A 72,089-nucleotide genomic window follows, 5' to 3' on the forward strand; every position below is an offset into this window, starting at 1 on the left:
TTAAAATGCATGAAATAAAACTGCTATTATTATTTGAATTTATTTGTCTTTTTCAGAAAAAAATAATGGTTTTGGTAGTGAATTCATGCAATAAAATAGGTTGAATTTTACTAAAAAATTTACTTTAAGCTTTTGAATAAAATAATTGTTTGGTTTTTGTTGGCCTTCAAAATGAGCTCTTCGGCATTGCCAACTTTCAGAGCAACTGTCTTTTACACATCAAATTGGTGTTTTACCTAAAATAGAGATGGAATAAAAATGACAATTTCAGCATATATTACACATAAAACTTACTGATCTGTCAATTGATGTGATAAAAATTGCCTCCATGTCGATTGATAAAAATCGACAACAAGGTAAATCAGATATTTTAAAGTGCTGTTCAATTTCAAAAATGATTTGAACATCAATTTCTTTGTCATTTTTGATTATAAAAAAAATTGTTGAATAACACAGTCTACAAACTAATTTTAATGAACAAAACAACTTTTTAGTTCAAAATGATACACACGGGTATATGTTATATTGCTGGGGGAGCAATAAAGCACTCACCGTGAACTCCTGATCACAAGAGGCCGTCAGCTTGGTCTCCAGTCACTATATAGCGATGGGGGGTCACGTGTCTCCTAGACGTCTAAGCCGTAGCCTAATAGCCGTCTAAGCCGTAGCTTCCAGTAGCTATAACTTCTAGTAGTCTAAATAGCCTGTGGTTCTTTATTCCTGAACGTGTTACAATATGAATATATAACATGCCCTTTTTTTTTTCAAGACTACACCGCTTAATCTAAAATCCAAATACGAACTCTAATTCCAATATACTCAAACTTGCCCAAGTGCAACCACTGTTAGCAGAACACATAATCTCTCAAGAGGAGCGTTAAATTCAATGAAGCAGGGTTATCAAGCCAAGCAGGTTAGATAATCACAAAAGCTTCAAATCATAGTTACGAAGATGAGTTAAATATCTCTCTACTCACCCAATATTCTGTTTACTTACTCGTCTTTCTTCAGTCATCAGTTATCGCAAATTTGACAGTTTTAATCGCACCCCAATCCATCTCAATCTACCTCATCTCCATTTAGCAAATCGCCTTCCTCCATACTGGCAGTATCCCCATACCAATCGGCCTTCTCATGTTCCTCCTCCATTGCCTCCAGGTTATCTGAAACTTTTGGCTCAGAACCAGCAAGCTGGTCGTCATTGCCACTCTGAACTTTTGGCTCAGAACCAGCAAGCTGGTCGTCGTTGCCACTATGAACTTTTGGCTCAGAACCAGCAAGCTGGTCGTCATTGCCACTCTGAACTTTTGGCTCAGAACCAGCAAGCTGGTCGTCGTTGCCACTATGAACTTTTGGCTCAGAACCAGCAAGCTGGTCGTCATTGCCACTCTTTTCGGAACTTTCAGGTTGGACCTCCTCTTTGGGTTCCTCAACCTTACTCTCCTCACAACTAGCATCTCTGCTAGGGACTACTCTCACAATGGAGGTTTCAGGTTGGATCTCCTCTTTGGATTCCTCAACCTTACTCTCCTTACTAGTAGTCGTTACGGAACTCGCGCTCCTTGCACCCCTCCTCTGAGCCCTCTTTTGCTTTACAGCAGCCAAGTGCAACAGAGCCTCTCTATACTCCTTCTCACTCTCAATCTCCTCCTCCAACTCTCTCTCGTCCTTCTCTATAGCAGACAATGCGCGCTTGTACTGCTCCTCTACTTGTCTCCTCCTATGCAAGAGCATAGCTTTCCTCTGCTCGATGGCAGCCTCGGTCGAAACAGACTCTGACTCCATCTCTTCTACAAAACTATCCATCTTAGCAACAAAGGGTAAACTTGAACTAGGCTTCTTCAACTTAGAATCCGGTCCCCTATTGTTACTCTCCTCTACCCTACGCTTAATACCCGCTGCAATATCTCTATAGGAAGACCCACCAAGAGTACATCCTTCAAGTCCATGGTCTAACTTCCCACAAAATCTACACAATGTCTTCTTGCAATCTACCGCAAAATGTCCTTGACCTTTACAATTATAACAAATAAATCCAGGACACTGAGCAGCATAATGGTCTCTAAAGCTTTTGCAGACAACACACTTAATGTTACCTGGCTTACCGTACACTTCTTTCTTACCTTCGCTCTGGTTCTTACCCGACTCACTCCCCTTCTGCTTACTAAACACCGTGTTACCTTCTGAATCCCTCGTCACCTTCACACCTCCACCCCTGCTTCTACCTGCACCGCCGCTCTCGGCACCACCACCTCCCGGCGAATCGCCAGCACTCTTCATAAGTGATAGAAAAGTAAGATTGGTCTGATATCAATCTGAAACTATAAACAAGGTCATTTATAATATTCCATACCATATTTCTTAGGTGGTTTACTAACTCGACCTGAGCTAGTGACAACAGGTTCTCTACTAAGAGGCACAAATTTACTTCTAGAATTTCTTCTAGGCGAATCATTACTATTTCCTGGAACGAGTCTATTCTCAACAACAGAGGTTTCCTCCTCGTGTTCACTGATGCCAGGAGTTTCCTCCACGTGCTCAGCCACACCAGGAGTTTCCGCCCCTTGTTCAAGGATCTCTAAATCAGGGATCATGTTCTCCTGACTTTCAGATAAACCGTTGGCATTTTTTACTATTTCAGAGTTGCCCTCTTTTGAGGAGTAGCTATCCAAGGAAAGACAATTTTCCTCAGAAGAGTCAGACGATGTGTTTTCGTCATCAGAATTCAACAAAAACAAATGTTTTCTATTTCTGCGTATTTCACTCATGCCTACATTGACCCAGTAACTTTCAGGGGATTTATCCTTTCTCAAAACTATACCTCTTGAACCTACATCTGTAGGAGCTTTTACATAAACCATTTGGCCAGGTTTTAACTCGTCTAACTTTGAAACTCTATACTTTTTATCCCACTGTTTCTTAATTTTCTTTTTACGTCTAATTTCATTTTCTTCAAATAGTTCATAGTCTACATCACTTTCATAAGGGAAGCCCAAGTTTGATCTAATAGCTCGACCAAAAATCAGATCACTTGGCGTATATCCTGAAGCCAAAGGTGTAGTCCTATACGCAGACAAAGCCACATCTTTATCTCGGCTTTTCTCCCATAATCCTTTTACAATTTTTACGGCGCTTTCTGCTAAACCATTAGAACAAGGATACCGGGGGCTACTAGTAGTTAGAATAAAGCCCATTTTCTCTCCAAAGTTTCTAAATTCTTTACTAGCATAACAAGTTCCATTATCAGACCTGATAACGTTGGGTATACCAAATCGAGAAAACAGATACTTGAGCACTCGAATTATCTCTCTTGCAGTTTGAGATTCTATATGCAGACATTCTATCCACTTCGAATATTAGTCTATAGCTATCAGATAATATTCGTTATCAAACACAAGTATATCTGAACCTATCACCTCCCATGGTTTAGAAGGCATTTCTGCTTCATACATGGGCTGGTGTTTAACTTGACCATGCATAATGCAAACATTACATCTACTTATATAATCTGCAATCTCCTTACTATAACCAGGCCACCAAAAATGACGCTGAGCTCGTCTGCGACATTTCGTTATGCCTTGATGACCTTCATGACAAATTTCCAAATACTGCAGTCTTAATGACTTGGGAATATACAGCCTAGAGTCATATAACAATATATTATTATAAATACTTAATCTCTCTCTAGATCCATATAAACCTATCAGTTCTTTACTAGAACCATCCATTTCAGATGGCCAACCAGAATATAAATACTCTATACACTTGAGAGCATCTGAATCTTTACTAACCTCTTCTCTTAGTTTCTCTTCTTTAACGTCCCCATATGCAGAAGAGGAAACTATCGAGTTAACATAAGCTTCTACCTTATTACAAACAGCTTTACTTACCTCATCACAAACAGCACCACTGTTCGGACGGCTAAGCAAATCAGCAATGAACATATCTTGCCCAGGAGTGTGGAAAATATCATAATCATATCTCATTAGTCTTAACTTAAAACGTTGTACTCTTACAGGTAGTTTAGACAAATCCTTTTCACCTAAAATCGCAATTAAAGGCTTATGGTCAGTCTCTATTTCAAATTTTCTACCAACTAAATAGTAATCAAACTTCTCACATGCCCATGTCGTAGCTAAAGCTTCCTTTTCGACCATGGCATATCTACCTTCAGTTTCAGTCATTTTTCTAGAAGCGTATTCTACAGGTTGCCACGCACCTTCCTCGTTATACTGCAGCAAAACTGCACCTAGTGCATTTTTACTAGCATCAGCAGAAACTCTATGTTTAGCATTTATCTCAAAAGTACATAATACTGGACTATTAGAAATTTCTTTCTTAACAGTTTCAAAAGCTTCTTGTTGGTCAGGACCCCAATACCATTCCGATTTACTACCCGTTACTCCATAAATCGCAGTACATAAACCAGCTAACCTTTTATTAAACTTCATCAAATAATTAACCATTCCGGTAAATCTCCTGGCCTCCTTTTTGCTCCTCGGAGGCTTCATTTCAACTATAGCTTTTATCTTACCTGGGTCTGGTTTAATACCAGCACTGCTAACCAAATGTCCTAAAAACTTCACCTCGGTACATCAAAATTCACATTTTTCTTTCCTCAAAGTCATCCCAGACTTCTCAATTCTATTTAAAACTTTATGTAAACGTTGCCAATGTTCGGTTACAGTTTTACCGTAAACTAAAATGTCGTCCATCAAACACACAATTCCGTCTAAGCCTTTCAATATCTTTTCCATTTCCCTCTGAAAAAATTCAGGGGCTGAAGATATCCCAAAAGGCATTCTCTTAAAGCAAAATCTACCCCATGGGGTTACAAAAGTTGTCAATTCTTTGCATTTCTTATCAAGTCTAACTTGCCAAAATCCAGAGTTAGCATCAAGTTTGGAAAACATAACTCCTTTTGCCAGTTTACTCAACATGTCTGATATCCTAGGTAAAGGATATACTTCCCTTCTAACACATTTATTCAAATTGGTCAAATCTACACACATTCTAATCTTACCACCTTGTTTTGGAGCGATGGTAAGACCAGAACACCAATCAGTTGCTTTTTCTATAGGTTCTATAACCTTACTTTCCAACATTTTATCAATTTCTTTTTTAGCTTTTTCACGCAAGCCTGCTGCAATAGGCCTAGGCGCGTACAATCTAACGGGTTCAGCATTCCTATATATGTCAATACTAAAAATACCAGGCATTGTTCCTAGTCCCTTGAATGTTTTAGGAAATTCCTTCAAAGGGTCAAATTCATTAGCACACAAAGCATTAATAACTGCTAACAAATTCAACTTCTTAATCTCGGGCATACCTAAAAGATTTCTTCTAGAACCTTTAAGTATGTAAACAGATGTATCAATAGCTCTGTAAGTACTTTTAATAGCTACATCAGCTACTCCTAAAACATTCAATCTATTTCCATCAGCTCCATTCAAAATTTGCTCGGGTTCTTTTAAATTCAAACCAAGCTTTCTACTAGCTTTCTCAGTCATAGTGGACACATCAGCTCCTGTGTCAAAAGTAAATTCCATATCCTTACCATTCACAGATAAATTTCTGACAAATTTCTCGTCTAGTCAGCTGCTATTACTAGACTCAGAAAACCTTACTCTGGGAGAAGGACTTCTTCTACCTTCACTACTTCCACTACTTTCGTACCTATCTCTCCTTTGACTCCTACGTACCTTGCAGTCCTTAATTGTGTGCCCTTTGGTAGCACAAAAAAAGCATCTTACCTCTGGACAAAATCTGATTTCATGTCCTCTCACTCCACAACCATAGCATTTATCTGCCCCTGGAGATGAATACCGTCTAGAATTTTTGCTAGATCTATCATCATATCTCCTCGGGGAATACCTGTCTCTACTTCTCCTACGCCATTCAAGTGGTCTCTCTCTAACAGAATCCCTAGATGAACTACTATAGTCTCTAGAGCTTCTAACTTTACTATAGTCTTTATCGTATTTACTTGACTTCCTATCCTTACCATACCCTCTAGATTTATTTTTGTCTCTAGAAGATACTCTATTCATTTCTTTCTCATTATCTGAATCAGAGTCAAATTTAAACTGACTATCTTTGTCCTCTGATTTGTTTTCTACTGCGTCTACTTCCAATTTCACATTAAAATTGCCTGCTTTGACGGTTTCCATAGTTCTTTCTGAATCTCTAGCTATTTTTTTAGCTCTCAAGATGCCTGAAAACTTAGTCCAATTCAAGTCATTTTGTTGCATCAGCTGGGATCGAAGAGAAGATTCTCTCAACCCATTAACTGCAATAGCTAAAGCAAATTCTTGTCTCAAAGCATCATGTTCAGTTCCAAAAGTCATTTTTCTACTTAAATCTTCAATTCGTAATAAATAATCATTTTCATTTTCTCCTATAGCCTGACTAGCAGTTACAAACTTCATTGTTTTAACATAAACAGTTTCTTCAGATTCGTAAAAAGTTTTCAAAAGTTCCATGGCTCCCTCGTATGTAGAAGTTGCACTTTTTTGATCAAAACCTAAAGATGTCAAAGCTGCTCTACCTGCCTTACCCACGGCATTCAACAAAGATACTAATTTCATTCTACCTCTAAATACATCAACAGTTTCTTCCTCGCCATCTATTGTAACTTTTTCTTCCCCTAATCTCAGTGTGATCATTTCAACGCTTAGATCAAACTCATTTAACCAATTTTTCCATGATCCACCAACATCGTCGCTATTAATTACTAGTTTCGGAAAGTCATTAAAATTCAAATTTCTAGCCATATTCAAAAATAGCTTAAACTTACCTCCGAACACCCTTCGAAACCTCTATAACAATGTAATCACCACTCACCTTGTATAGTGTCTCCCACTTATCACAGAAAATACACCACGGAAAACCACTAACCACTGTATCACCACTATCGATGGCCGATATCACCAGTTATTCACCACTACACCACAATATAATAACGTATCACCGATCACAATTCTCCCCGAACAATCCTGCCTACGACGCCATGTTATATTGCTGGGGGAGCAATAAAGCACTCACCGTGAACTCCTGATCACAAGAAGCCGTCAGCTTGGTCTCCAGTCACTATATAGCGATGGGGGGTCACGTGTCTCCTAGACGTCTAAGCCGTAGCCTAATAGCCGTCTAAGCCGTAGCTTCCAGTAGCTATAACTTCTAGTAGTCTAAATAGCCTGTGGTTCTTTATTCCTGAACGTGTTACAATATGAATATATAACAGTATACAAGTGTATTGCTTGCCTTGATAACACCGTGAGGCTTATATTTGAAAACTAAATATGTAGATGTAAATAGATTAGACATTATAGAACAGCTTGCGTCATTGGCTTATATGAATGTGTCATACTTATTATGAAAATCTGATAAGTTTTTTGTGCTAAGTTAAAATTGCTCTACCAGCCGCATCATCAATGATGAAATTTATTTAGCAGAACTAGTTGAACCAAACACTTCATTTCACATATAACTAAATATGAAAGCTTCCGCTTTAGCAAAACAACAGGATATCAAGTAACTGATAGTAAGTCTGACTCTAGAGCTATGTGTTTGTAATGTAAAACGTAAAAAGAACTTTACTAGTATCATTATTCAAAGTTTTGAAAGTTTATCATAATAGTATTAATAATTGTTAATAATAGAAATTTAGCAAGGTTTAGCAATAATAGTATTGCTGGACTTTTAAGGTTTAGCAACTGCTCGCAACAAGAAAAGCCAGCGCGTAAAGTCCAAATCACGCAAGCTAAGAATGCTTTAACATCTCATGAGACAAAAAGAAGTGTTACAAATACTCTAAAAGTGTTTGGTGGTCTGTAAAAACAAAGATTTATGGTGATATTCAACTTCTTCCCAACAGTTTCTAAACTGAAAGAATTAACGAAACAAACACAGACCAACCCAGTTGATTAAAACACTTCATGTTAGAAAGCAGCTAGGCTTGTTGAAGGTGCCTACTACATGACATGCATTGTATATAAATTAATTGTGCTCAGTAAAACTTTCTAATGACCAACCAAAGTAGTCTGTGCTAATAAACCATAAATAAACACTGTCAGGAAAACAATATAGAGCATACACTATGTATAATTTAAAATCTCAAAGAATTTTATTTAAATTACTTTCATCGAGAAAACAGTTTATATCGAGCTGGGTATTCATAACCATACCTGCGTAACTTTGTTTTTAATGATATGATTGCTAAATTTAAAAACTTTGTTTAATTTTCATCTGTGACATCTAAAATTCTAAATCGGATGTATTAGGAGACAGTTTTGCATTAAATACAAGTAAATCGGATCTTTAAGGAGACAGTTTTGCATTAAATACAAGTAAGCTATTTTCAGTCAAAGCCTATAAAACAATCATTTCATCATCGATAAATTATTTCTATTGTGAAACTAAATACTAATTAAATGAAGCATCACCATTTATTTATAACTTGATAAACCAACAGTTACTTTCACCTGCATCATAACAAACAATTATACTTATATTTTTGTCATAAAAAGCTGACATGGTGAGAGTAAAAAAGTCACAATAAAAATCACCTGCGTTTTCAGATGAAGTTATGCCTCCAACCACAACACCACAAGCGACCACAGCTCCCCAAGTTGCAATATCAGCACAAACTACAACCACACCTCATCATGTTATAACACCTCAAACCATGACAATGCCACAAGCTAAAACAACATCACATGTTGCAGCAACACCTCACGTTACAACAGCACCTCAAGTTACAACAGCCCCTCAAGTTACAACAACACCTCAAGTTGCAACAGCACCTCAAGTTACAACAAAGCGTCAAGCTATCACAACATCTCAAGCAATGACAATACCCAATGCGATGACAACACATCAAGGTATAACATCACCTCAAATTATGTCAACTCCTCAAGTTATGAAAACACCTCAAGTTGTAACACCTTTAAGCACTACTACAATGCAACCTTTAACATTGACCACAAATAATGCTCAGCTTGGTAGAACCTCTTCACGTCCAACATCGTCAACAGGATTGTCTGTCATAAGATCCGGAAGTACAACAAGTTCAAACTCACGGGCGTTTACCCCAATAGTTCCGATCACAAATGCTATAACACATCTTTCCATATCTCGCAAAGTTGTTCAATCTGGAACAACAACTCCTTTTCTTGCATCACAAACAAGTTCATCCCTGAAGCCAAGTGCATCTACTTCTATGGCAACTGTGATTCCTGGCACCACACCTTTCTCCATTACTTCTCCTAAAAGAAACACCAGTCCTTTTTCTGCAACTATTCCTTCTGTGACCCAAACTGCTGTTACTATTGCCTTAACAACTACTGCTACTACTGCCTTGCTTGCTGCAACAACTAAGTTAGCTAAAACAGCCACAAATTTTGATCCATTTCTCACAACAACTAAAATTACTTCAGAGCAACCTGCAAACAAAGTGACACAGAACGACCTAACTGGTAAGCATCATAACTTACCTTCATTGCTTACTAAAGTATTTTTGTCTATGACTATCAAATTTATGACTTTGTTTAGAATTTATGAATTTAATTGTATCGTGCTAGTTAAGACAGAATATACATTGTGAAGCCATGAATATGTTTAGTTAACAATAGTTACTCATCATACTAATAAAGTTCACCAGTCGAATGTGCAGCGTTGCGCTTATTATTTGGGAATAGAATAATTACCTAAATAATGTTTGGATAACTTACTAGGCAAGCTAGATCTTCACTAAACTCCTTTTTAGCTAAATACACACATTTGGGCCAGCTTAACAATTGTGGTGTGCAACTGCCAACAGTGCTGGTAACTAAGACCAAGCAAGCTCTTTAAAATAAAGTATCTTGACCGATCTAATGAATATTTGCCTAATGAAATAATATATTGCGTGTGGCCTAATGGTTAAGTTTGGCACCTCTAGATCTGCAGGTTCTGAGATCAAGTCTAGTTCTATATGAACTTTTCCTTGCTAGGTTTTAGTTACTATTGCTGAGCACTGGGTTTAAAAAAAAGAGAAAGCGACAAAAAGACAAACACGAAGATTAAAATACATGTATATAGATACATTGTTATACAACTTATCACTAGAATGTTTAATAAATGCATGTTTTTTTTAATTTTAAAATTTTCTTATTTTGACAGCTTTTAATCCGCCAGCGCATTCCAGGCAGTTTGAGAGTTTTATCAACGCTATAATAATCCATTTATGCATTCTATTGTAGAGATCACTACTGAGACTGAGTAAGTATGCAAATATTTTCTATGAACATAACTGAAGCCCATGTTTAGGACTACAAATAATGGGTGTTAAATTGCTGGCAGTAACTGTCATTACAATCTATCTCTAAAGTTTTCATAAAAAGTGAAGAACACAACAATTTTTGTTTTTTTCAAAAAGACTCAAATTTTTGCCTTAAATTTTTATGAAAACCACCAAGATCGCTACAATCATAATTCTAGCCAGCTTTAAAAACAATACCAATTACAAGATCCTCAGAAAACTACAAAAATTTTAGCATTGATCCTCCAACCAGCGGTGCTTTCTTATTGTAGTACAAACCAAATTGATAAAACAGCTTGCTTATACTTCAGAGCAATCTTGGCTTTGCATATCAGTGTATACTCTTGAGAAATGTAGTGCTGAAACAAGAGTTCTCCGCAAATTTAACAGACTTGTTTTTTTCATCAAATCACTTGTTTTTAATTATATGTATAAAAATTCAAAACAAATAACTAATGATTTTTAAGACTCACTGTTGGTAGAACATGCATAATCAACTTTTAAAGTTTTTAGTAAAATATAACGTAACATCTCTCTAAAACTCAAATTGATATTTTAATATTTTGATTCTGATTTAAATGTCAGAGACACTAAAAATTCAAAGCACCATTTTTCATGACTCAGCACACAAAGTTGGATTATTCAAAATGTTTATGATTTTTGCTTTTAGCAAATACGCAATGCGAAAAAGCAGCATATGCTTACTTATTCGGTTCTGCTGTCTATTCAATAAAAAAGTTCTGTCATGGTTTTATTATATTAATAAACAAACAATAGGACATTACAGTTTCAAATAATTGGTATCGGTATGCAAATAGGTATAGGTGGTAAAGGTTGCACGGTTGTTTTCTCTACCTCGACCATTAGCTGTTTTGCATCAGCTGCAAGCCCTTTCAGCTAGTATCTGATTTCTCATTGCATCTTGTTCTTCTACTGCTGTAATATTAGCCTCGCTTGAAGGCCAATCAAAAGATATTTAATTATTGACCATTTTCACAGGCGACCTATCCATAGTATTCACTTCCAAAAAGTTACTGCCACGTGAACTAAACGGTCCTTATCAAAAATCATTGACGAGTCTATGGCTGACATGACAAGATTATCTGTCATTGCTACAGCACTGCTATCTGATACCCCTTATATGTCTAGGTATGCCATCCTCACACATTGCCAGGCCAGTATTCCCTGGGGCGGCTGGCTGGCTGAGCAGCCCCAACTTTTTAGGAACTTTCTGCGGCTGAGTACAGTCAAACTTGAATAACTTGCCCTCAAACAAAATGTAACATTTCATCTCAAACACAAGGTTAACTCGAACGGATTTGTTTGGTTCGTTCCAACACAATGATAAATTGCTTCAGATAACTCGATCTCAACATCATTTATTCGAAAAGTTATTTTCCCAACGGCTATGGAGACGGTTTTTATCGCTGTAGGATACCACTTTATTCCAAGCCATAGAGACAAACATCAACTTTTAGAAGTTTTTAGGCGTCATTATTACCATCATCTGTGGCAAAATATTCTTGTTAACGACCTTTATAAAGGTTTGCAAAATATCAAGTTTTACCAAACATCCGCTTGGCCATGTCCAATCGAAAACGTGGAAACCTCCGTATGAACTTAAAATAAAATCGGCAATATTGATCTTTGTTAAAACGCTCAAAAAACATGTTTTTTTCTGATCGTTTTAACTGCGGTCAAGTTTTGGCTATTTTAATTTTAAAAAGTCTCATAAGTCACATTACCTAAAACAAAACAAATCTCAAAATATAGAAAAATGCTGATACTTCCCAACAAAATTTTTCAAAACTTCACACGAGAGGCCCGGCTGAGGCCCCACATAAGAAAAACCTGTTGGGGGCTTACACCACCCCCTCAACACCCTCAGGTGTTCATAACTAGTCGCCTAACTTTAGCCGCCTTAACTTGCAACCAATGAATACAGGCCTGCACATTGCGCATAGAAATGATTCTGTTAAATAGCACCCAATGCCATGTGTGAAAATGACTTCACCGATACCCCATCACTCACATTGAAATCACTTTTGGCATCTTTCCTACATGCCATGCTGTTGATATCAAAAGGCACTGTTTATTGTTATCATAACAACCTATTCAAAAGAACATAAGTTTCCTCTATCTTTTTCCAAGGGGTCACATTAGACTGGAATAATGCTTTCTCAAGCAAATTTCTCATTTTTTGACCACAATTTTATTGTTCGATGACTTCCCTCAACTATTCCATGACCGCTTGGGGCATGATTGGCTTGAAAATCAAAAGAAATTCTCTAATAATCAGTCAATTGTTTAAAAGCTGCTGACCTAAAAGCCACGGAGTTGTCCATCAACTAATCATCACACAACCCTCACTCAACTATGGCACAACACAGCTGAGCCACTCTCCACCCTGCTGACTCAGTCGGCAGTCTACAGCAGGTAGTAAACCATGACAGGTCACAGTCCAGTACTGAAAGAAAAGGTCAAATAACCATAACGGGTCACGTCGATAGCAAATCTTCACCAGTTTTCCTTGACAGCCAAAGCTCTGGCTGCCCGATATTTCCATTTCCACAATGCAACTTTCTTGGCATATCTCACACAAAAGTTGCTGATTCTTTACTTGCTCTGGGAACAGATCATTATGAATTTGTCTCACAAAATAAAGCAATTGTCAACTTGCAAATTATGCTGCAAATGCACCGTCCAAAATGTGTTTTCAAAATTTTAACCACTGAAACTTCTGCTGCTTCACAGTCAGCATTTCTGTACTTGAACCAATACTTGAGTAGTATGGTCATTTAATCAACTTTGTTCCCTCTACAAGAAACAAAACAATCATACTGTAAAAGGCCTACTTGAGGATTGTCTTATAAGTCGCCTTAATCACATTGTAGCAAACATCTTTCTGACACATTTAGTCTGGAAATTGTATTGCCCCTCAATCGTGTAAGCAGGCCAATAGCAAGCATGAGGGTTTTGATTACCAATGCAATCATTTAATTAAAACATCCACCAACTATCTTAACTAACAATTGGTAATGTGCTGATGGACAGACTCTTTTGAAGGAATGAAACATTTTTATGACATTGTTATTGACTTCTAAGGCCATGCTAAAACAGCTTGCATCATGTTATAGCTAAAGCGAACTACCAGGGTTAATCCTTCAAATCCTATTAACTGAAGACGAGGTTCACGTGGTTAGCGCGGGCCAACCTAATATTAACCTGTAATATTAACTCCTTCTAACTAGGTTATCACTCCAGCATCAGAAAGAACCATAATTGTTTCCTACTGCTTGGCTTCAGCAAGGAAAGCTGCTAATGAATTACCATTAAGCATGGTTTTACACTTCTCTGCAAAACTAATCGGTTTTGCATATGGATCAACACTGACTCAAAGTCAGTCTTAGACGCAAGTTGAAGCCTTGGGCCTGCTCATTGGTAAAGGCTACAAGCCCACCTTGAAAACTCTGCTCAATAGCTTAGGTTACCTGATGACATCTGTAGTCTCCCTCGAACTGATCTAAACAGTCCAAATGAGCTTCAACTTTATAACCGTTCTCTTACTGGCAAATGAGTAATCAGTGTCGTTTGTTTTGGTAAGGTCTAAAATACTTGGCTGATCTTATGACTTTTTAGTTGAAGGCATTACCCCACCATCAGGTGACCAAACAGAAGAGTGGCTCACAGATCAACATCCATGGGAGGAGCTCAATAGGAGCGATTACTTTACAGGTGCACTATCGATTATAGGCAATGATTTAAACATTTACCACCACTGACCTATTGTAAATGCTAGCAAAACCAATTTAAAATTACACCGTAAGCCTTGCTTGAACCGCTGGCTACAGGTCCAGCTTCTAACAGAACCAAAGCAGGTGCTTAATTGCTTCTAACCAGTGTGCTGGTTCTAACCATTGTGCCAGACCAGTGTGCTGGCTCTCTGGCGCTATATACCATCAGGTATGACCACCAATAAATTAATGACCACCAGACTTCTAAAGCTCTGAGTAAGCTAAAGTAGCCTTTCTCAGGCATGCTTAGAACATAAAAAAGGAAAAATTTGATTCACACGTTATAGGTGCATCACCAGCAGTCTCTTTATAAACCACTTTCACCACACTACATTGCTCAAAAACTGCAGTAGCTACCCAGTTTGAACTGGCTATAAGAACCTGCAAAATGTATTTTTAGGTACTAGGCAGTACCAAAGGACTCTAAATCAAAACACCGGCAAATAGTAACTGAAAAACACAGAAATACTGTACAAAACATCAACCTATCTATATCCATGGTAGTATCTGTATCTATATGTGACCAACAAGATCGTGAGAAGCCATCAAACTGGCTTTACTGTCTTTCACTTCATTTGAGCTGCAAAAAAAGTTCAGGCCAAACTCAAAAATTGTCGATACAGTTAATGTATCAGCTCATTAGCAATAAAATCCCACAGCTAGTAACTGTAAAATAGTAAAAACCAATCATAATCAAAGACTTAATGTACAGAGTGTACCCACTTTAGCCTACCTCATGACTGCCATTTTTTTAAATAGGTTTGTGATGCTAATACATGTTTCTTCACACTTTCAAAAATACATAAAGTTGGCTGTATGTTTAGTGCTTAGTATTGTCTCTTAAATAATTGAACACGAGAGCTAAATTTTTGATGTTTTTAACTTACAGGATTGACTCAGCAAGTGGGAAAGGGACAGTATACGCAATCATTGGCATATCTAGTATCCTCGGAGTGTTAGCTGTAGTCGAGCTCATTCTTGTCATGAAGCAAAAAAAGTTAGTATATTTGCTCAGAGGATTTGCTGCGGACTAGCTTTTTATTCTAAATCTATCAATACGTCGTTAGTACTTTGGTCTATTTGTGTGCCTGTATATTGCTAGCTTGTATTGAGCGGCGTAAAGAAAGTTGTTAAATAATAAAATTGGAATCTAACGTAAAATAATTTGTCACTACCAAACAATATGCCGTTTTTTAACTTAGCTTTGCTTTTTAAGGCGTGAGTTGGCACTTGTTGCTGCTATCAAAGAAAAGGTAGTCAATGGTGAAGAAACTGCATCAAATTCACCTGAAATTCCTAAAAGGGGCATAGAAGAAGCCATGAGAAAAACAGATGAGAAAGTGAAAAGAGCTGAGTTCAGAATGCGACAAGCAGAAGCACCATCATCATGGGTACGTATTCTGAGATGTATGCTGCTTTATGTTATTTCTACAATAGTGAGTCAACTTTGAAGTCACAAGATTGCCACTATCTTGCGAGTTTTCCAACAGGGCATAGAAACAGAAGAAGCAAGAAATGTTTTTTCTCTCATGTCTAGTATGCTGCCAGAGCAATGCATATCCAGCATATACTATACTGTCTATTTACAGCGTGAAGTGTATTTGCAAACATAGAGCACCGAGGTAACAGAATATTAAAGTATCAGACCTTAGGTTGCTCAGTTGTATAAAATATGTGCAGAAAGGCTGCTGGGTAAGAGCATAAAATGTAAATAAATCTTTCGGTTTTAAACTTGCAAACATTAGGCGGGCCTGTTACATCATCTTCTGAAGCATTCCTTAGACAAACCTGGAACTCAATGGCGCATCAAATCTTTCATATTTATTAAAATATATACATCGGCTTTGAGTGAGAAAAGGTTCACCTCAACTAACTGCCAACCTTGAAAACCAGCCAACCTTTGTTATTTTCAGTTGCTAAAAACTCCTTTTGGAAGTGGTTTTCAAATTCTTCGGTACTTGTAAAAGAAGTCAGCACTTGCAAATCTTTTTCCTAAACCAAGTCCTATTGGGTTCATCATATGGTACGGGGGAAAGTACATATATTTAAAAAAAAATTGTTTCTTCACCCCGGACACTATGTATGGATGGTAAATTCTGCTCTAACTCGGGTCTCCTACCAGAGACCTGGGAGTTTGAACACTCGCCTCAAGATCTTAGCTGTTCCCAATAGCGCACTTTTTTGTAACTCACCTGAATTTATTGCTGTTGGTATTTGGGCAAGCCACATTGTATGCACCAGGGTTATTGCGCCCAGTGCCCCAATGATTACTGGGATTACAGTTGTTCTTACATTCCAGCATTTTTCGATCTCTTCTCCAAGAGGCAGGTATTTCTCTACCGTTTCTTTTTCTTTGCTGTCTATATTGTAGTCATTGGGTACTGCTATATCTATTATAGTAGCCCTCTTGTTCTCCTTGTCTACCACCACTATATCTGGTTGGTTTGCTAGAACATGCTTGTCAGTTTGGATGTAGAAGTCCCAGAGGATCTTAGCGCGGTCATTTTCATTGACCTTACCAGGAGCTTCGCACCAGTGTTGTGGTTTAGTAAGGCCATACTCATCACATAGACTTCTATACACAACACCTGCGACATGATTATGCCGCTCAGTGTATGCGTTTTCTGCTAGCTGCTTGCATCCGCTGATGATGTGTTGGATGGTCTCAGGTGCATCTTTGCACAGTCTGCATCTAGGATCGTCCCTAGTGTGATAGATTTTTGTTTGGAGTTGCCTTGTTGGGAGCACTTGCTCCTGGGCTGTCATGATTAGTGACTCTGTATTGGCCGTTAGGTTTCCCTTTTTCAGCCACATATATGTCTGGTGAAGATCGCCAACCTTAGATATTTGTTGGTGGTAAGCACCATGAAGAGGTTTGGTGTGCCAGTCAGTTTCCTCATCATCAGGGTGTAGGTCCGTTGTAAGAGCAGCCGATTGAAATTCAGCTAGCAACTTATCTGAAGTGGCGATGGAGGCTGCATATGCTTTGATGTTTTGTTCCTCTTTTTTCACTGCCTTCTGTACACTTTTGAGTCCCCTACCGCCATTTTTCCTATCAAGATACAATCTCATAGTATCAGACTTTGGGTGGAGTGTTCCATGCATGGTCAGCAGTTTACGAGTTGCTATATCTGTTTCTTTGATGACTTCCTCAGTCCACTTTATTATGCCTGCTGGATATCTTATTACTGGCAGTGCGTAGGTATTTATTGCCATGACTTGGTTCTTGGCAATGAGCTGGCTCCGTAAGACCTGCCGAAGGCGTTTCTTGCTCTCAGTAATGGCTTTGTGGCGTACCTCGGTTTCGTGGTTGAGGTTGCTTTGCATAATCCCCAAGTACTTGTACCCTTCTTCTATATCTGTGATGGTACCATTTGGCATTCTTAGGCCATCTGTGAGCTTAGAATGGCCTTTTTTAAGAATTAGCCTACCACAATTCTCAATACCGAAGGCCATTCCGATGTCCTTGCTGTATACATGAGTGAGGTGTATTAGCAAATCAATGTCCCTTTCATTGTTAGCGTACAGCTTGATGTCATCCATGTAGAAGAGGCGATTTATCTTGGTGCCACTCTGACACTGGTACCCATATTGAGTCTCCTCCAGCATATTGCTTAGAGGGTTTAGGCATATGCACAAGAGCAGCGGAGATAAGGAGTCACCTCTATACATACATTAATATATATATATATACATATATATATATATATATATATATATATATATATATATATATATATATATATATATATATATATATATATATATATATATATATATATATATATATATATATATATATAGACAAAGTGGATGCTGCACAGTTCGTTACAGAGTGCTCAATGATAAATCAGAGCTAAATTATAAAATATGTATAAGTGGAACTTCACTCTATAAGTTAAACATTTTATTACTAATAGTTTCATGTGGTACAATAAGTATCACACTCTTCAGATAAAATGTTTAAAATGAATTTCATACACCAGTAATAAATACGCTGTTATGCAGAGTTAGATAAGCTGATAATTGGATGAGTGTACAGAAGCCAAAAGCCAAATAGTTAAGTGATACAATTACGTAGCAAGAACTTAGATGAATGTCTGCATGATGATAATAGCTCATTACATTTATTAAGAGTGCCTAGTGATGGTCTGTGAATAATAAAGAATTTCTCCCATAAGCATAAGTTACACTTGTTGGAGATAGTCTTGTATGCTTTAGCATGTCTTAGAGTCTTCCATGATATTGTGTAGTTGGTACTATTGTCCTTTACTGACCATATATATTTACTTAATTCAGTAGAGTTTCTCTTAGATGGGTGGTTGAAAGAAGCTTTACGGTTAGTGAATCGCGTCTTGAAAGTGTTCTCTGTTAGTCCAATGTATATTTGGTCTGGTGAATCGGTGTTGGTTTTTACAGTAGCCTGGTAAATTAATGATGTTTTCAGGCATTCTCCATTCTCCATTCTTGTAGCTAATTTTGATATTGCTGCTGTTAAATATTTTATTGAATGCTTCAATAAAACAGCAAATATCTACCAAGAAGCACTAACCAAGAGTGGATATAGCCACCAACTAACATACCAAAAACATCTATCTACATCTGAAACTAGACAATGCAAACGGAGCAGGACGATTACATGGTACAACCCACCTTACAGCAGTAATGTCTATACTAACATCGGCAAACTCTTCATCAGGCTAGTCAAGAAGGAATTTAAGACAAGGCACCCACTACATAAAATATTTAACAGCAACAATATCAAAATTAGCTACAGTTGTATGTACAATATAAGAGAGTCCATCAATGCTCGCAACAAAATTATACTTACTGCCAACACCGCAAATGAAGACCAAACATGCAACTGTAGAAAAAGAGAAGAGCGCCCGATGAATGGAGAATGCCTGAAAAGATCATTAATTTACCAGGCTACTGTAAAAACCAACACCGATTCACTAGACCAAACTCTCATTGAACTAACAGAGAACACTTTCAAGACGCGATTCACTAACCATAAAGCTTCTTTCAACCACCCATCTAAGAGAAACTCTACTGAATTAAGTAAATATATATGGTCACTAAAGGACAATAATACCAATTACACAATATCATGGAAGACTCTAAGACATGCTAAAGCATACAAGACTATCTCCAACAAGTGTAACTTATGCTTATGGGAGAAATTCTTTATTATTTACAGACCATCACTAGGCAATCTTAATAAACGTAACGAGCTATTATCATCATGCAGACATTCACCTAAGTTCTTGCTACGTAATTGTATCACTTAAATATTTGGCTTTTGGCTTCTGTACACTCATCCAATTATCAGCTTATCTAACTCTGCATAACAGCGTATTTATTACTGGTGTATGAAATTCATTTTAGACATTTTATCTGAAGAGTGTGATACTTATTGTACCACATGAAACTATTAGTAATAAAATGTTTAACTTATAGAGTGAAGCTCCACTTATACATATTATATATATATATATATATTTATATATATACATGTATATATATATATATATAAAATATGTATAAGTAGAACTTCACTTTATAAGTTAATATACATGAATATACATGTATATATATTTATCTGTATATTTATATATCTATTTATCTATAAAAGTTATATTTATACACATTAGTAAATGTGTATGTACACGGTGTTTTGAGTAAAAACCGGGCTGATATAAAACTGTGTACTAAAAAACTGGTTGTTTTTTAGTACACATAGTTTTAAATCTGTATATCTATATATCTATGCATCTATACACCTATACATCTATACATCTACACATTTATACATCTATAATACATCTATACATATTTACATCTATACATCTATACATCTATACATCTATACATCTATACATCTATACATCTATACATCTATACATCTATACATCTATACATCTATACATCTATATATCTATATATCTATATATCTATATATCTATACTCATGCTACAGACAGTACTGTTTTGGCTATTGAAGCCTTATCAGTGCAGCTCAGAGCTTAGGTAAGGAACACAAATCCCATTACCAATGAGAGTTGACTTCCTGCCATCAAAAAACTAGGTTGCCTCACAGACTTTAAGAAAGTCAATGTGCTGGCACCAGAGTGCTCAAATCGCAAAAGTGATGAGCTTTTCACAAAGGCTAATAGTGCCGCACCTCTCACAGAGTGCTCAACCAAACCAAAGTGAGGGAGCATGTACTCATGCTACAGACAGAACTGTTTTGGCTATTGAAGCCTCATCAGTGCAGTTTTCTTTATATTTATATATATATTATATATAAATATATATTCTATATATAATTATAATTTTGCTGTCTGTTGCATTTTTCAGCTTTTTTTGCCAAAATTGCTACAAGTTTGTAGTCATAGCCAATTTATGTTAAAAATCTTTGATATTGATAAGCTGCGTATTCAAAGTTTAATTCATGGTAGATAATTTTTAGTTGATGAATTTGAGAATGAGTTTCAAAATTTTAATTTGGAAGCCGCATCGCTTTTGGATATCGAGAATGATGCTGCCGGGCTTTAGGTATGGTTTTTGGCTACCGTCTCTCAGATTTAGAGTTGCATTCATAAGGTTTATGACTTGTTTGTTTTATTTGATGGTGAATTGTAAACTGTTTTTCTTGAATACTTCACATAATTTCTGTATTGTTAAGCTTGCCTTGGTGCTCCTTCACCTGTGGCAGTCTGTCATGTTTATATAGTTTGACATTAAAACTGATCCATTTAGTTATATATATCCACTAGTTATAGATATCCACTTAGTTTATATATATATATATATATATGTATATATACATATATATATATATATTATATATATATCATATATACATGTATATTATATTTAGAAAGCGCTCTTGCTAGAAGAGCAGGCTAGTCGTGGCTTCCTACTAATCAGAATTATTTAGATCAAAACGAACATAACTATTACCACTTCCTTTGCATTTTATGCAGAAGTTCTTGCACTTCAGATCGAGCATGAGCAGAGGCTACCAAAATCCTTTACATAATACTCAAAATTCAACCAAATGATGTTCATTGTCTTCGCATTGCTACCTTGGCATTTTACTGGCACTATTAACAGATTATTTTATTTAAAGCAGATTATGTACTAATTAATAACATGAAATCGACTAATATTATATCTTGCTGATTCTCAGTTTTGTTAGACAGAATGAAAGTTAAATATTTGTATTAAAATCAATACACACAGTATAACTCATGTTTTACAGTTAAACTCATGACATTTAAAGTCAGTTGCCAGATGTACATGTTTGATTCCATACAGAATGTCGTTAGCTAGCACTGTCCAAGTACATCAACTCTCAGTGTTACATACCAATGTAATACTGATTTCCCATTAAAAAAATTCCCCATTACATATAATCAAATCTCATGAAAACGCATACAAGCGTCACTTTATAAATTTGTATGTTTTATACAGATATCTTCTAGTGTCTAGCAGAGAGCTCACATGTTACTGAAACAGACTCTAATACTTAAAGGAGTGAGAAGTATACATCAAACTACCCCTTAGTTTTGTTTTAAGCCATACACATACTATAGCAAATACATGAATAATAATGTTTCAAAGTTTATTTGTTTTGATGACTTTTTACCATTTACGCTTCATGACCTTACTTATCTCACGTTGAGCACACAATAAAATGAGTTATCACAAATGAGTTGGTTTTTTCCCGATTTTAGTGTAACATGCAACCCGTTACAATATGCAATAATATGCAACACTATGTAACGATATGTAACAATATGCAACAATATGTGAAAACATGCAACAATGTGCAACAATATGAAGCAATGTGCAATAATATGCAATAATATGGGCAACAAAAATTGCAAATGATCATAGAATGTGGCTATGCATATATTTCACTTCTCCCACATAAGCTAGGGTTGATACATTTGAGAAGTTTTCCGAGAACAAAGTGGGTAATGTCTAACTGGCTGGAACTCAAAAATCACTTTTGTAGGAGCTACACTACTTGGTATGTCAACATTTTTTATATTTGAACTGGTGTCAATGGGACAAAATCTTTGATCATGAACATATTGTACGTACATAGTAGAAGAAGTCATAGGACATAGGAGAAGTCTGAGTATGCATTTTTTAGAGTTAAGAATTGATAACAGGTTAAAGGCAAAAGTTAAATTGGCGATAACCAGCCAATCTGCATGTAGCCAGAGCTACATTTATATCCTATAGATATAGCTTAGCTAGAACTAGTCTAACATTATTCCGCAGCAAAAGTCATCTCTTTTGACAAAGTTCCTACAGGTTTGCCCAAAAACTTCTGCTTCACTGTTCAATGGTGAGTGATGGGGGGGGGGTGGTGAAGGCAATTTTTTTAGAATTTTTTTGGCAGCAAACTTAGCAGCATTGTCTGTGACAAGTTTATTTAGTAGACCTTCTAAAGCAAATGTGTTCAGAACTTTTTGACATACAGTATATTTGTTGTGACATTGGCGGTGAAGTGGGGATTGTACAATGCAATATTTTGCTGTCTGTTGCATTTTTCAGCTTTTTTTGCCAAAATTGCTACAATTTTGTAGTCATAGCAAATTTATCTTAAGAATTTTTGGTATTGATAAGCTGTGTATTCAAAGTTTAATTCATGGTAGGTAATTTTTAGTTGATGAATTTGAGAACGAGTTTCAAAATTTTAATTTGGAAGTTGCATCGCTTTTGGATATCGAGAATGATGCTGTCGGGCATTAAGTATGGTTTTTGGCTACCGTTTCTCAGATTTAGAGTTGCATCCATAAGGTTTATGACTTGTTTGTTTTATTTGATGGTGAATTGTGAACTGTTTTTCTTGAATACTTCACATATTTTCCGTATTGTTAAGCTTGTCTTGGTGCTCCTTCACCTGTGGCAATCAGTTATATTTATATAGTTCGACATTAAAACTGATCCATTAAGCAGCAGCTGAAGCAGCAAGTATATTTCTATTAGTTCTCATGTCTTTACCCAGTCATGACTACCCATTGTCATTGACTAAGGAGTGTATATTTTTCATTTTTCTGCTGTTGGTTTATGTGAGATAACAAAGCTTTATCGGTGTGCCAAACAATACGTTTTTCATCTTTTGTCACACGAGTTAAGCTGTTACCATAAATGAGTAAATTTTTGAAGGGTTTTCAGGGATTAAGACATTGAATGCTCTTGTAACAAATTATACAAATGAGTGTGCTTTTGTCTCTTGCATATACCAGAACTAATATATTATATTGCTAGTATTACGGCATAAACCTACATTAGTTTGTTTGGTTGTTTGCTTGTTTATTTTGGTGAGTATTGCCTTGGTGACTTTTTGTAGTCGTGATTGAGTGAGGCTAAAGAGCTTACATGATGGGTAATTGGACAGTTGTCTTTATTGTCTATTACTGCTATGATGCTGTTTTTCTGCTCTTTTAATTCTTTATTCGTAAGTTCAACCTAATTTCTATGTTTTATTTGCACACTTGACTATTTGTTACGGTGCACTGTTCTGTCACAGTCATGGCAAAAAGTCAAATCTCCTTTTGCGCATATTTCCTTTGCTGGCTCTGAGCTGCACTGATGGGGCTTCAATAGTAACAATGGTGCTGACAACTGCCATCAGGTCTGTTTGGCTGGTAGTCTTAAGGTGTCGGACAGTCTCTTTGGCTTTAGGCTTGTAAATTTTGATATTTTCCATGCTTCATTTATAGAATTATATGCAATAAAACGTCTCATACACCGGCAGACATACATGCTCACACACATGAACACACATTTGCATGCACACGCATGCAGACACATGTGCACAAACAGCTTATAAAACCACATCGATAATATAGTATGATTGTATATTGATATTGATAGCATGACCGCAAAACTAAAAAACAACATTGCTTTGAGTACATTTGCTCTCATTTGCTCCAGGCGATCATGTATAGTTGTACTGTAAAAAAACTGCAGCAGGACTTAGCCCTAAACTATGTAAGAAGTGGTTAGAACCATAGATGACTGTCACTGCATACACACTGCATACAATTTCACATATATGCTATGTATGTGCAATGACATGAAACTGCTTAGACATAGACTAAATTCAAGTTGTCTTAAGCCATGCTATTGTAAATGTTTAGTGCCAAGTGTACATCCAGACCTAGATAGGATGGTAAACTCTGAAGATTTTAACAGTAAACTGCCCGGATAAACAACTCTACAGACTGCTTCTGCTACAGAAAGTAGCATAGCTATTGACACTCCCACACCAGTTGTAGCAGAGAACCCTGCAACTCAAGCTGACTCTGACTTAGATAGAGTTGACAGGCTCTTAGATACTTTTGCGAAACAAAGTGTGCAATATTTCAAAATAAAATGGAAAGGTTTTAGTGATCGCACCGGAGAGCCAGCGAAAAATATTCCTGATTCTTTAATAGCTGTTTTTTGTAGGAAAGAGAAGAGAAAGAAGAGTATGAAGTAGTATGTAATTAGGCAAATTAGATAGTAGGGTAGTATATAGTAGTAAATATGAGTAGTAGTATATTATGCTTGTTTGAAAACGTCTAGCGAAAGTTAAAAAGCATGGTGTCTGAGAAGTGACTTTGGAATTGTCTTATGTTTGATTATGCTTACATGTATATTATCATTTACTCAATTTATTAGTTTGCATAGGTAGTCAACATTTATATTGATAAAAATTGGACATACTTTTAAATCTAGCTTTTCATAGAGAATAAGTAGCTTGTAGACAGTTGGTAGAATAAGGAGTGCGAATATTGAATCATGTACCATGTTGAAGAATGAGATTAATTCAACTTGTGAAATAAAGAGGACCATTCATCATGTATAATCAAAGGACATGCATGTGGTTAAATAGTTAAATTAATTAGTTAGAAGCGCGCTAGCCAGTCATCGTGTATGTTTAAAATATATGCATGTGGTTAAATAACTAAGATATAATAAGTTAAATTTACTGTGATAGATTAGCCTTAACTGCACCTTGATCCAAGTTATGAGTTGTCTAGTCATGACAGGTTGTGACCTGTCATCCATTGGTTCTGGGGTTGAGTGGCTCATTTTAGATTAGTAGTTGGGACACTTTGAACTGGTCACCCGGCATGCCCGCATGGCGGGAGCTGCTGTTTCTGACTTGCAAGGAGGTTCGCTCACTGGACGAGGCTTTTCCTTTTGGCTTGTCTGAGGTGTTCTTGAATGTGGCAGGTTGCGGAATGTCAAAGTTAGGTTAACGTGACGAATGCACTAGAAGCTTGACACATTGATTGCCTATGAGACTTATTAGCGTTGAATTTTTAATATTTTACAGTGCATTTTATTTTGTGTTATTTTGAACATAAATAGAAGAGGCAAATATCATGTAACTATTTTTGACCTCTGACCTTTTTATGTGTTTCACTTGTAATTAATCAATAGAGAAAGCTGGTCTCCATATATTAAGCAATGAGTACACTTACATTAATTAGCAATACACATTGATACACTACACTAAACTAATATAGGCCTACACTACAGAAGATACTCTCATAAATAACAATTATACTACACATAGTGAAGGTAGCCTTATTTGATTTTTAAGCACCTCTCAGTACCTGTAACTAAGCCACCCAAGACTGCGACATTGTGACAAAGGCTCGCTGAAAAGGAAGGAGAGCTCAAACGCTAGGAGAACAGACTCAAATTAGTTGAGTTACAGCAGCAGAGTGATCAGGTTGTGGGGAAAGTGTCAGAGAATGAAGAAGAAATGAAATTACAGCCATAGCAGCCTAAGAAAAGTATTTCAAGGACATAATTAGCCACAGCAGCCTAAGAAAAGTATTTCAAGGACAGCATTAGCATTAGTTGGAAAGTTTTCCGCTACGATGCAACTATGGAGTTTATGGAGCGGTCAGAAAAACTAGTGTTGCTGATGCAGGACAATGAAATGACAGACATTAAAAAGAAAAGAAAAACATCATTGTTGTTGCAGGTGGAGCCTATAATTATTAGAGCTTGTTGCTTAGTGCAAAGAAAGCCACGTTTGAAGGAATTACAGTATGTCAGAGCTGGGCCTATGCTAGCGGTAATACTATCGGCCTATGCTAGCGGTAATACTATCGGCCTATGCTAGCGGTAATACTATCGGCCTATGCTAGCGGTAATACTATCGCATTACCGCTTCTAACTTCTCTTTATCACTGTTATTTATTTGAGATATTAGACAGTCAATGTCCTCAGAAAAATTTTCTACAATTTATTTATCGACGTTCTACTTACGAGCATTAAGCTTTGCTGTTGTTCTCCATATTTATTCGTTTGTTCTACCATAGTGTAGGCCCAGCTCTGAAATAATTCTTTCAAACGTGGCTTTCGTTGCACTAGGCAACGAACTATAATAATTATAGGATTCACCTGCAAGCAACTATTGTATCACACTTTTCTTTTCACTGTCTGTCATTTCATTGTCCTGCATTACCAACACTAGCTTTTCTGACCATTCTAAAAATTCTGTCGTTGCACAGTAGCCTGAAAATTTTCCAATCAGCGCTAATTTTGTCTTTGAAATACTTTTTAGGCTGCTGTGGCGACACTTTCATTTCTTCTTTATCTTTTGACACCTCTCCCACAGCCTAATCACTCTGCTGGTGTAGCTCAACAAATTTTAGCCTGTCTTCCAAGCATTTGAGCTCTTCTTTTTTTTCAGCAAGCCTTTGACGCAAAATGGGTGGCATAGTTACAGATACTGATACGTACTTCAAGATCAACTAAGGCTAACTCCACTATGTGTAGTATGATTGTCATTGTGTGTGTATTCAGTAGTGTAGGACTATAGTAGTTTAGTGTAGTGTATCGATATTTATCGGTAATTAATGTAAGCGTGTTTATTGCTTTAAATCTAGAGCCCAACTGTCTCTATTTAATAATTACAAGTAAAACAGCAAAACACATAAAAAGGTCATAGGTCATTAGTAGTCAAATGATACTAGCCTCATTACTTGTTAAATATACTTTTATTTCCTGTTCACTTCAAGCTGCTTCTCTTACTGCGTAACTGACGTGTGTTAACATGATAATTAAAACTTTCATGATCGACCCTCTGGCTGGTGGTAGACTAGTCTTGAAGTATATCAAACTTGACTGGCTAAAATGTGTTATCATATGGTAGCCTTGTCACTGTATCTCCACATTACACTGATGTATTGTGGGTGACTTGAATTAAAACCAAAACAATAAGAATGAGATAAATTCAAGAGTAAATGCTGTATAGCCTCTAGTTATATTGGGCTCCAGTTCAGGGCTTATTTTCTTGTACAGTCAACTACCTAAAATTTATGCTCTCATATCTGAGCAGATAAGTTCCACACATAACTAGCCGGTTTTTTCAAAAAATAATGCAGCAATAAGTTGCAGATCATAGTGGGAGAACAGCGCAGGATAGAACTAAGTGTAAAACAACATAGCATGCGATAACATAATATTACTAACAATGTCCTATGAGACTATGCAACAATTTATCAAAAACTAGTAAGATCATATAAGTTGCACAAAAAGCTTTAAAATGGAATAATTGGTTATACTTTGCAATGGAGCGTATAATGTGATCGCACCAAATCTAAATTAACCAGCTAAAACTATCGATTTGTTAAATATTTTTGTTGCCGACTTTTATAATAATTGTTCTTCATGCATTCTATACAATGCAATCTTATTGAACAAAATGCATATAATACATGTATTTATGCAATGAACTTATAGAATACTTTCACTTTTGACAAAAATGTATAATTTATGCTGTGCAACAAAACTGTTGCATGTATGTTACAGTCGCTAATCGCTGCAACTTACTAATTCAGATTTTTCAAAGAAGATTTTACCTTAGTTAGCTCCCTATCATGTAAACAAACTGGTTAGATGAAAACTTCCCAGTTAACTTTGATATAAACTAGAATAAAAACTTTAGCTGAAGATTATTTGGTAGCTGTCAAGTTCGTTTTTATTCTCTGTCTGATTAGTTCTTAAAGAATAGAGAAAGCATAATATTATTATGCTTTATTAGTTATCTTGAGGTGTTGACTGATGTTCTAAAAAAAGAATCAAGGAGATTGACCCACTAGAAGCTTAGATATAGCCAGCCAAACACAGGTCTACCTAATAAAGAATCAGAGGAAAACCCTTCGAAAATCCCGAAAACTGTGACGTATAAAATCGACTTAATGTTCATGTGCCGGAGTTGTGCACCCTTACCGCCGTTACGTATAATGATTGTTTTGGCTACGAGATGTGAAAAGCTACTCGCGATAATAAATAATTTACAGACTAGCTCTGGTTTCTCAGGAAAATCAAGCAAACATTATGTGGTAAAGGCATTTGCCCACAACCCCTCGACGTGATTTGTCAAAACAGAAGAGCATATTTTGACTATTGTGCTTCAAATTTTAACTCGATCTCCACGGATATGCTCCGAAGATCCTTTGTTCAACGAACGGCGCGTGTATAGTCTATATGCGACATCCGCGATTGCAAGTCGTTTAGAATAAGAAATGAAAATGTGAATTTTTGTTCATTCATCATTTTTCTATTGTGTATCTACCGCAGCATTTAGTTGATTTTCATGATTATCGTCACTATTAACAGACTGTAAGTTCACTACAGCCATAATCTTAAAAAGAATAACTTGACCATGCTGTTCTTGCTGTAAAAAAAGAAAACGATAACTTTTGATTTGATTTTTCTATTGATCTATTATTTTATCTATGATTATTTTTTATGATTAATATTATAATCATAATGCATATTATACAAAATAATAATATAACTGCATATAGAATAAATTATGTAACTAATATAATTTGTAGAAATTGATAGCAGAATGTTGCGAAATAATAGATGCGTGTAATTATTTTATTCTAAAACTAATCTACACGTCAGAGGGACTGGTTCGCAATTCTGAGAGCAATGATTGTTAGGCCCAATTTGATTGTTCCATACTTCCAAGGATTAAACCAATTAAAACGCCGTGATTGTTTTAAGAGAGCGCATTAGTTGGCTTAATTGACCAATGGCACACGAGTCGATTTCATACGTCATATAATGATGACTACCAAAAAACTTATGTTTTTTGGTAGACCTGTGTTTGGCTGGCTATATCTCAGCTTCTGGTTGGTCAATCTCCTTGATTCTTTTTTTAGAACATCAGTCAACACCTCAAGATAAATAATAAAGCATAAAAATATTATGCTTTCTCTATTCTTTAAAGAGCAACCCAAGTTAGTATCTTTACCTTAAATACAAATGAAACTGTAGACATAATTTAGACTTTTCAGTAAATAGATATATAAATATCCATAACGGTGCAGAAGACTTATGATTTTGGTTCACCTAATTTAAAATATAGAACCAGAATATGATATGCATTACTTGCTTTTCCAAATTCTCTGTTACCCTAACATCGCAATCTTTTAAAAACTCTGATGTTTGCACAGTAGCCTATTTTCTTAACCATTCTAAATGCAGTAAATATTTATTTTGCTGTCAGTAAAATGCTACTAATAATGTGGTGACAACATATATTTTTGCAAGCATATTTCATAGAGAAAAATAATGTGTGCAACTAAATCCATAAATATTGCAGCGAATACATTGAAGTTTTTGTCCTTAAAGAGCAACACAACGTACAGTGAAAATTATCAGAAATTGGTATTTAGTTTGGATTAACCAAATTTCATCTAGATAACGGAAGAAGAAAGAAGATACGGAGGATAAAGAGAGGTAAAACATGAATGCATTAAAAACAACAGGAAAACAATAGAGATCCACAGTAAAACAAGTAAATGGGTATTTCTTATAACTTCTTGCATAGCTAAAGATTCGCTTATTCCAAGTTGTCTGAATCATCAACAGATTCTCTGAAGACTTCTGAGGGCTCTTCTGAAAAATAACATAAGCTAATGAATAGAACTGCAGCAACAAGTAAACATAATACCTTCAATCAAAAACTGACTGCCAGACTTTGGTAATTTCTTGATGGCCTTGGTTGTACATTCAACGGCACCTTACAATCAGAAAGTTATAGACAGAATTCAAGTCGATCAATTATTTATTATAGATTAAATAATCCTATAGCCAAATATCTAGCTGATTGGCTCACCTCCTCTAGTTTGGCTACCAGAAGGGTTGCTTGCATCAGTTTTAGAAGCTTCGACCTGAGGCTGTACTTCTATCTCATGAGAGTTAATGGATTGCTCATTATTTTTGCTCATTTCATTCAATTGATGATCCACGAGGCTTACACTCTTAGTCATGTGTGGTGGAGCTGTTGGCTCATCTTCCACTTCTTGAGAGAGAATGAAAGGCTCATCTTCTTTGTCTGTTTGCTTTGTCTGAGGATTCAAAGTATTTCCACTTTCAGTCTTGGGTGGGGAGGTAGTTGTTGTGGCTTGTAAATCATTGGAGGCAGAATGTTTTCTCTTCACTTCGGGTAGGTGTTCTGGCTTTTCAGAGTTGGTCACTACATTTATTTTAGATGGTGGAGCAGTTGATTTTGTTTCTAACTCACTTACAGAAATCATAGCTGCTGTATCATCTGACCTGCAAATCACTCAGTTTTGTAACAAACAGAATTAAGCATCTCCTGAAAACAGCTAATTTGTCTAAATCTCTATACCAGAGAGCTACAATAATCTCTATACCAGAGAGCTACAATAATCTCTATACCGGAGAGCTACAATAATCTCTATACCAGAGAGCTACAATAATCTCTATACCAGAGAGCTACAATAATCTCTATACCAGAGAGCTACAAAAGAAAGTTTAAACCTAAGTTCCTAAAATCTAGATTGAAATTTTTTTCATAAATACACTTTAGATTTTTTACCAATGAGAAAATCTGTCGAACATAAATTTTTTGTTAGAGTTGTCTTACTAATTATGAAGTGCCATAAATGGTAGAAAGATTGATAAATAGATCTTCACTCTCCAACTGAACGCCACTTCCATTTGACTGCCAATGACATTACTTGATTCTTGCGAGCCCATAGTACCAACTGGCCAGTAGAAGAGTGTCCAAGAAATCGGATTACTAATGAATCGTTTATATTAATAACAATTAATTATCTTGTCATCCAATCCTAAAACTTTCGTCTTTCTTTGCAAAAACTTTGAAAGCGACACCAGAGCAGGAATCAATTACGGACTCAGGCCATTAGTAGTTCTTTGTTTAACACAGTTTTCCTACTTCAAAGTGGCCAACATATATAAAAAGTATTTTAATTTACGATGGTAGATTAACTTTCAAAGTAGCGCTATAAAAATAACTATCTGTATTACACGTGTTCAAGAACAGATTTACGTAAAGCAGTAGTTTTATTGAGAGTTGTCTTTCATACTGTAAATCAACTCCAAAGATGCAATCTACTGAAATTTTTGTGCTGATCTGACTGCATACACATATGCAGTCATACATGTCAATGATGTTGGATAGACCAATGGAAATATGCAATGTGTTTTACAGCTAGTCTACAATGCATCAGTCTCGAACCACTCAAATCGGAATTGTCCTAATTTTGTACACAGAACTGGTAATGAAATTGACATTGCTAGGCATGTCAATTTCATTATCAGTTCTGTGCTATTATTCTGTGCTATTATCAGTTCTGTGCTAGTTCATTATTGCTAGACTGCAGTTCTTCAAACTGGCAGTTTTGAATAGTTTTACATATTTTAACTTAACATAATTTAAGAAATTCTAAAAAGTATTTTGCTATTGCACTGCTAAGCTATTACTAGCGATTATTGAATTGAGACTTCTACATGTTTGAAACACTAATCATGACTCACCAGTTCTTCATCTATAGCCTGTGTTTTGACATGGTATATACAAACTGTGCAGCAGTAATGTGGTTTTGTTAATAAAATTTATTATCGATAATATCTACTATATAAACTACATACATGTATATATGGCCTCTTGCCTTTCCAACATAAAGCATTACATCTGGAGCATTTTTGGACATTCGTCCCATAGCAGAATCTTGTGCGAAGTGCAAAGTTTTCTGTCCATACACGGCGCCTGGTAGCAGCTGCTGTAGTTAGTGCATCTTGCGGTTGTCGCCGTTTCATTTGCTCTAAAAATTCAGCTCGTCAAGCAGCTGTTGTAGCTAGTGTATCATGTTCTTGTCGCCGCTGTATTTGCTAGGAGTTTTCTGCACGTCTGGCCAAGGTAGCGGCTGCTCTGAGCCGTCTGAGTCACTGCTGGGTCGGCTCAGTAGTCTCTGCACTTCTAGCGGCTGCAGCATCTATTCCAGCCTGCTCTCGATGTACCTGTGTTTGTTCAGCGGTTTCTGCTTTTCTAGCAGTTGAGATTCTGTTTCGTCGTAGGCGTAGCTGTGTTTTCTCTGCAGTTTCTGCACTTCTAGCAGCTGCAGTAGCTATATTGTTTGGTTGTGGGCGTAGCTGTGTTTGCTCTGCAGTTTCTGCTTGTCTAGCTGCTGCTTTGCGAATTTGGTAACTTTCTTTGCGGGAATCAATCTGTTCTTGCATTTGGGCAGTAGGCTTTTTGGGAGGCATTGTACTGCTTCAAGCATTTCTAAAATTGAATGAGATGGTGTGCTTTTTGTAATGTACGCTGCTCGCTGTCTTCTCACCATTGCCTATCGCAATGCTCTGAGTGCCCGTGCAAGTTCGGTAGTAGCTCTAGTTTTGTAGTACGCGTAGCTAGAAAAAAAGTAAAAGTAACTCAGCTGCGAAAGGAAATGAACATGCTTACTATCACCAACAGTAGCAAATCCAACGTTTTCAACCCTTTTAATGAAGTAGACTCATTCATGCGTTTTCAATGGTCACCCGCCATAGACATATTTTTGCGACTTTCCCAGCAATTGCTAGTAACTGAATTTTATTATTTGTTGATAACATAACCAATGATCTTTAGGACTTTTTTGGTAGCGACAGTGTTTTTTTAAGACTTCTCTATAAAATTAGCCTAAAGTTTAACTTTAAATCTTTGTTTGAGAATTTCCAACTTTAAAACGAACATTTTTTGTAAGTTCATCAAAGGCGTCCGAGTTAGGCAACAAATAACTACTTATGTTGATGAAATTATAGCCGATTCAGACTTTTGTGATTACAGAGATAATTAAAATAGCAATAGTAGCACTGACTCTGATGGCGATGAAAGTAATGGTTTTGTAAGAATAAGGAACATTATAGAGGATCGTTTTTCTTTGTAGCTTCACATCGCTTTATCAATGCACAAAGAATAGATACAATGAATTTTTTGCATAACAGTGTTTGTTAACATGTTGGAAAAATGAAATATATATCCAAAACAAACGTTCTAGATGGAGTTTCACATTGAAAAAATATCATGAAGCAATATCGGCAAAATGGCTGGCAGTAGGCAGATAGCTAAACTTGTACATGGACGCTAGTACATGGGTTATGTATTGAAAGTGTGGAAATTCATAGACAATATAACATTGAATAAAAAGTACTTACCTTTTTGATGTGGAAATTTAGTAGGTGAGAACTGCATTTTTTCGAGTGACCGCAAGAAACAAACGTTTACGTGACCTTCTCGATACACGCTGGCAGTAAATATTAATTGCATGTAAATTACTACGCGGTAATCAGAGATCACGTGACTTTTGTGTAAAAACGATGAATAGGTTATGTATAGAGGCATGTACTAACCGGAGATTCCTGTTAATGTGCTCTAGAAACCTTGTAACGGCTAATAGTTCGAAAAGTATGGTACTCTATAAGGCGGACACATACACACGCAGACAGACAACGATTGCCGTTTATATAGTAGACTAGCTGCATTACCCGCCTACAGGAACAGATTCACGTGCAGCATAAGGTGTATTGAGAGTTGTCTTTCATAATGAAAACAACTCCAAGTATGCAGTCTACTGAAATTGTTGTCCTGATCAGGGTATGCATGCACATATACATGTCAATGTTGGGGAGAACAATGGAAATCTGCAATGTGTCTTACAGCTAGATGCGTGTAAAATCTAGTAAATATTCTAGATTTATGTGTCTAGATTTATGCATCCGTTCATACCCGTCTATATTTGCAGTTGACGATCGCGCACTTTTGCCGCTGAGGCCCCGCCTTGGCAGAAGTGCGCGAGGCGGGAGCTCGAGCAGTTGACAATCGCGTTCTTGCACTCGCCTCGCAATCAATTGCTTCGCACTCGCAATCAATTGTCTTGCAATCAATTGGCCTGCACCTGCCTCGCAATCAATCGCCTTGCACTCTCCTCGCAATCAATTTCCTCGCACTTGCCTTGCAATCACCTCCCACTCGCCTCGCAATCAATCGCCTCGCACTTAATTGCCTCGCAATCAATTGCCTTGCAATCAATCACCTCGCACTCGCCTTGCAATCAATCACCTTGCACTCGCAACCAATCGTCTCGCAACCAATTGCCTCGCACTCGCAATCAATCGCCTAGCACTCAACCGCTTTGCAATCAATCGCCTCGCACTCGCCAACTCATTCATCTGGAAAGCCACGCCTAGAGACTCTCACTGTATTCGGAGCGAAAAAGGTCTCCCGCGCATCCCCGAGTGACGCCACGGCCCCAAGCCTAGCTGTGCTACCCGGCGTTGCCCGGGTAGTAAAAAAAGTCTTTGTACAGAAAATTGATTTGTATTTAATGTATAACAACATTTGCCATTCTAACTTTCAAACTACATATAATGAAAAAAGTGTATTGTGTAGTTAAATAAATTAAGAGAGAAAATAGAACAACTGTAAAGGTTTTCAAACTTTTTCAAACAACTACATCTTTTAAACTTCATATCATGAAGAAAAGGTTTTGTGCAGGACAACTGATTTAAAAATAAATAAAACAACTGTAAAAGTTTTCAAACCAATGTAAATTTAAAACTTTATAACTTTCAACAACCTATATCTTTTGATAGCGTATAGTGGAACCTCAGTTCTCGAACATAATCAGTTCCAAAAGGCAGTTCAAAAACCGAGTTGTTCGAGATCCGAAACAATTTTTCTTATTAAAATAAAATAATGTAAATTTTAATCCGCTCCAAGGCGAGAAAACAACTTTGGTAAAGTATTTCTTCAACATTTCACACCATAAGCTGTACTTGTACACGGGTAATAAAAAAGTCTTTGCACAGAAAATCTATTTGTATTTCACATATATAACAACATTTGCCATTCTAACATTCAAACTACATAGGCAACATGAGAAAACATAATAGGTAACCTATCATGAGAAAAGTGTTTTGTGTAGTTAAAATAATTTGAGAGAAAATAAAAAACAACTGTAAAGTTTATCAAACTTTGCCAAACAACTGTAACTTCCAAACTTCATATCATGAGAAAAATGTTTCGTGCAGGTCAAATAAATTTTAAAAATAAAACGACTATAAAATGTTTTAGATGTGCAGTGAAATAATTAGCAGATAATAGCTAAATTGAGTCTGTTTTGCTACGATTACAATATGAGATGATTCGGTAATGATACAATTAATACGAACTACGAAAAAAAAATTGTGAATATGTCAATTAATAATAACAATTCTTGCATAGAAGTGTGTGTATAAAAAAGTTACTGTTCAACCAACAGCTATAATCCATCAAAACTCTAAATAAAACGATGCTGGTACGGCAATATGTTATGTAAAAATAAAATGTTGTAGTGTCTTTGCCTGATCGAAGGTGAGAGAAGCTAGATGCTATTCCTACTCGAGATAATGCAATTGTTTGCGTGAAAAGTAGTGACCTTAATAGCAATTTAGCAATTGAATTTTAAGAAAAGCCAGAAATAGAGGTTCACAAAAATGGCATCGTGTTTCATAGAGTTAATAAAATTTAATCGCCAAATTCAAATGTCGAGTGAGTCTATTGTCGATATCGTTTTGTCGGAAACCAATGAGCCCTAATACGTCGAGGACTAAAATCATTGCGTGTCATGAATCTAAAAGAAAGCCATAGAGTTGTAATAATTACGTCATTTTTGTGTGAAAACGGCAAACAATGAATAGGTAGGTTATGTATAGAGGCGTGTACTAACCGGAGATTCCCGTTAATGTGCCTTAGATACCTAGTAGCGGGTAATAGTCCAAAAAGTACGGTACTCTATAAGGCAGACACTCAATCACGCAGACAGATCGACAGACAACGATTGTTGTTTATATAGTAGATTACTGCGCCAGGCTAATAGTGGTTCCTTGTTTAACGTAGTCCTGATACTTCGCAGTACATGTACATATATAAAAAATGGCCAAGTTTACGATGGTAGGTGAAACTTTGAAAGCAGTGTCATAGAAATAACTACTAACTGTCCCAGGTTAGTAGTAGCTCCTTGTTTAATGTACATGTAGTTCTAATACTTCGAAGGACATGGATATAAAAACCGGTTCACCAGTTTTGGACCAAAGGTTACGTTTACCGAGCATACTTTTATTGTGCTAAAAGCAGCGTGTAAAAGTTCTACTCTGCCAAAATTGTTTGAAGACAAATATCAAACAGTTTAACAGTGCAGAAGAAGAATTTAGGCCCGAAAAAATAGTAAATGGTATTGGAAAACTAAAAAATGTTCGTTTCATCACAAGCATCAATCCGAACACCGCTATCCGAGCAAACGATGGAAACATTTTTGTTTTGAAAACATTAATTTTTGTTTCTGCTTGTAATATAAGTAGTGTATGATTCGTATATGTCACTTGTTCATGAATATATATTTGTATCATTTGATAGATTATTATTGTGCAGATTTATAAATAGGCTTATAAATATGCAGATTTATAGCATGTTATTTAATAACATCCTTGCGGCTATCTTAACACGGCTCACAATAAATCGATGCCCATAACTACTTCTCTATTGCACATAAAAAGCTGGTTTTGGATGTGATTTGTAGCTAACAGATCAGTGAGTGCAATGAGCCTTTATTCCACAATATTAAATACAGATATGAAATAAAAATATATTTTTAAATTTAGAATAAAATAAAAGCTGAAAATGCCAACAAATTCCAAAGAAAGACACAGGCTACAGACCGTATTCCCTGGGGAGACTGGCGGCTGAGCCGCCCCAACTTTATAGTGATTTTCAGCGGCTAAGTACTAAGAATTGCAGTTAAGCTCATTCGCTTGGAATATTTCCAACAACTAATTTACGCTCTAGCGCAACTAGCAATGAAGTGGAAAATGCTCACCAATCTAGAATTAGTTTTGCTTGCCCCTAATAATGCATTGGCTGAGAGATTTTTTTCTGCATGAAAGCGAATCAAGACATCGATGAGGAGAACTATAGGCAGGCTCACCTAAATAATCTTCTAATATTGCGCATATATAAAGATGTTGAAATATATACAGAATCAGTTGTGAAAGATTTCTGCCATGGACACATTGACAGAACAGGAGGTATTGCAACAAAAAAGTATTATATCTGGTTCTGTCAATGTCCTTTACAGAAATCTGTAGTGTCATGAGTTTTACATCGTTCACTGAATAAAAAAAATTGTTTGTCTACCATGAAACATAAACAATATATTTATGTGGTTTTTGATGCTTACAACTGATTGCATTTATGCATACTTTGAGGTTTGCTGATGCTTAAAAGATCCAGCGCTTTGGGGCTCTGTCCCAAACTGTGTTGGGGATTACACCGCCCTTAAACCCCCGGGTGTTCATAACTAGTTGCCTAACAATTGCAGCCCCAACTTGCAACCAGGGAATACAGGCCTGACAGGCTATAATATCATCACGGGTCAATTGCAAGCAATAGATATAAACTGGTAGAGATATTTCTTGGTTTCTCAATGCACATTTATTAAGAAATATTTGACAAGTTAGAGGTAAGTTAGCAAATGTGTTGCATCCAAAAGGTTTAACATTGCTCCACTTAAACAAGACAGCAAAATATAGGCAACATTTGCTTTGCCCATATTAGAGCTAAATTTATTTTCCAAAAATTCTGACGAGCCAATGGAAAAATAGACCGCCAGCCTCCATTTTAACGCCCCCATTCAATTGACCGCCACTACAAGGGAAATTCCAATAAAAAATTGTGCCACGGCGTTCAATTAGAGGTTTAATGATATATCTTGTGCTTGTGTAAAGTAATAATCGAAGTGTTACGTACTGATGCTGCTAGTTTTAGAGAAACATAGCTTTTTCAGCTTTAATACAGATAGTTTTTTTCATACTTTGGCATTTTTATTCAGCCATTCATTATTGACTACGTATATTAGTCATACAAACTTTGATCATACAAACCATTCAAAGTATAATACATTCATTTAAACAAAAAGGAGAATAATTTCCATCAATTGAGCAGTTATATGGTAAATAGAAAGTTTAACAAAGTTGGTTAGCAAAAGGATCACTTGTATGTACTAAAATATTTTTCCATTTAAAGAGCTTCGATGGTGACTCGTGTCTTTTGTACATGGCTACTTTTTGCTAAAGAGTAATTTGAAAAAAAAACATTGAAAAAGCAAGTTAAAATTGCTTTCAGAGATTTCATATCTTCCTCTCTAATTCATGGTGTAATAGGGGCTACACCAAGTGAGGTTTATATAAGTTTTTCTCAAGCATTTACCTTTAGCAATGCGACTATATCTACCAGATTATTTGTATGTGCTTCTTGAGAATTCTAATTTTGTTAAACAAAAACATATTTGAGCTTGAGTACTTAAGTATCTAGCAACAGGTAAGCAAAGAAACATATTATTAAGTTTCCAGCAGTTAGATATTTACACTATATTATGTAAGATGGAAAAAGAAGAGACAAAACACAAGTAAACACTTGCGAGTTCCTCACTAAAAAAACTACATGAAATATAGAAAACAAGTAACCTTTATAAAAAAAAACTATGAATTTAGCTTTTCAAGTATAAATTGCGGCGTTCTTCAAGGTTATATCCTGGGTTAACCTTATTCTTAATATATATTAATGATCTTGTGTTATTTCCCAATCATCTAAAACCTATATTATTATATGCTGATGACACAAATTTATTTTTTGAGCCTAACAATTTGAATAATGACATTTATATTGTCAATAGTAAACGTAAAAAATTGAACAAGGGCGTAATACTAATAAATTAACTGTAAAAATGGACCAAACAATGTACATTGTAATGAGAAATCATCAAAAGAAAATTAAATTAAAAAAATCTATAAAATTATTTTATTCGGAGTTGAAAGAGACATCTTCAATCAAATTCTTAGGAATTCATCTGGACAGTCACCTGATATGGGACACACACATCAATAAACTAAATAAGCAGATAGGATTTTATTAGTAGATGTTCTAAATTTTTACCCAGGAGTTATATGAAACTAGTATATAACATGTTTGTTAACTCAAAACTCAGTTACTGCTTTGAGTCCTAAGGCAATGCTCCATTTTGTAATTTAAAAAAATATTAACATCACAAAAGCGTCTAATGCGCATAATAGTTAATAAACCACCACTAACTTCCTCTCGGTCCCTGTTTGTTCAGCTGTCTGTGCTGCCTGTTGATAAACTTTACTAGTATAAAATTGTTTTGATAGTTCATTCAAAACTTTATTCAAGTTATGACAAAACTAAGAAAGATTCACACTATAACACCAGACTTTTAGAAACCAATCTATCTTTACCATTATTTTATAATGCTTCAGGTAAAAAAAAACAATCGAATACAGAGTACCATCACAATGGAACAGTCTTCCAATAGACTTACACAAAACCTCTGCATTTATTAGTTTTACGGTTAATATGAAAAGCATTTGTTAAACCTAGATTCCTAGAGAGAAGACCTGCTGTTTAAGTTTGCCAATTTTTGTGTGCCCAGTGCCTAGACTAGCTGCAGTGCTACTGCGCGTGTGGGTCTGCCTCATCACGCCTTGACAATGGGAACTAAGCTTCATTATTTTGTTTAACCTAATCAATATTATAACTAAATCTTTGCTTAATGTTATTTTTTTACTAATTGATGAAGTAAAACACACACGCACGCACGCATGCACGCCTGCACGCACGCACACACACGCACACTAGTTTTAATTATTAACCTACCAGATGTATGTCCAGTGTTGCACGGGTAATAAAAAAGTTCTTACAGAGAAAATTTATTTCTAATTTGCTAAGTTTTTTTACCCAATGAATTTAAGTAGCTTAAGCTCATCTATACTTTCACTATGATAAGAGCTGCATGAGTCCATCCATCTGATAACTGTGTCAAGAAAAATGATTGCATAATGATCTCTCAAGTGATCTTGATTTTCAGGCATGCTAGCTGAAGCATGAAGCGTGCTATTTTAATCAATCAATATTAAAACTTTGCAGGTACATAAGTATGTGCACAATTATTCCATAGTAATGTCGGGTGAACGTATAGAGTATTGTTTAGCATACCTGTTTGTAGAAATGTAGGTTCAAAGTTTAATTGGAGAGTCGAGCAGATTTTTTGTTCCTAAATTTTTATAACTGTAGCTATTACTCGACAGACTATTGACAGACGCCAAATTACTCCCACTGAGATTTATATATTCATATACACAGTATATGTATATATACATATATACAATGTATATATATAATATATATATAAATTAAACTAAGTGTAAATCATATTGTTTCATTAAATTATATGGCAAATGAAATAATAAATGAATTTATTTTTTAAATAGTCATGATTCTTAAGTTTAACGATTCCTGTTGAAAAAATGCAGATGAGAGTTTTAGCATATCTTGTTCTCGTCAAATAGCAACTAAAATATGTTTTAGGTAAAACATAACTGACAGAAACTACAACTCGCACATGTCTGTACCAACATCATAGTTTTTTTCAGCAAATATTTTAATGTTAGAAAAACAGGGCAAAGGTTTTGAAGACAAAAACCTCTTCAGAAAAGTTATTGGCTTTCATGTGAAAGGGTCTTATTTCCACAAAACAGAGACAGTTTAATTTTTGATTATTATTACACTGGCTTCCAATGCAAGTGAATTTTTTGTATACCTACTGCAGTACACTAACTATTCTATTATTAAAAATGGCCCAAGGTTGTTGCAAATTCGTATGCAGAAATGACGCAAATAATTGTGAAGAAAATATCTCAGTGCCGATTTCCAATGAAAAGTTTTGAATTTGTAATTCTTATTATTACTTATCATTTTGCATAGGTTTTAGTAAAATTATAATTATGCATAGTCGCATAGTAAAAGTAGCAAAAGATCAATAGTAATTTGTAATATTGTGAAGAAAATTGCCGGTTTCCTTTACTCTCTACAAGGCACTCCGACAACAACACCGATTCTCAAGTGCAAATAAAAGACATATTTTCTAAAGAAATATAATTATAAGTATACATGCATGTTAGGTAATCAGCTTATAGCATGCATGCATGTAGAGAAAGTGTGTGCAGTACTACTCTGCTTCTATGAACGATTTCTCTTCCTTTTATATTTTACTAACAACCTAGTTTTGGTTATTTTCTTTGTTCTACGTATGGTTTCTTTTCAGACTTTTTTTCATTCCCTCGATCTTCTTCTCAATCATTCGGCTTTCCTCTTGGTAGTCCAAGTTCTTATTTGTGGCCTAGCCTCTTTCGGTGTCTCGAAGACTTTTTTAACTATTGTGGTGGCTAGGAGGTCTATCGCTATAGCCATAATTACAGTGCTCTGCCGTTACACTCCTCTCACTAGTGGAGGCAGTAAAAACTGTCCTATTTTACTTAGAAGGGAAGTGCGGCTGAGACAAAAGTCATTGCTGCCAGGCACTAAACTCCAGACTAGCCCCCTCTGTCTCCGCACAATGCTCGATCTGCTCTCTTTAAGCGCTAGGCCATAATGCGCTGGCTTGTATGCAGCTCTATGGGTTGCCATTATATGCTGTCCTTCCACAGTTGCTTTGCCCTATTTCCTTGCTGCCCATATAAATTTCTGTCTGCGAGCATAATGCCAAGCAGGCAGGTTTACTGGTCTACTCAGCCTTTGGGTTCCGTTGACGGAGTAGAGGCATTTTTTAGAGACGCCGTGATTCTAACTGCCCTCTTCCTGAGTGCCTGTGCACATTGTCTCGTCAGACTTGAGAGAGTCCTTAATTGCTGCTTCCTTGTCTTCCTGTTGGTAGGAGGCTGGGTTGTATGCTCTCTAGGGAAATCAGTGGATCATGGTCAGCTTTGGTTTACAGCGCAACATTTCTAAGATGATCAGTCACCTTCTGACATGCAGAAAAGATTGGTGGCTAGCTTGATTTTGAGCTTCTGCAGAGGTGGCTGCAAAAATTTTGGTAATCGAACGAGCTCTGTCTCAGGCGCATGGCGTGAACTGCCTTGGTTGTCAACTCAGCTCTACTAACGTCTTTCACCTAGTCGAGTTTCTCCTGAATCTAAAAGAGTACCTCAACAGGTGAGCTTCCCAGTATCTTCTTTAATGGCATCGTGCCGGCATTTTTTTGTTGTATTGCAGCTAGAGTGTCAAACAGGTGTGCCTCAACTCAGTCTTGCTTTTGATAACAGATTGGCCTGAGGAGACGGCTTGGTCGAAGCACTTCTCCAAGTTTGTATTTGTGGGGCCCAGGTTTTGACACAAAAATGCAGTTGCTTTCTGTGAGTGTTGCTAGTCTGCCAGCAACTCTTTCCCTCTGGAAGAGTCCAGCGTCTTTTTCAACATCTTGGCTAGAAGTAAAAATTATGTCTTCAGCTTTTCATGTTCAACTCACCAAAAATTGTCGTAGTTAAATTTGTTTGCAAGAGCAAAGCTTTACTTGACTGGATCTTCTGATTATGTCTTTCCTGTCATCAGCACTCTTGCTTACTGAGGTTTGGGCAGTAATGCTCCTCTTGCGGTATTCATTGGCCCTCACCAGGGCTGATTACCTTTACTCTTTTTATTGTTCAAGTGGTTGAGTGTTATTAGCTGGTCGAGGGTCGTACCTAATGACCCGATCTGTTTTTCTTTCTGGGCTAGAAAGCTGGGCTGGTGCTCGGGTAATGAGCTCAACTGTTTTTTCTGGAATTCTTTTTTCCTTGTTATTGCAGTCGTTACAGTTGCTCATTGTTCCACTTCTTGGCTTCTTTAAAACTCCTGCAGCCAACCTTCCAGCTATTTGCTAAATTCAGAAAAAATGTAAGCCTCTGTGTTTAGCTTTGCCAGCTCACGCTCAACTTCTTGTCTTGTCTCCTAGTTTCCTGCCTGTTCAAGCTTTTCTGGACAGGCATGGAATGGCTTCAGCCTCCTTTGATTTTGCACCGAAGGTTGTCTCTGTTGTTCTAACAGACACGCATGGTTTGGCCAAACATTTTTAACTTAGAAAAGCCCTTCAAATTTTGCCAGCGTTTTGGGGTTGTCTCTTCACTTCCTCTTTTTATTTTGAAACTATTTTATTTTATTTTGAAGCTAAGCCATTTTATATGCACCGGAAGACTGTGTCTTCCGGTGCATATAGGAGAAGCTCTTTGTGGTCTTCTCGCTAAATAGTCATTTGCTTCTATCAAAGGGTTGTGTGTGCTTCCTTCAAACTTTTTAATGCTTTCATCACATATTCATGAGGTGGCTGGACCTCTGGTGGTAAAGTACTAAATTCCAGTTGATCAGTAAGACCTGCTCTCATCTGAGCATTAACAGATTGGCCCTCTTTCTAGTGGCTGAGTGGTGCATTCTATGGTATGCTTGCAGCAGATGAAGGAGCGACCGGTCCCATCATTTCTGGTTCCAGGGAAGCAGTAGTGCTAGCAGGAATTCATCAAACTGTTCAAATGTTTTGCTCTACAATACCATTGGCTTGCGGATGATAGCAAGTTGTGTGCATCTTCTTCATCTGCCAAGGTTGACACAGCTTGGTCATTGATTAATCATTAAACTGTGCGCCCTGATCAGAGCGGCTCTGCTCTAAAAAAACCATGTAGCAAAGCACCCACTCGTTCAATGCACTCGCCACCACTGAAGTTGTGCCCTTTGAAAGGACTATGGCATCCTGCCACCTCGTAAATTGGTCTAACACCAGGATATACTTATTCCTTTTTGAAGACTCCGGCATAGGTTGCAACAGGTCTATGGCCACCCTCTGCCAGAAACGCCTATGTTTGCCGTTAGTTGTCATGGTGCTACCGTGATTCTTCACCTGACTGACTTGTTATTGTGACTGTCATCCCTCGCCGTATCAGGTCAATCGCAGTCGGCTGATCACTCTAACCACCCCACATTGAAAAAAAGTGTGAATCTGCTAGACAGCTGGCTCTGTAATAGCTGGTGGGCATACCACAGCTATGGGAAAAGGTCTGGGCTTCAAGTACCCTGCTGGATCGTAGCCTAAAGGGCAGATGAATTTTATGCCAATGGCAGAGTTCTTGACCTCCTAGCTTCAGTTGCTCCCGAGTCTGCTCTTCGGCCCACCCAACAGCCTGGTACATAGTGGCTGCCGATCTTTTGCTTGTGGTTTGCATTTGTACCAGTTCCTCAGTAGTTTTTGAGTCACCACCTATGCCGCTGAGTTTTAAGGTAGCCTTGGTCAGTCCTTGGCCAGCTCTCTCAGTTGCCATTGCAGCAAATGAGCCCATTCAACCAACCATTTTGCACGAAGTCTTGCCAAATCTCATCACGGTGAGTGAGCTTCTTTAGAGTCCTCTCAAAAGGCGCTGGCTTTTTAACGCAAGTTATTTGCAAGTCAGTCTTCCATTTTTCAGTTTGCTGAGCTCACATCATTGGCAGTATTTGAAGATCTGTCAGCTAAGCTCATTGGTATTCCAATGGTGCAGACCAGTTCAGTGCTCTGTGTAAACTGGAATTTAGCCAAGATATTCAATCCTTTGGCTAGTTGATTGGAGGGCTCTTTTAGGCAATACAGCTACTGAAAAAATCATGATGCGTATGTAAAAAAAGCTGCAAGTCCTATAAGTACGGCTGGAAGTGCTTCACAGCTTCCACCACAGTGAGCCTCTGGGTCAGGCAGTTATTTTTTCTTGTGGGGATCAGCGTCTTATTGAAAAAAGACTTCTATGCGCTCAGCTCCATCCTGTACTTGGAATAGTACCACTCCCAATCCGCAGCCACTAGCAACCGTGTTCGAAATGTACAAGACTCTAGGATCTGGATAGCCTAACACCAAAACTGAGGTGAAGTGCTTCTTGAGAAGTTTTTTAAAGCTCACATGCTTGTCCTAGCCCTACACTCATTCTTCTTCCTTGCCCTTGAGTTGGTTCAGAGGTCAAACTATGGAGGCAAAATTGAGTGTGTACTGTTGGTAGTACCCTACCATTCCTATAAAAACTTAGTATATCTTAAAGCCCCCAGGGGTTCAGCCATTGATGCACCTCCGTGCATTCTCTAGATCAGTAGCTACTTTTTTTGTGTTTGACATGTTGATTATGTACCAGACCTTCGTCAAGAGGATCTCACAATTGAAGTGCATTAGCTTAAGGCCAGATTTGTTCGGTAATTGAAACATTTCCTCCAGCCACCACAAGGAAGTGTTGATGTTAGTTGCAGTATGTATTATTCAAGTTAAGTAGCAGTATTTTCTAGTGTAGCTGTGTAACACCCATTCCATTAACCTCTGGGATCTGATTGGTGCCAATGTGAGTCGGAAGTGCAAGACTTTCCACTTTTGAAGACCAAAGCACATTGCAAAAGCTGACTTATCCTGTATGTTTACATCCAACAGTACTTGCTAGTAACCTCTAACCAGGTCAAGGCTGCAAAAGTACTTGCTGCCAAACAGTGCATTAAGGTTATCATCAATCCAGGAAAGAAGGGTAAGAGTTCTGATTGGTGGCTGCATTTGGTAATCACCGCAGAACCGTCATTTTCCACTTTTTTCTGGATCAAGCCCACCAGAGAGCTCTATGCACCACCAGCCGGTTCAACGAGCCCTTTGTCCAAGAGCTCCATAACTCAACGCTCAGCCTCCAACTCTTTTTAGGACTCAGCGAATGTAGTGGTTGACAGATAAGACTGGTTTCTTTTTTGTGTAGAATGGAATGTTCCACATTGAAGGTCTTGCCCATATAATCATTTATGGGACTAAATATGCCCTAGTATTGTGTCAGCAGCCATGTCAGATGCTCAGGCTGCCCCGTATTTATGCAATTATGCTGGGCCACCACATATTCATAGATTTTTCAGGTGGACTAAGAACCCTTCCTTCAAAAGGTCTGCACCCGAAGGTACAATTTTCTACTTTGGGGGATGGTTGATCTTGATGGTTGATCTGTTGATCTTCTTTCTCCAAGTACATTCCCGCTGTACTACTGGCTCGGGTGTGAAGGGACAGGTTCGTCAGAATAAGGCACCGGGCATCAACGCTTCTCTTCGGCCAAGCTCAGTTTAAGCTCATGGCTAGTAGCAGCCGATCTGGACAACCCTCATTCACTCCCAATTGTCAGGTTCTGGCTAGGACTACTAACCAACTTGTGAACCACCTGAACTTTACTGAGAAGCAACTGATCATATATGTTTATACAGGTAAATGGATGACTGTTCACAGATATCATGAGCTGCTGGAACTTCATGGCACATTGATGGGCCCCCAGAAATGGCATCTCTACAATAGGGACCTTGCTATTTGTCTCACCACAAATACCTCTTCAGGCTTTACATTCCGGAGGCACATGGGTAACTGTATGACTTCATAGAAGAACAGCCTGATAGCATCCGCCATGGGCATGTGGCTGTCGCTTTCTTTTAACCATTTCTTCATTGCTCATCTGATGGGCCTGCATACCATAGGTCAGTCTTACCATCTTCGAGGTAGGTTTCCAATAGGGTACCATGCTGTTATTTTTTCATTGTTTTCAGTGGATGACCTAAAGGTCTACACTCTTAAAGCCAGCTTTTAAAGTGCCCCATCAATAGTGGAAGACAACATCAAACAGATCGGTCTGACCATATAGGTTAGTGTACAACCCTGCATCAGCTGGTTCTTTTTCTACTAAAATTCTGGTGTGCTCTGGGTTGGGCAGGCTAAAGCAGTCCAACTTGATCACATTAATGTGTCAAACCCGTCATTGTAGAAACGGGGTTTCAGTTCCTACAAGGCCTGGCAGTAATTTTATTCAGCTACGGCGAGAGTTTCTCCAACTGCCAGCATGGCAAAGGCGTACTTCCATTTTGCTGGCTCCCGGTTTTTGCACTGGCCCTTGGGGGCTGGAGATTCTCCTGATTGAATCTTATAAGTTTTTGTCTGGTCAGGCCAGCAGTTTTTACGAGCCTCTGACACTGAGTTCATTGATTTTTTTTAGCTTTCAAGCAATTAGTAGTTGGCACTATGGTTGCAGCCTTTTGCAGTTTTTCCGGTATACTAGCTCTTTAGGAGCGTGCCCTCGCATGTTTCTGGGAGTCCCACAGTTCCAGCATTATAGAAGTTTTAGTTGATTTTTTGAGGGTCTTGCTGCTGCTGCAGTTGCGGCCCAGTTTGAGCTAATTGACCAACGAGCTGGGCTTGCACAACGGCTGATTGGTTTTCCAGAACTACCTTCACAGCCGGATGTCGATCGACACCTTGTCTTCAGGCTTAATCTGCAAGAACTCTATTCTAGCATGAGCGGCTTCTGTGAGAGTGGTCGCATGTATAGCTAGCAAGTGTCGCTGCAAGCCAGCATGGTTGATAAATTTCTTGTAGAGTCCAGTCAGTCTGGAGTCAAGTCTTGTAGAGGCCTTGCAGGTTGCTGTACCCTATCTGTACCAGTCTTTTTAATTGCCAGGTGTGCTTCTGGAGGGAGATGGATGCGAATCATTCTAGATTGCTCAGCCTGTTGTGAGCGTGCTTGGTCACAAAGCCAAACCGGGCGTTGAAGGCGTTAAAGTGCGTGGAAGGCAGCTTCCATGCTGTCAGTCTGTCTGTCCACAGTCTTTAGTGAAATACTCCACGTCACTTGCTTCCGAGTACTGAAGTGCCTTGAACTGATAGACTACCTGAGCCCGGGCACCATTGCCAAATATTCGAAAACCTTCACCAGCCGGGCTGTCCCTTGAGCATTGGCCATCCATATTTATTTGTTCAAAAAAAATTACAAGCTCCAGGCAGCACTTTTCATGCAGCACGGCTTACCGAATTCAAGAAAATATTTTTCTTCCTGGAAAAGCACACCAAACTCTGGGGCGGCGTTGCTCACGCAATACAGCCTACTGAGTTCAATGAAATCTTTTTCTACCACTAACTCAAGCAGTGCTTGCCAGTTACCAAGATATAATGATTCTGCCTCTAGCACACAGCCTTTCAAAGATCAGGAGTGCCCATGCTTATTGAGCTCTTTGAGCCATGATTCTCAAATCCCACTCCGGCCACTAGTGTAAAGAAAACTGTCAGCTTCCTTTACTCTTCACAAAAGCAGCCAAACAGTAACACCGAGTGTTAAGTGCTAATGAATTGTATATTTACTGAATAAACATATAAGTATACTTTCATGAACGGCAGTCAGCCAAAAACATGCATGCAGAGAGTGTGTGCGCAGTTTGAGTCTGTTTCAACGAACAACTCCTCATCAATTTTCTTTTACAGGGTATTCTTCACCCCTGTTCTTTGTTTTACACACGGTTTTTCTGTTTTCTTTTTGATTCTTTAGTCTTCTTCTTGGTCATTCAGCTTTATTCTTGGTTTTGTGAGTTCTTACCGATGGCCAGGCTTTCTTCGGTATCTTGAAAGCTGGGTCTTACGGCTGTCGTGGTAAAGAGGTACAGTATGTTGCTACGGCCCTGACCACAGTGCTCAGTCGTTACAATATGTTTCATATAAAAAGAAATAGTATTGCATTAGTTAAGATTTTAACTAGCAACTTTTCCATTTCACTCAGTATTTCTTAGTACGGTAGCTAGTTAGTAGCTGAATTTTACCTTTGTCTTCTTTTCCAGATAATAGCAAACACAAGCACTGCCAGCAAAACAAGTAGTAGAGGTATTGCAGTAGCTGTTTGTTTAGAAGAATTTCCTGTAGCTTTATTTTTTCTATAATTGAAAGCAATAGCAAGGTTCAGGTGTTTGCTCTTTTTAAATGTACACAAAGGAAAAGTATGTAAGATTAACAAAACAAGATTTTACAAAATAAAAACCGTTTGCTATACTCATAAACCAGTTTTGTTGATACAATATTTGTTATAATAAAAATGGTGTTATTCTGTTTGAGGCCATAGTTAAAAGTTTAAAAAGTATGCATTTTGTGGTGGACAAACTGTGAAAGTTAAGCCTGGACACTGTAATAACTGTATCAACCAAACGCCTTAAACTGAACTTGAAATCATTGTAAACGTACTGACTCTCTGCGCTCTATTTGCACAAATTACAATTTCTCATGGCTAAATGTTGTCGAAGTATTAATTTATCCTACTATTACATTTTTCACACCTTTAGAGCATAACTTTAATAGGTACAACAAATTTTTTCTTTTTCTTTCTCATATGATGTCAACAAAAAATTCTATCAAGTGAAAATTTCGGAGTCAGTGTGCTTATTACATTGAAATAACAAAGATGGCAAAATTTTATTTGCTGAAATCTCTCACACAACTCCTAAAACAGTATGATGATCGTTTGCTCTCTATTTCAGTTCAGTATCATTTGTTATAAGTTATAGTGAAAACAAAACTAAAAACTGATAGCGCATAAAAGTTCAGCATATGACAAAGTTGAAAGTCAGTTTAGTAAAATGCATACTAAAACTCAGCTTCAAGTATGTGTTTAGTAAGCTGATATCATTCAAGTTAAAATCAACATTGATTTGATGCACCTGTCTTAAAGGCAGGAACTCTTCACAAATACGAACTGCATGTAGCACATTGTAATGTTACATTTTATTTTAAATCGTAACAACAAAATACACTAAAGTTATTGAAGGTAACTATAGTTAATAAGGATAACATAAACTTTTGTTACTAATTTCAATATGTACAGTATGTATATAAAATGTTTATGATTTTTACTAAGAGCGGTTTGCATTAGATAATTACTATAGGTTTTTTTATTACTCAGTAAGAAACTGTTGCGGTATGATGCTAACACAAACACGAATTAAAATATTTGATTATATATATAATCATTATTCATAGTAATCACAATGTAACGCTTTAATTATCCATTACTCGCTAATTATTTTACATTTACATATAAAAACTTTCACAGTTGTTTTGTTTTTTCTTTCAATTTATTTTAGTTGCACAAACCACTTTTTCATAGCATTAAGTTTGAAAATTTGAAAGGTAACTGATGTTATATGTTAAATAAAATTAACTTTTCTGTGCAAAGATGTTTTTATTTACCGAAGATTTCTGTCATTCCTCTAGTATGTAAATAACAATATCAAGTGGCTGAAGTTACATGTATATAATTTTAATTACACTTCATATCACAAATCATTTAAACTCTAAGTAAAACTCCAAAAGGTGTGCTAAAATATGTTACTTTTGTTTAGAAAAGTCATACTTACAATGTTTCAATTTCAGAAGTCCCTAAGTTAGGTTTAGTGGAGGTCTTGACTAAAGGTGTGGAAGATGATTGAAGATATGCTGATGCACTCTCTAATTGTATTCGTTTTGTTGTTATTGCTGGAGTCGGAGTTGTTCTGTTATTGTTAGTAGCAGCAGATGGGCTGGAGGAGGGTTGAGTAGCAGATTGATCTTTGCTTGTTGCTGGATCTGGAGTCGTGTTTCTTGAAGTAGATGGAATGACATTTGAAGTAGTAGCCTGAGCTCTAGCCATGACGCTTGCAGTGGACAGAATATTAGTTCTGGTTGTTAGTTGATCTCGGGTCACATACATGTAGTTTGAAGCAGTCAAGATGAAATTTGTGGTTGTACCTTGAACTGTTGTCATAGCGCTTGAAGTTGGCATAATATTAGATTTAGTAGTTGCTAAACTTTGAGTCAATGTGTTTGAAGCAGACTGGAGCGCACTTGTGGTAGTACCTTGAACCGTGGTCAATGTGCTTGGTTGGCTGGAGACTATATCAACTATAAAAGTTTTCAAACCGTATACATTTATCAGAATTTAGTATGACATCAAAATATGGCTTGATTTAATTTTATTTAACTTTATTTTCAGGTTAAGTTATGACACCTAATGCTTTAATTTGCTGCTAAAAATGAAATACTTGAAAATATTTGTTTGAGTGAAGCAGCATCAACATTAGAACAATTATAAATTATTCAGTTGCTCAAGCGGGTGAGGTAGTTATGATTCAACATTGTGATGTACTGTGGCAGCACCAATAAAAAGTTTTATACATCCATAGGATATGTTCAAAGGTTGTAACTGCCATTTGTATCAAAAATTGGTTTCAAATTTTATGTTCAACCGCGACAGTGTGAAGGTCTCAAATTTTGTTTTTAAATGACCAGTAATTAACTGTTGTTACAAAACTTATTTTTTAATGAATTACTAAAACCCAAAAGAACTCATATGATTAAATGTGATTCATTACTGCGTAGAAACAAAAACAAATCATTCTTAGATAAACAGCTTAACATAGCATTGTTATATTACAGCTGTTATTATATTATATTATTTTAATGTATTACATAAATAAATTTATAGATTTGACACAAGTTTTAAAAATGAAGGTTGATTGCTCATATTTTTTCTAAAACGTTATCTACACTAACAAAATGGTCTTAAAAATTAAGGTAAAACATGAATCTTCAATAAGATAGAGCACATAGTTACAGATGCTTTAGACTTATCTCCTACTGGTCAATCTTCTATAGGTATGATAGTATGTTAGTTAATACAACTCCCAATCTTTGCTATCCAAACCCAATAAAAGAGATAACTGAATATTTTTAAAATATATCCCAGCTGTTATTATATTATATCATTATTATGTATTATATAAATACATTACAGCAATCGGAAAATATTTCTTTACATTCATTAAAAAAGGGTGGTCTAAGACTAGCTTTGTAATTAATTTGTAATTACTAATTAGCTTATATGCAAGGCTTACAGCTATTATAAATGTATCATAATTTCAAAGAGCACCTTGTAAGTTGTGCAGCAACATGTGAGAATACAGAACAACCAACTATCTACATTTCATTACTTTTTTCTTACTTAGATCTTGTAAATATTAAAAAAGAACATTTTCCATGCCTGCAAAAAATCGGGGAGTTATTGCCTCTTAATCGATATTGCTATAGACAGATTTACTTTAGTTACTTACTTCAGTAGCCCAACTAAACGTACTAAACTTTTGGTTTGTGTAGTTTTTTGCATTTTAAGCTCTGTATGAGATGAATAATAAAACTTATTTTAGGTAAAATCTACAAAATTAGGCTCCGAATATTGTACCATAAAAGATTTTCCAGGCTGGTCGTACTCTCACGAGGTCATTTAATAACCATGTACTTGCTTGTATTCTCAACTTTGGATTAATTTAATTTTTTATTGAAAATAGTAGCTTTAAAAGTATTAGTTTTACTTACCAACTAAACCGGATAGAGCGTCCTCTCTTCCAATCAGTATCAGTGAAGCGTTGTACCTCATGAGAGATAGAGGTAAAGATACACTACAGTTGCTGATATGCTGACCACCACCTGAGCTTGAGCATATTGAACTGACCTGACCATTAAGATCAATCACCCTCAATACAAAGTCTGCAGAATCTGAGACTAATAGAGTGTCATTGTTCAGCACCAATAGATCGCTGATTGCACCAAACTTAGCAATTTGTAAGGGCCCATCCACGTAGCCAAATGAGGAACCAACTTTAACGGTAGCAATATTTAAAGCAGATAGGTCCATCTGTACAACTTGTTCAAAGGTATGAGCAAGTAAAACGCCATTTTCAATATCAGCCAGCAATCTTAGAATGTAATATTGTATTTTAATGTGTCTAACATCTCCGTTGCTAGTGCTTAGATCCACAATGGCGATGTAAAGAACATCCTGTTGGCTAATATAAAAGATTACCCCGTCAAATGTCGCTAAAGAAACTGGTTCACCAAAAGAACAGGTAGAAAAACTTCCATTAACGACCCTTGTGGTTTTTGGATTTCCAGCAAACAAAGAGCTTTCTCGAGAAATCCTGTCAATCTTCCTCAACACACTATTGCTTTTGTCAGTAAGTAGCAGAGAAGAATTGGTAAGATGATAGATGCTGTATATACCATCAAATCTTGCTTGGCTTGAATTTCCTTCCATGTAGCCTGGTCGTGCAAGTCCAGTTATCAATGTTACATTTTGCTGATCTATTTCCATTGTAAATAGCTGGGTACTGGTAGCAAAAAGAATGTTACCAGAAACATACTGGTCATGGCAAAGGAAGAAAACATTACCGGAGACATTTGAAATCAGAAACGGGTTCTTGAAAGCAAATCTGTAAAGAAAAGTTTTGGTTGGAGCTTATTATGAGATTAAAATGTGTAAAAGTGTATAGACAATAGATTTATTTATAAAAACTTCACATCAGCCACTGTATTTAAAGTTCAAAATTTAATGTATCATTTAGTGTGTATATAAAGTATCACAAAAACTTTCATATACGCACTAATATACAATTAAACAATTAATCTACAAAATATCTTTGAAAGGTTTCATCTTTTTCTATTGGCTCAATTCAACGAAATAAATTATTTGTTTCAACTGATAAAAACTGTTTCCGCACGTGAGTTCAAAGAATTTATATTTTAAAAAATGCATCAAAAATAAAATAATAGAGTTTATTGTGCTAAATATAATTTAAAGGTTTGGTTGCTCTAGTAAAATACCTAATAATCACTTTTGTTTAGCTCCCACATTGTTTAATTCCCATATTCACAAAGTAATATAACGGTTACATATGCTACTTCATATATATATATATATATATATACATGTATATATATTATATTAATTAATTGCCACAATTATTGCCATTTGTGGTTGAACTTTCATTACCATTATGCTTTGACAGAAAATCAAAAAAGGGCTAGTTTATGTTGGTTTAATCATTGGTCCTCTGGTATCAAATTTTTTTTAGCAGTTCTTTTACGGTGCGTTGATTGCTTCCTGTTGTATAGATTAAGTTGCTGTTTTATGAAATGTTCACTCGCTGATATAGGATTATTTGCTGTTGAAAAATATTTACAGAAGTTGCTTGTTGCAGTCTGTTGATAATAAGTATAACTAAATAAAGTATTAAACAACACTCTTAAATTGAAGCAATATTATCTGACAAGAATTATAGTGGCATGAGATCTTTTGAGAGAAAGCGGTTATTTGGCACAAAAACATTTATTATTGTATCTGTTACAGGAATTTTGCAACCAAAGTGAAAATAAAACGTTGACCAACTTCTATTATCAATTTTAAGTTTAAAAGTTTGAAATTGTGGCTAGATGTTGTTTAGTTAACATTATCCTAAGGCAGCTGTTCTCTTACCATTATAAACAAGTATGGGAATAACATAATTTAGATAATATATATATATATATTTAATCCCACGACCAAATGAGCTGATGCGAAGTTTGGGAATTTTTATGATAAATGCATGTGCACACAACTTACGAAAATTATTCATCAACAATGAGACGAACCCTTGTAATAAAATTTCTTCAACAAATTTAACCATCGTTTTGTAGATTAGTTAAAAGTATAATAATGCTACAAAACACATATAGGCCTATTTAAATATGTTACCAAGTATTTGTATATTCTCGAAAATCTCTTAAAACTTATCCATCTGATCGGATTATACACAAATAGACAGATTTATTAGGACGAAAATCGTCACAAAACGCTTGAAAAGCTTGGTTTAATAAAAGTTAAGACCGGAAATTGAAACAGCAGGCAACAGAGAACAGAATGATTAAGTCGTGCACATTTCGCAAAAAAATAATGTGCACATTTCATCAGTCTATGGCATTGTTTACTTGTAATCGAATTTATTCGAAGATTTCTGTAATAAGCGTAGACCATTTGAGGCGTTGACCGATTTATAGGTACGAAATTGTGGTACACAGTTTATCAGCCTATGTTTTTTTTGTCCAATCACCAAAGGTTTTATTTTTTAAAACGTTAGCCAACAATCTTTACAACTTATGTACAAGCTTGGGCCAAACTACAGCGCCCCTTTATGACGAGAACATTTTTTATTTTGCTGCAGTTTGCATGAAACTTTCAGACGTGTGAATGCTCATACTCGCTTTCTGTTAAAGATCGCTATCAAAACCATTCTACATTCAACGCAGCCAACTTTCAAACTGTGTATAGTACACAGTAGCTTGCCATTTTATTTTTAACTTTGCATTTCAGAGTTATAATAAACATATGTCTTTATTGTTGTTGAATTACATACATTACAGTAGATTAGGCCTACAGCTTTATAACACTTTTATAACAGCTTTTATTTTGCTGCAGTTTGCAGAAATCTTCCAGACGCGTGAACGTTCAAAGGTTTTCTATTATTGCTGTATTACTATATTAACAATATTGGTTATTCTAAAAATATCAGTGCATTTTACTTCTAATATTGGCCAATATTGCATTTCTCCTATTGCAGGGGAGAGATTATAATAGACATATAATATTTTCCTTTCATTATTGCTGTTTGTCATGACCAAACACTTTTTAAATAAATTTTCTAAAAATCTATAGAAATACCACAACTTCTCAATATTGTTAGCTATGATGTTTTGAAATGTAAACAAAATTGTGCATTGGTTTTCTATTATTACTATATTAATAATATTGATTATTCTAATAATATCAGTGCATTTTACTTCTAATATTGGCCTATATTGCATTTCTCCTAATGCAGGGGGAAAATATAAACATATTTTCCTTTCATTATTGCTGTTTATTGTATATAATAACACCCACACCCAATACATTACAGCTACCGTTGCAGTTATCCTGTTGCGCTGCAGTGCCATTTGACTGCTAATATTGCATTTCTCAACCATCAGTACCCTTTCTTTTTTTCTAATATCACTTTGGTCGTGGGCTGTATGACAGTGGAATTTCTAGTATATATATATATATATATATATATATATATATATATATATATACTAGAAATATATATATATTTTAAAAAATTGTTTCCTCACCCCGGATACCCCGTATGAGTGGTAAATTCTGCTCTAACTCGGGTATATATATATATATATATATATATATATATATATATGTAATGTTATAACTAACCCAGGCATTATCAGCCTTCTCTAAAGAGCAGAATATTAGAGAACATCGGAAACAAAAGAGAAGCTGATAGATGAAGATACTGAAAGTTTAGCTCATTCAAGAGTAGACAACTCACCCATTGACTTCAGATTCATAAATTGGATTTGCATTGATCTGGAAACACAGATGATAAACTATTAAATAATGAAATCAACATATGTTTTAAACAAATCTAAAAATATGCAGGCTAACAACAAATTTTAGTGCCGAAAAGGTTACAGATGAACAGGTTAAAGGTTGCAAATCTCCACAAATACTCAAAGTTTTTAATAATAAACATATTCACTTGCTAACAAAAAATTTTTCCCGCAAAGTCTTATTGCCTGTGATTATGTTGACTAGCTTCTCAATTAAAGTTGCGCTTTCATATTGTGGTTGTCTATAAATGTGCACGCCGATACAAAAACAAAGCGCCATTGTTTTGTGATAGGTTAATATTGGAATATCATACAAGCAGCTAGGTTGGCATAATTGAAAAATTTTTGAGCAAAACTTCAGACAAACTTTTAAGAATTTATTAAATTTCTTCAAAGCATATGTAACAGTATAAATGACATTCATTTTTCAGAATGATGCATTTTTGATTGTGCATTTATAAATTGGTTTTAAAACATACATTACAGTGTGTACATGATATTATTGCTGCAGAGAAATCAGTTCTTAATTACTTGACTTATGAATTTTAAACAACTTTTTAAAAAAAATTAACAAATGTATTTGATTTAAACTGTATACTCATTTGCTGTACCTGGTACAATATAATTAAAAAAATTAAGCTGTGTTATTCAGAGCTAATTTTCTAGCAAAGGAATAAAATGTGAAGGCGATAGCTAAAATCAAAACTTCAAAAGCATACATGCTTTTGAAGTTTTGATTTTAGCTATCGCCTTCGCATTTTATTCTTTTGCTAGAAAATTAGCTAGTTACATTTCAGTTAATCCGTAACTAGATTAAATACAAGGCTTACAGCTATCTTGGTAGCATTTTAATTTTAACAGGCATCTTCTAAGGTGTACTTCAGCAAGCAAATACTTCTAGCAGTTTGAACACCTGTTGGCCTTTAGCTTTACATTTAATAGAATTTCAACAAATTTAACTAATATGTTCTATGAATTGCTTACCTCAATTCTAAATAAAGATATAAGCACTAGCAACACCACTAAAACTTTCTTCTTTGCCATTTTAAAGCAAGCAGGCAAGTACATAATGCTAAACGTTGAGCTATGCAACACACAAATTGCTTATAGGAATTCACTGTGCTTAGTAGTGGAATTCTTTCAAGAAAGTTAGCCTCAATAAGAAAATGTATAAATTAAATAGATACTACAAGAATGTGCAGTTGTCTGTTTTTAACAACTATTGATGCACTTTTCTGTGACTAACACTTTTCTGTGTTTTTTTTTTAAAACAGGAAAACAAAAACAGAAAACAGAAATGTTTTTAAACACTTTTCTGTGTTTTTTTTTACTAGGAATTCCCGTCATACAGCCCACAACCAAAATGATATTGGAAAAGAGGAAGGGTAGTGATGGTTGAGAAATGCAATATTAGCAGTCAAATGGCACTGCAGTGCAATAGGATAACTGCAATGGTAGCTGTAATGTACTGGGTGTGGGTGTTATTATATACAACAAATAGCAATAATGAAAGGAAAAGATTATATGTTTATATCTCTCCTCCTGAAATAGAAGAAATGCAATATAAGAAGTAAAAAGCACTGATATTATTAGAATAACCAATATTATTAATATAGTAATACAGTACAAATAGAGAACCACTGCACAATTTTGTTTACATTTCAAAACGTCATAGCTAACAATATCAAGAAGTTGTTATATTTATATAGATTTTTAGAAAATCTATTTAACAAAACTATTTAGAAAAATAATAACAGTAACATACTGCTCATCATCGATGTTGTTAGTGTGACTATAACACTTCAGTAGTCATCCAAACTTATAATTAAATATTGTAACAATCTCATAAGAATTGTTAAAAAAAAATATCATCGTCATTTCCTTTACTTTCACTGCTTTGGACATCAGTTAGAATACCAAAGTACTCAAAAGTTTCCAAAATGTCAGTTACTTTGAAATCGGGAAAAAAGAAACAATTTCTGTACTTCTACGTTAATTACAGAAACCTTCGGCAATTCGACAATGCTATAGACTGGTGAAATGGGCACGTTATTTTTTCGTGAAATGCGCACGACTTAATGGTTCTATTCTCTGTTGCTCGGCGTTTCGTTTGCCGGTCTTCATTTTGATAAAAGTAAGGCTTGGCCAGTTTTAATAAAGATTTTTGGTTGAGTTAATCTGTCTATTTATGTATAATCCGAATAGATGGGTTAGTGTTAAGATATTGTCAACAATTAACAAAGACTTGGTAAAATATTTAAATAAGTTTTTTTATGTGTTTTGTACCACTATTATACTTAAACGACTTTACAAAAAAATGGTTAAATTTGTTGATGAGATTTCGATACAAGGGTTTCCGGCATTGTTGATGAATAATTTTCGTAAGTTGTGTGCACATGCATTTATCATAAAAACTCTCAAACTCCGCTCACTCGTTTGATCATGGGAAAAGACCATTTTCAAACACATAGATAAAAAATATTGCGTCTTTTGGAATGATAGTTTTTTGAAACAAGTTACCCTCCAGTTACACCACTACAGCAGCTACTACGATGCATAATTTAAAATACCTATTCTAAATTTTTCTATTGCAGAATTTTGTGATTTGGAACAAGCAAGCAATTTAATTCACTTTTTGTAAATGATTTTTTTCAAGTTTATATTTAAGTTTATATATAGTTTTGCAGATTTTTATTAATTTATTTTTAAATGGTGTTTTTTAAATCTAAAGCTACTAACCAGTTTTCGTTAAATTGAGTTTGTTGTTTAAAGTTGGCCAATGAAAAAAGCTATGCACCAGCCTTTGTGAGATACAAATAGTTTCAAGGATAAGAACATGGGCAGCCACTTTAGTAGGTGAAAACTGATACAAGCAAAGTGAAGCAAAGCATTGCAGCAATTACAAGCGCATAATATAGGGATCAAGATATAACTAAAGGTCAAATCTAACATTTTTATCGGCTAATAATTTGGAAACTTTAAATTTTCAGTCATAGATCAGCTTTGCTTTTATCTACATAAAAATGGTAAAATACCATAAAAATAGCTAAAACACAACTATTTTGTTAAGGGAAGTCCGCGCAAAATTAGTCTAAGCCATCTACACAGCTAGCAAAAGGCTCTCTTGTTTAGGCCTTAGAAAGTAAGAGCTGTTATGTAGGTTATCCCAACCAGCTTAATCAAGAAAAACCAAATCTTGGACTAGCTTAATAGCCTTCTGAGAGTTGGTAAAAGACCACATGTGGTAGACATTTATTTACACGAGGGGCCTAGCAGCCATAAGTATATTCATTGACTAAAGATAGAGACTGTGAGAAGGCAACAGATAGAGAGAGCAAAAGCAGAATAAGTCAAAGAAAAAAAGAGATAATAAAGGAAGAACTCCAGGAATTAGAATATAAAGTGAGAGTAAGCAAAAAATAAAATAAATTCTTTTTTTAAAATAAGATAGAGTGAAGAGAAAGAAAATGAAAAAGTGGGACAGTGGTAGAAATGATTCGTGAATGAGATACTAGGATATAAAGGATTTAGAATATGGGACAGATAGAAAGCAGGAAAAAACTAAAGGACAGATAAAACAGATAAATCAACAAACTTGTGCCAGAAAGTTGTAGTTGGATTTAAGCCTGTATGCTAGGAATCTGTTTAATCTGTTAGAACAATATTTTGATTGCGCTGATATGTCTAGGTCTTTATATGCTGCTTTTACAGCAGCAACTAGTGCAGTACTATTCAGTTATCTCCCTATGTGCACATCTATTTTATACATTACACACTGTTAGCACTAATTAGAGTACATTTTATGAAGTGTTATTATAGTTTATTAATTATCCTTTTCTTTGAACTTAAGTTGTACATCTGTATGTATATTATGTCTATATAATTCAAACATTTTTGCCTTACTATCCCCGTTCGCCTGTCACATGATTTCAAATGTGGTTGAAGTTTTTGTGACTGATTGAATTATTTTTACAATTGAATAAATACTGTTGAGGTGTTCTACTGACACCTTGTTCTACTGACACCTACTGACAGGTGTCTTCAAGATCTCTATGATAAACATTTTAATAGAAACCGAATGTGTCAAGCTTTTGAGAACTTAGTTGAAACGTTCACAGGTAGTCATAAAAATGTCATAAAAACCATAACTTAGTATAAACTTCAAAGTATTTTAAGGAGCAAAGAATTTTGCGTGATTGTTAGTATTTGCAGAGGTAAGCTTTAGGGTATAAACTAGTTATTCAGCTTATTAATCATTTATTGAATTTTCATAGATATTACGGGTAAGAAAATGATAAAAATTCTATTTTCATGATTAGGTATTTAATATTCAGATGTTATAGTTTGTTCCGATCTCTAATTTGCGCAGTTATTATAAAACTTTCAAACGAAAACTTTTAAAGATTTGAAAGAACAATTTGTTTGTATAAGATATGTTGTATGTAACGTAGATTTACAATTTGTCTGAAAGCTCTTTTTTGCATCAAAAATTACTCATTTGTGACATATCTTAAAGGTAGATTATGTATGCATACCAAAAATAAAATGGCAAAAGATAAACTGATAATAAAATGCTATGACAGATTTTGAGTTAATGCATGACCTGCAAAACCAAAGCAGAGTCAATGAAAAATATTTTAGTTGATGAAAATCGTCGCTAACTTTAATTATCCATAAGAGTGATCTGATTGTTTTTAACCTCAAGATTAAAACTTATCTGTACAAGAAAAGTGAAAACAGATTATTTTTGATCTTGCATAGTATTAGTAAGCATAAATGAAATATATAAATAAAATGACAAAATAGTACAACGTATCTAACATGATTTAAAACTAAACTGCGGTTCAGATGGATTGAAATAATAAGGCTACAACTAACCATGCTTAATAAATACATATCAACAAGTGGTTAAGCATTCCAGTTCATCACGCACCTGTGTCTGACCTTGACAGTCTTTGAGTTTGCTATGATGGTTTAGCAGTACCTAATTTTCTGCCAGCTTGAGGTGCTCTGAATTGTAAAAGATACTTCAGTGATTTTTAATGAAATAATGTCTCATTCATAAATATTGTTTAAAAAATGTTTCAAAACAAGATAAACATCAAAGAATGTGCTAAGATAAAATAGCTTTGAATTTTTTACAAGCTGTAATGTCTAATGTTATCATAGCCATTTATTTTTACTATAGATCAAGCAATCTATTGCAAGTTGTAATCAAAGAAATAATAGTATTCTTATTGTTGTATTATGTACTTTAGAGTTGTCTTCCCACTATTGTATCAATATTATATTCGCATACCTCGTCTGTCCACTTTGTGTTTCCTGTCAATAAACAGTTTCCTGTCACCTACTGCATAGCTCGTATCACGCTTACTATTACTAAACTCTTACGTTATCGGAAACCCCTAGCAACAAGACCACATGGTGACCAGTACTAATATTACATCGTGAGAACATTTATGTTAATTCTTTGCTAGAAAGGTTTTTGGTCTAATCTTCTTTCAATCGAAGCTAAATATGGCAAAGTTTAACCCACCGGCAGAATTTGACGTTGTACCGGAGAAATGGGCTGAGTGGTCCACCAGGTGAGGTAGATTTCGTAGCCTGTCAGAGCTAGAAAAGCAAGAACATCATCTGCAGATCAATAGTTTGTTATATACAAAGGGATCTAAAAGCGAGACAATCTTCAATTGCCTGGGACTGTCTACAGAAGACAAACAAAATTACACAAAGGTGAAAGAGGGTTTCAACGATAACTTTTCCCAAGGAAATACATTATATTTGAGAGAGCAACATTCTTCAGACGTGACCAGCTTCCCAGTGAGCCTGTTGAAGAATTTATTCGTGCAATAAACCACATGGCGGATAGATGTGACTTTGGAGATTGTAGATCAGAGCAGATTAGAGATCAGATCGTAGTGGGAATTTCGGACAAGGATGTTAACAGAGAGATGCAAAAAATGAAGCGGGACCAGCTTACTGAGGGGAGGGCAGTTGCCATGGTGAGGCAAGCTGAGCAAGTTGACCGTCAGATGAAGTTGTTGAGTCGCGGCAAGGATAACAGCTCTTTCGATGCTATCCATGGTGATAATCATCAGAGACGTGAGTCAAGTCACAATAGCCATTGCCTGCCCCCGGCCTCTGGCTATCAGCACCAAGGGCAATATCAGCCGTGTAGAAACTGTGGGTACTACCAGCATTCGAGAGAAAGCTGTCCTGCTCTGCGTGCTGTTTGCCGGAAATGTTCAAAAGTAGGACATTTTTCAAAAGTATGCTTGATGTCAGCCGGTAAGCCTAAGCCAGATTCTAACAGCCGTACGTCAGTCAATAAGGTAGAGGCAAAGATAGAGAGGGTCTTCCTAGGTGAAGTCCAGAATAACCAAAATTTCAGTAACCCATGGACGAAAAGTATTGATGTGCACATGGGTGAGCCAGAGTTCAAACCTGTGTCCGTGAAGTTTAAACTTGAAACTGGTGCTGACGTTTTTGCCATACCTTGTAGCTTGTGTTCTGGTCAAAGTTTAAAACCAAATGAAAAAATTTTAGTAGGTCCTGGAAAGAACAGAGTACCTGTGCTAGGTTATTTTTCAGCTAGATTGTGTGTAAATAATGCTGAACACTATAAACGGCTATATGTAGTCAACCAGACAAAAGCGTTGCTAAGTAGAGATGCATGCATTGAGTTAGGTCTGGTAAAAATCAGTTGCAACGTCGATCATGTCCATACGGTTAACCATTTTAAATGTGAATTTCTTAAGCTGTTTCAGTGCCATAAAGTCCACGCTGAAAAAGAGACAGACCTTTATCTTGCATTGCTGGCATATCGTTCATCACCCATTGAGAATGGATTATCTCTTGCGGAATTGCTTATGGGCCGACAACTCCGAATGACTGTACCAGCACGTCCCGTCGCGCTGGAGGCTTTTAAGCCTAACCTCTAAAGTATTCGCGCTCAGGAGATGGACCAGAGAAAGAAAAACAAGGTCTCCTATGGCAACCGACACCGCGCCATAGAACTGCCACCGCTTGACCCTTGACCACAGGTCTTTGTTCCAGATTTAAGCCATGAAGCTGTAGTAGCAGCAGCTGCCCCAATTGCTCCTCGGTCCTATCTTTTCTGAAACTCAGGTAGAACTGCGTTTCGTCGTAACTGAATTGACAGTTGACCGATCGAAAATATAGCTGACGATGTTAAACCACCACCGAACAGTCCAAAGGGGCACTATATATCGAGGTCTGTTCGTGTGGTTAGGCAGCCTGTGAAGCTCGACTTATGAATCCAACAGCATGGTGTCAGCCCCCTGGTTCAGACTCTAGCACTCAAGGTTCTGTAACCTTTGTAGGTCGTTGTACTCTTGTTAATATTAACGTGACAATCATTTCCCAATCAATATGTCTTTATGTAAATGTTACGCTTTCAATGTTCATGTTTGTTGGAGAAAGAGAGATGTTGTATTATGTTCTTTAGAGTTATCTTCCCACTATTTTATCAATATTATATTTGCATACCTTGTCTGTCCACTTTGTGTTTCCTGTCGATAAACAGTTTCCTGTCATCTACCGCATGGGTCGCATCACGCTTACTATTACCAAACTTTTACGTTATCAGAAGCACTTACCAACAATACCACACTTATTATTGTTATCACCACTCATACTAATGCTAAACTAGCAAAAAACTAAAAAAATTTGACAAACTCACAAAACTATAAAAGTTTACTGCCTTATGTTTTTAAGTCTTTCTATTTTCATCAAAGGCAGTTTATATAAACAACAGGGTGAATAATATGTTGCATATCATTGAGCATTAAAAAAGCAAGTTTTATGCTATAAAAATAGTAATTGCTCCTTGGTAGAAAACTGTGCTGTAGCTTTTAATAAGATATATTTCGCCTTTTTAAATATGTAATGCATCTCTCTAGTTCATGTATTATAATAATACAATAATAATTATTTGACTCAACCAGCCATTACGCATTACATGTTGTTGCTTGTTAGGTTGTTGTATGCAAGTTAGCCTATTGAACAGTTTAGACTCTGTGGCCACATTTGAATAGTGATTACTCTGGCTGACATCAAATGGGACTCACATGTACCAACTGTGAGTTTTAGTGTATCTCTGTGTTATCTGTCATCCACTATATTACTTGAAAGACTGTTCAAGTTATTTTTAATCAAAATAAGCTCTGTTTTTTTTCAGTCATGTATTAAGCTTCATCAGCACTACTGCTATACAAAAGTACACAATGGAGTTAACGATGCCATTGTTCCATTTATTACGCATGTTGTTACAGTGAATATAATCAATATGAGTCTTTGAAGTCACGCTCATAGTGAATAGTTTGAAATAGGGACTTTCCCTAGGACTTGAAAAAAAATTGATACCGTTTCTAAGCAGATCATGTGCTTAGTGCTCTTGTGTTTATTATGAGATGCCAGTTTGAACAAGTATCACAGCAAGGTAAGTTGGCCTATGAGCTTATTAGATGCCGTTTAAGTTCAACACAATTAGGCTAACTTTGAGCAGAATATAGGTTAAAAATCTATCCTAAAAAACTGCAAGAAAAAAATAAAATTGAACAACTTACTGAAAAGCCAGTCATTCGAAAAAAGATTGAAAATAACCAGAGTAGAGTGGCTCATAGAAATTATCATTTGAAACTTGTTTTTTATGGCATGCATGGCGTATTGGCTGTAGGAAACATCTAAATAAATTAACTGCCACTTCCAGGTAGTGTAGTCTTTGTAGCATTGCAATTACATGTATATGTAGTTAGTTTAGGCATTGCTACTTATTTAGCTCTAAATATATACATGTAACTGAAAGGGAGTTTCTAGGTGCAGATAAAATTCTATGATATACTTAAAGTCTGAATAGTAATAATGAGCAACACTCTTCGGCAGAAGCCACAGCCATCTCATGTATTATTTGGTCTATAGCAGGTTAATTTGACTAAGGCTACCATACCATCTGCTCATTTGTACATTAAAGTTTGAATTGGGTCTTTTAACTGTGCTAACAAGCAGTTGAAAAAGGGTTGGTTGATTTGTAGGACTGGAAGGTTGTCAGACCTGATAGCATCCCAGTTGGTATTTAGTGCAGGTGCAATACATTAGGTCAGGTTTAACAGCTTGACCATCATTATGTGGTACATAAGTAACATGTTATCATAGATCATGTAGCATGTCAAACTGTATGCTTATAGCATAGGTAACACATTAGGCTAGATCTGAGATCTGATAGCATTTAAACCTGTAAATGGTAAGTAAAAAATATATTAGGTTAGGTCTGTTAGTATGTCAATCTGTATGCCAGTAATACATTGCATTGTGTCATATTTTAGGGTGCAACTTTCATAAATACATATATAAATGTATATACATATATAAATATATATACATATGTATATATATATACATATATAAATATGTATATACATATACACATGTATATATATATATATATATATATATATATATATATATATATATATATATATATATATATATATATATATATATGTATATACTGGCTGTATATATACTAGCTGTATATATATACTAACTGTGTATATATACTAGCTGTGTATATATACTAGCTGTGCATATATACTAGCTGTGTATATATACTAGCTGCACACATATATACATACATATACATGTATATATGTTATATATATACAGCTATATATATATACTAGCTGTATATATATACTAGCTGTATATATATATACTAGCTGTAAATATATATACTAGCTGTGTATATATACTAGTTGCATACATGTATACATACATATACATGTATACATGTTATATATATACAGCTATATATATACTAGCTGTATATACATACTAGCTGATATATATACTAGCTGTATATATATACTAGCTGTGTATATATACTAGCTGCACACATATATACATACATATACATGTATATATGCTACTAGCTGCTTTACCCGCCTACAGTAACAGATTCACGGGCAGCATAAGGTTTATTGAGAGTTGGCTTTCATACTGTAAAACAACTCCAAATATGCAGTTACATCTGCCTCTCTCCTTCTCTCCCTCTCTTCCTCTTTCCCCTCTCTCCGTCTCTCCCCTCTCTCTCTCCCCTCTCCTCTCTCTCTCTCCCTCCCTCTTCTCCCTCTTCCTCTCTCTCTCCCCCTCTCTCTCCCCCTCTCTCTCTCCCTCTTTCTCTCCCTCTTTCTCTCCCTCTCTCTCTCCCCCCTCTCCTCCTCGCTCTCCCTCTCTCTCCCCTTTTCTCCCTCCCTCTCTCTCCCTCTCTTTCTCCCTCTCTCCCCCCCCTTTCTCTCTCCCTCTCTCTTCCCTCTCTCTTCCTCTCTCTCTCCCCCTCTCCCCCTCGCTCTCTCCCTCTCTCTCCCCTTCTCTCCCTCCCTCTCTCTCCCTCTCCCCCCTCTCCCTCTCTCCCCCTCTCCCTCTCTCTCCCTCGCTCTCCCTTCTCTCCCTCCCTCTCTCTCCCTCGCTCTCCCTCTCTCTCCCCTTTTCTCCCTCCCTCTCTCTCCCTCTCTTTCTCCCTCTCTCCCCCCCCCCCTTTCTCTCTCCCTCTCTCTTCCCTCTTCCTCTCTCTCTCCCCCTCGCTCTCTCCCTCTCTCTCCCCTTCTCTCCCTCTCTCTCCCTCTCCCCCCCCCCCTCTCCCTCTCTCCCCCCTCTCCCTCTCTCTCCCTTTCTCTCCCTCCTCTCTCTCCCTTTCTCTCCCTCTCTCCCCCTCTCCCCCCTCTCCCTCTCTCCCCCCTCTCCCTCTCTCTCCCTTTCTCCCCCCCCTTCTCTCTCTCCCTTTCTCTCTCTCTCTCCCCCTCTCTCTCTCTCCCTCCCTTAGTTCAACGCAATACTTGCGGATAGACAACATTTTTGGTTTTTCTGTCGGGCGTATGAAAAAACAGTTTTCGGCGTGTGCCTACTTTTGAGCTGGAAAAAAATTAGTAACTCGGCTGCTGAAGGAAATGAACATGACCCACTATCATGAATAGCGGCAAATCCAACGTTATTAAGTAGTAGAGATGTGGCAATTCATATACAATACAACATCGTATAAGAAACACTTACCTTTTTGATGTGGAAATTTAGTAGGTGAGAAATGCGTTTTTCCAGTGGCTCCAAGAAACAAAACGTTTACGTGACCTTCTCGATACACGTTGGCAGTAAATATTAACTGCATGTAAATAACTACTCGTTAATTTATTTTATTTAATAAATAGTACATTTGTATAGCTGTATAGACACCTTTGTATAGGCCGCAGAACTCAGGAAGGCGCTTTTTAACACGGCAGAAAATTTGCTGTTTAAAAAGCGTGCTAACCAGGGATTTCAGTTAATGCGCCCGAGCGGTGAAAGAAAAACAACAGAATTGCCACACCTTTATATAAGCCGCTTGGCTCAAATCGTCAGAGAAAAGTAGCGGCTAATAGTCCATATTACGAAGTTACGATATTTAGTATTCATATTAGTTTGGTTGGCTTCGTTCGACCAAATGGAAAAAGAAAGACCGCTCTATAATTTATTTACTGTTACTACACATATTAATTCAGTTCACTTCGTACCACCGAAATTCGTATGACGATAAAAAGAAAAACTGCTCTATAAGGCGGACACTCAATCAAACAGACAGACAACGATTGCCGTTTATATAGTAGATAGAGAACAGCGTTTTTTTAGTGGTTGCAAGAAACAAATGTTCACATGACCTTCCCGGTACACGTTGGCAGTAAATATTAATTAGATGTAATTTACTACTGATTAATTTATTTAAAGAGTAGTAAATTGTATTTAATTCACTACTAATATTTACTACTAATTTAATTTTACTACTTACACATATTAATTAAGTTTGCTTCGTACGATCGAATCTGTTACAATCTTGCCACAATCAATACTCATAGAGGGTCTATTCTTCAGCCCTGAACCCTTGTATATAGTACATATCAATCAATTTATCTTTGTATAAGCTATCCTGCATTACTTATGTGAAGTCATCCTCTCATGTAAAGTTTTTTTTAACTTTTACACAAATAATCTCAAACTAAATATGAATTGTTCACTCCTATCTTGCATTCAGGATTCTTCTACAGTTTCCGTTTTAGTGGATAATATGCCTGCAAATAGAGGTTTTTTGTTATTTTGTTATCAGCAAAATAAAAGATTACTAACTAACGATCGAATCGAAAAAAAAGACCGCCATATAATTTATTTATACTGCTCACATTTGGGAGTTATCGGTGACTCAATATATCGAGAAAACAACTCATACTATTAGCATATCAGTATTTATCGTCCATCCCTACGATGAATAGCAGGTTACGTATTATAATAGAGGCGTGTACTAACCGGAGATTCCTGTTAATGCGCCCTAGCGGTGAAAAAAACCACAGAATAGACACGTCCTTATATAAAAGTAGCGGCTAATAGACGGAAAAGTACGGTACTCTATAAAGCGGACAGACAGATACACAACGATTGCCGTTTATATAGTAGATATATGTACAGCTATATATATATACTAGCTGTATATATATAGTAGCTGTATATATATACTAGCTGTGCATATATACTAGCTGCATACATGTATCCATACATATGCATGTATATATGTTATATATATACAGCTATATATATACTAGCTGTATATATATACTAGCTGTATATATATACTAGCTGTATATATATTAGCTGTATATATACTAGCTGTATATATATATATATACTAGCTGTATATATATACTATAATACCATATAATACATACTATAATACTATAATTATATATATATATATATATATATATATATATATATATATATATATATATATATATATATATATATATATATATATATATATATATATATATATACAGGACAGATAGTGCAGTTGGTAAGGTGTCGGGACAGTGATCATTAGGTCCTAGGTTGTAACCCAACAACTGCACCCTTCTGGTGGTCCTTAGACAAGACCCTTGTTTGTATAACATCTACAACCTCTATGATGAGTGCAATAACCAAAGCCATGCCGGCTCGGACGTCGCCCGGTCAAACAAGGTCCGCGCTGCCTGTAGCTGAACCAGGACAAAGCAGTGGAAAATGGGCTACTGGTTCAAAACGGATGAAATGGACTCGGACTGATAACACGGACCTCATGCAGTGCTACTTTATGAGTGAACCTCAAAAGTGGGGCTATATGAGAAGGATGCGCCAACTGTGGATAAACATGCACCCTGAATTGCCACTAACCGCTAAGCAACTTGTAGCTCAGAGGAGTAACATAACCAAGCGGCACCTCATATCAGAACTTGAAGTAGATGAAATTAGGGAACAGTTCACCCAAGTAACCTCAACCAACGAGGAGTGCATATCATCACACACCGTCACGCATACACGATCTTGTTTTGACTCACAAGTTGAAGAAGACATGCACTTTTACCTTGACCCAAGGGTGAAGGAGCTTGCGGAAAATATCATCAACAAGATGCCAGCTGCTAATGATTATGGAAGCAGGGTACCACTACGGAGAGTTAGCAAGACTATACCCAAGAAGCTGTTAGAAGACATTAACTTGGCACTGGAGTCAATCTCAACTGAACCGATCAGTGAGACTAATGCCTTAATCTGCAGTACGGCAACCGTCATCTTGGAGGAGATGGGTATTAAGCCACTGTCAACAAGGCTTCAAGCTATTCCATCTTGGCAGCTGAGGCTACAAAATAAGATCAAGGACTTGCGCAAGAAAGTTAGTAGGCTCAGTGAAAAATCTAACCACAGTTTGGAGCTTCCAAAAAGGGAAGCCACAATAGAAGTTCTAGAATCTGCCAAACAGCAGCTAGTAGCACTCTCGGCACGACTGAAGCAGTACACCGAAGAGCGGGATAACAAGAGAATGAACAAACTGTTCTTCAATAATCCATCTAAAGTGTAGTCTCAGTTCAAAGGTGAACTGCGGAGGCCAATGTCAGATCCTCCCTGATCCAGCACCTCAAAGTTCTGGAAGGACATCTGGGAGAAAGAGACTACTCATAACACCACTGCAAATTGGCTGAAGAGGCTTAAAGAGAGCCATCAACACACTGTGGCTCCGCAAGGACTCACCATCAGCGATGTGGACATCAAGTGCAGAGTGCAGCGTATGAAGAACTGGGCAGCACCTGGCCATGACATGATTCAAGCCTTCTGGTTGAAGAAATTGACATCACTTCACACTAGAATGGCTAAGCAGATGGAATGCCTAATAGAAGAACGCGACTGTCCGGAATGGCTGACCAAAGGACGAACTGTACTTCTGATAAAAGATCCAAAGCAGGGGCGATTCCCAAGAACTATTGACTAATAACGTGCTTGCCCACTATCTGGAAACTGCTGTCACGAATAGTTGCAGACAAACTGGAAGGGCACGTGAGTCACTATATGACCAGTACTCAGAAAGGAATTGGGCGCAACACCCGAGGAGCCAAACATCAGTTACTGGTAGATCGGACGGTCTGTCAAGACAGCAGGAGAAGGCATACCAAACTTGCCATGGCTTGGATCAACTACAAAAAGGCCTATGACTCAATTCCCCATAGTTGAATACTTGAGTGTCTCAGTAGGTGCAATTTTCACCCTGCTCTTGTGGCATTCATCAAAATGTCAATGACCAAATGGAAGACGGAACTGGAGGCTAATGACGAAAAGCTGGCAAGTGTAAAAATTAAGCAAGGCGTCAAGGTGACTCCTTATCACCGCTGCTCTTCTGCATATGCCTAAACCCTCTAAGCAATATGCTGGAGAAGACTCACTATGGGTACCAGTTTAAGAGTGGCACCAAGATAAGCCACTTCTTCTACATGGATGACATCAAGCTGTACACTAACAAAGAAAGGGACATTGATTCGCTAATACACCTCACTCAGGTATACAGCAAGGATATCGGAATGACCTTTGGTATTGAGAAATGTGGAAAGCTAAGTCTTAAGAAAGACCTTTCTATGCTCACAGATGGCCTAAGAATGCCAAATGGTACCATCAAAGATATAGAAAAAGGGTACGAGTACTTATGGATTATGCAAAGCAACGTCAGCCATGAAGCTGAAGTACGTCACAAAGCCATTGCTGAATACAAGAAACGCCTTCGACAGGTCCTACGGAGCCAGCTCAATGCCAAGAACCAAGTCATGGCAATAAATACCTACGCACTGCCAGTAATAAGATATCCAGCAGGCATAATAAAGTGAACTGAGGAATCCACCAAGGAAACAGTTATAGCAACTCGTAAATTGCTGACCATGCATGGAGCACTCCACCCAAAATCTGATACTACCAAGTAATAGCCAAATAAAGTCTGTTTTGCTATGATTACACAAAAGATGATTCGGTAATGATACAATTAATACAAACTGAGAAAACAAAATTAAATCCTGAATATGTTGAATTAATAATAACAATTTGTGCATAGAAGTTGGTGAGTGTGTATAAAAAAAGTTACTGTACCACCAACCACTATCCATCAAAACTTTCAATACGACGATACTGGTACCTCTCGATACTAGTACAAATGATATATCATACTGTCATTGTCTGACTGAACAGAGAGAGAATGTAGAGGCTTTCTTTACAAAGATAGTACAATCGTCTGCGTAAAAATAATTGACCTTGACCACAATTGTTAGCAATTGAACATTACGAAAAACTGAAAATCGAAGTTCAAGAAAACATGAAAAAGCATCATGTTTAGTAG

At 36.4% G+C, this 72,089-nt stretch overlaps 3 protein-coding genes across 3 annotated transcripts; 1 reads left to right on the forward strand and 2 right to left on the reverse strand.

Annotated features, from left to right (window-relative positions):
* Positions 1–2,333: 2,333 nt before the first annotated feature.
* On the reverse strand, positions 2,334–4,466 carry LOC137406729 (uncharacterized). The gene is made up of 2 exons (XM_068093345.1): positions 3,674–4,466; positions 2,334–3,325 (listed from the first exon to the last, which is right to left on the reverse strand). Exons 1-2 carry the CDS (start codon positions 4,464–4,466, stop codon positions 2,334–2,336), a joined length of 1,785 nt encoding a protein of 594 aa, XP_067949446.1.
* A 4,121-nt stretch (positions 4,467–8,587) lies between these two features.
* LOC137406730 (soluble scavenger receptor cysteine-rich domain-containing protein SSC5D-like) lies at positions 8,588–25,366 on the forward strand. Its single transcript, XM_068093347.1, has 5 exons — positions 8,588–9,476; positions 10,242–10,260; positions 14,984–15,091; positions 15,311–15,485; positions 25,202–25,366. The coding sequence occupies exons 1-5, from the start codon at positions 8,588–8,590 to the stop codon at positions 25,364–25,366; spliced, it is 1,356 nt and encodes a 451-aa protein (XP_067949448.1).
* A 4,619-nt stretch (positions 25,367–29,985) lies between these two features.
* LOC137406731 (protein IWS1 homolog) lies at positions 29,986–32,678 on the reverse strand. Its single transcript, XM_068093348.1, has 3 exons — positions 32,362–32,678; positions 30,262–30,701; positions 29,986–30,041 (listed from the first exon to the last, which is right to left on the reverse strand). Exons 1-3 carry the CDS (start codon positions 32,676–32,678, stop codon positions 29,986–29,988), a joined length of 813 nt encoding a protein of 270 aa, XP_067949449.1.
* Between the last annotated feature and the right edge of the window lie 39,411 nt (positions 32,679–72,089).

This window comes from Watersipora subatra, chromosome 10 (genome assembly GCF_963576615.1).
Source record: "Watersipora subatra chromosome 10, tzWatSuba1.1, whole genome shotgun sequence".
In the NCBI taxonomy this organism is placed as follows: domain Eukaryota; kingdom Metazoa; phylum Bryozoa; class Gymnolaemata; order Cheilostomatida; family Watersiporidae; genus Watersipora; species Watersipora subatra.

Bases quoted from the DNA above. Each gene is read 5' to 3' on its own strand.
- LOC137406729 (XM_068093345.1), bottom strand. From the start codon at position 4,466: ATGGTTAATTATTTGATGAAGTTTAATAAAAGGTTAGCTGGTTTATGT. The intron at 3,326-3,673 runs GTATTTATAATA...GTCTGCATATAG, and splicing joins TGGATCTAGAGAGAGATTAA to AATCTCAAACTGCAAGAGAG.
- LOC137406730 (XM_068093347.1), top strand. From the start codon at position 8,588: ATGCCTCCAACCACAACACCACAAGCGACCACAGCTCCCCAAGTTGCA. The intron at 15,092-15,310 runs GTTAGTATATTT...TTGCTTTTTAAG, and splicing joins CTTGTCATGAAGCAAAAAAA to GCGTGAGTTGGCACTTGTTG. The intron at 15,486-25,201 runs GTACGTATTCTG...GGCTCATTTTAG, and splicing joins CAGAAGCACCATCATCATGG to ATTAGTAGTTGGGACACTTT.
- LOC137406731 (XM_068093348.1), bottom strand. From the start codon at position 32,678: ATGCCTCCCAAAAAGCCTACTGCCCAAATGCAAGAACAGATTGATTCC. The intron at 30,702-32,361 runs GTGACTCAGACG...AGTGATTTGCAG, and splicing joins ACTACTGAGCCGACCCAGCA to GTCAGATGATACAGCAGCTA. The intron at 30,042-30,261 runs GTGAGCCAATCA...GTTATTTTTCAG, and splicing joins TGGTAGCCAAACTAGAGGAG to AAGAGCCCTCAGAAGTCTTC.